The sequence below is a fragment of the Conger conger genome, chromosome 9, assembly GCF_963514075.1.
Source record: "Conger conger chromosome 9, fConCon1.1, whole genome shotgun sequence".
Classification (NCBI taxonomy): Eukaryota; Metazoa; Chordata; class Actinopteri; order Anguilliformes; family Congridae; genus Conger; species Conger conger.
Window position 1 is genome coordinate 25,738,085 of NC_083768.1, and position 60,283 is coordinate 25,798,367.

The window sequence follows — 60,283 nt, forward strand, 5'->3', positions numbered from 1 at the left end:
AATTTAGACTCTCCAATCGGCCTAACCTGCATGTCTTTGGACTGTGGGAGGAAACCGGAGTACCCGGAGGAAACCCACGCAGACACGGGGAGAACATGCAAACTCCGCACAGAGAGGCCCCGGCCGACGGGGATTCGAACCCAGGACCTCCTTGCTGTGAGGCGGCAGTGCTACCCACTGCACCATCCGTGCCGCCACGCCGTGATACATTAAGCGCAAATATTCATCCTCCCTAGACCAGTTCGAGGGGGTAAACCAAGCATTCCCTGTATAAGTGTCAGTAAGGAAAACCAAACAAATCAAGTTTAACAATTTATTTTACCAGGCAGGTTACATACGTAATTACACACTAGTTCCAAATAAAATATAAAAGCATTAGAAAGGAAACCAAATTACGGAGTCTTAAAAGTCATAGCTGGTAATAAAAGCTACATATGGGAGTCTGGCTACAGACACCCTGTACATAGAAATTACATGCATGGAGGCGCAGTAGCGCAACAGGCTAAGACGCAGCAGACTCGCGGTTGCAGTTTGCTGCAGTTGCACACCGGGGACCGGGGTTCGATTCTCGGTCCTGCCACGTGGAGCAGCAATAATTGGCTCGCTGCTCCAGAGGGAGGGACTTGGCAGGGTTAGTAGATCGCCGCACAAAAACAAGCACCTCGAGCACCTCGGAATCACGGTCACGACTTGTGAGACGAGACGGCTTGAAGAAGGCGTGTCGTTCTCCTGTCGGCCGCCGAGGGACGAGGTGTGGGCGGTGTATCTAATACTAGCTCTAACTGAATCAGACGGGGTCCAATTGGCTACCAAATTGGGAGAAAAAAGGGGAAAAAATCAGTTTAAAAAAAAATTACGTGCACGGTGTGCGACGGGAGTCTGATTGCATTCTCCCAGATTGGTTGGTTTGGTCCCCTTAAATCCAAAATCAGGCCTTTGATGTTGACTCTAAAAATGGGTCCGCAATGAACCATCTGGTGTTTTCTAACCATTTGGAATTTGGAGCCAGGCCTCCCCAGGAAACAAGATCTGATCAAGGGGGTTGAGACACATGGCTTTCACTGGGGCAGAGCTCCACACAGTTTCTCCTTGGTTCTTGGTTGGTTATGATGTCCAAGGTTTGCTGTTGCAGAAATGAAACCATTGCACCAGTCGCACTGAAACAATCAGAATAATACCAAACATGTCAAATATTATCTAAACTGAATTTGTCATGAAACATCCAATGCTTTATGCATACTTCCAGGGAAACTGAGGAATGAGGGAGATGTGAGAGGGAGGGAGTAAGGAAGGGGGGTCGAAGAGAATAATGGGCCCAACAGGCCGTGCTTTCTGAAACCTTCCCGCGCCGTAAAGGATGTTGCCCCCTGTCGTAAAACAAGTTTTACAGCTGGAGGCCTGATTATAAAATGAGACAAGAGAGGGGGTAGCTTCTCAAGAAAACAGATGCCCCACAGAGTTTTCCCCCACAGGCTCCTGCCCGTATGGGTGCGGAGACGATGGGGGCTAATGGTGTATGCTCCTGGGGTTAAATTACTTTACAGCCACATATTGCCACAGTACCAGAGGAAGCCAGCAAGCTGACCAGCGCACTGAGTGACAATGCCAGATTTTAATCATTTCCGCCTTACAAAATTATTTTAATTTGTTGGGTCACATTTACATATGGAGAAATTGGCAATAATCAAGAGCTTTGGTTGGGAAGAGGCTTGCCTTAATGGGGCAAAGATGATCATCGACTGTGGGAGGATGGGTATATTGAGTAAAATCTGGAATCTGTAAAACACTTCAGGTACTTTAACTGGCATACAGGCTGAACTGGAAGACGAGCAAACCTCTGACATTGAAAGTATAGATTATGTCTACTTTTCACAGACATAAATGGCAGTACTGTGCTGTAGGGGAAAATTCACAGAACAAAACATCTCCCTGCTAAAAGCATGATAAACAATCACAAGTCAAAATCAGACTCCGCCTTAGTGAGCAGGCTGGTTCCTCCAAAGCGCTCGATGATGTATGCTAAAAGTGTATCAATATATCCGTTTTAAAGTATGATATGTACCCTGTATAGTTTCAAACTGATTAACTGCTAAATTGTGCTAGAATTACACAGCAGCCAGCTGGGGGGGAGGCGTCTCGAACTGTCAAGGACACGGGCAGAGCAAGATATGACTGTACAGCTGATTTCTCCGGGACTCTCGATGTTTTATACCAGAAGTGTATCTATTTGACCTAGAACATTCATTATAGCTGAGCTTATGAAAACGCAAGAAACCACAGTGAAAACTGTTGAAATGAGAGCAAAGAATGCAAAGAATGAAACGTACATTTACTCCCTTAGAAGAGAATAATTAATCAAATGTTTAGTATGTCTGTATATTAGAAAAGTATATTAGAAGTGAATAGTAATGAAATGTTTAGTATGTCTGTATATTTTCAATGATTACTGCTGCTTAGTTCGTCTTATAAAAGCGAAAGATACAGAGTGACGTGTATGGATGACGTGTGTGTTAGAGGGGGGGCATCCAGAACTTTATGAGGTCTGGTAGTTTGCCAAGAGCAGGTGCGGGGTGAAGTGAGGACAGGGGGAGTCCTGGACTTTGTTCGTAGTTGGCAGAACGCCCTGAACTTTGTACAGAGTTGGCAGAGCATAAGGACCGTTGGCAATTTGCCACAATGACGTTGTGGGAGGAGCGTTGGGAGGAGTTACGATAAGAACAGTGTGGGTGATTTGCCAGAATGAGGTTTGAGGAGGAATTGTAGGTGGAGTAACTGTGTATAAAATGGGTGTAAAAATGACAGTCGGGGTTCAGTTCTGGAGAACTGATCCGGCTTTATGCACGTGTGCTAATAAAGTCTGATTTTCCTGCCGTGGTGTCGTCTTTTCCCTCATGAAGATGTTTTTCGACAAATTGAAGATTTGGACTCCGTCGTTTCCTAGACACGACAGTGCAAGAATGGTTAAATGTTCTTCCCAACAAAATGTCTGTTTGCTATAAGGAAACCACCCAGGCCACCGCCTCCGTGTTCTTGTACCTAATGATAATACACTGATTGTTTGAATTGCGATTTATTGCACAGATTAGATCGCATTACAGGTGCAGATTTGTCTGGGTCTTCAGAGTCTGCAGATACAAAGCTTGGCTTGCAGTCTTGCAGCATCTTTGCAGCATATTCAAATATTTTGTCCCTGCCACACCATACAGAATCTCATTTTGTGATGTGGTTAAAGTCAGGTCTGGAAAAATAATATGTAATGGTACTTTTATTTAAAACTGCAAACAAGTGCTGGTCCCATATAGTGAATAAAATAGCTTTTCGTTCCATATCTCAAATGTCGTGGAAACATTACACAGTCAATTCCAAATCAAAGCATTAACAAATTTTATCAAGTCTGCGTTATTCTTTTACAGGAAGCAAAGAAAGGGAGTATTAATCCGTTCAAAAAAAAATGGCAGTGTTCACATTTTTCTCTTCAAACTCAAAACATACTGTATAAACTGAAGGAATATTTCAAGATTTAACTTCACTTTAAATGAGTGAATTAATATTTAGTTGCATAGCCATTGTTTTTGATAACTGCTGCGCATTTGTGTTGCATCGAGTCAACCAACTTCTGGCACCTAGAAACAGGTATTTCAGCCCAGGAGGAACAAGCTACTTTCCACAGTTCCTGTGAATTTTTGGGTTTTGCTTCAGAAACTGCATTTTTAATGTCACCCCACAAGTTTTCAATGGGGTTGAGGTCGGGGGATTGAGTTGACCACTCCATTACCTCAATCCTTTTTGTCTGGAATCAAAATGTTCCTCGTTTACTAGTGTGTTTGGGGTCGTTGTCTTGTTGAAACACCCATTTCAGGGGCCTTTCCTCTTCAGCATACGGCAACATAATCTCTTCAAGTATTTTGATGCATTCAAACTGATCCATGATCCCTGGTATACGAACCCAACACCGTAGTATGAAAAACATCACCATACCATTACGCCACCATGCTTCACTGTCTTCACAGTGTACTGTGGCTTGAATTGAGTACCCGGGGGTCGTCTGACATACTGTCGATGGCCACTAGACCCGAAAAGCACAATTTTACTCTCATCAGTCAACAGAATGTTACACTATTTCTCTTTGGCCAATCGATGTGTTCCTTCGCAAATTTTAATTGATTCTGCACATGCCACTTTTTCAACAATGGTGCTTTACTGGGGGTTCTTGCTGATAGCTTAGCTTCGATCAAACGTCTTCTGATTGTAGCAGCGCTTACAGGTAGATCATCTTTGATCTTTCTCGAGATTATGAATGGCTGAATCTTTGCCATTCTGACTATTCTTCGATCCTTTTTAACAGTAGTTGCTCTTCCGCTTGTTTCAGGTTTTTGTTGCCATTTTAAAGCATTTGAGATCATTTTAGCTGAGCATCCTATAATTTGCTGCACTTTTTTATACGTTTTCCCAAATCCAATCAAGTTTTTAATCAAATGACATTGATCCTCCGGACAACGTTTGGAATGGTCCATTTTACTTAGCAATTCAGAAGGAAATATTTTATAACAATGTGTGAAACATTTGCTTCCTGTCTTCCTTAATAAAGGACAATTAATGACACTTGTTTTTTCACAGAATAATGAATTCTCGAATTAAACTCCACACTTATATGATTTGGAAAATGCCCCTTTCAATGAATGAGTCAGCGTGCATGTCATGACAGTTGGGTCTGTTGTTTTTCTATTACACTACTACATCTACAAGTAAATTATTTGCCCTGCAGAAATATCACTACTACTAATAACAGTGGTTCATCGGGTTACTGATGTTGTACACCCAGTACACCCAGTAAGTACTTTATTAGGTATTTAGAAGACTTATTTTTCAGATATAAGTCTTCTGCTGCTGTAGCCTATCCACTTAAAGGTTTGAAGCACTGTGTGTTCAGATATGCTCTTCTGTATACCACTGTTGTAATGGGTGGTTATTTGTGTCACTGTCACTTTCCCATTAGCTTCGACCAGTCTGGCCCTTCTCCTCTGACCTCTCTCATTAATCATCACTGGATTTTTTTTGTTTCACACCATTCTCTGCAAACTCTGCGTGAATAAATCACATTTCTCCTGACCACGTCTCCATTATTTCATGCATTTAGTTACTGCCACATGATTGGCTGATTTAAATATTTACCTAAAAGTGATCACTGAGTATAAATTCTGCCCTAGCTCGTCCAACCCTGGTAAGCTGCAGATGATCCTGAAACTAGGGGCGGCCTGTAGCGTAGTGGTTACGGTAAATGACTGGAACACGCAAGGTCGGTGGTTCTAATCCTGGTGTAGCCACAATAAGATCCGCACAGCCGTTGGGCCCTTGAGCAAGGCCCTTAACCCTGCATTGTCTCCTGCTTAGTCTAATCAACTGTACGTCGCTCTGGATAAGAGCGTCTGCCAAATGCCAATAATGTAATACAATGCAATTTAATGTGGCCTGGTGACCTGCAGAAAATGACTGGGTGAGTGGTTGCTCTTGTAAGGAAAAAAGGACGTCTCTCGAACTTCATGAAAATCTAGGTTTATTCTGATACCGGCAGTGACAAAACACACGTCACTCCTGTTTCTTCACCATTTGGCCAGCAGACACACTGATAACTTCACGATATGTCTTTCTCTCCATCCTATGATAGGAACCTATCCACAACGCCGCAGGAGACCCTGCCCAGAACTGACGTGCGGGGCCATTTCCACTTGCCACACCGAATGCAACCCAGGTTCAGCAGCAGATTAGAGAGCCGTCACCTCTAGTGTTGTTTTTGGCGGCCTATTTTACTTTTAGTTTTAGTCTAGTCTTTGTGTCAAGCGGTCATTTTAGTTTTTATTCGTTTTAGTCATGTTCATACTCCTTTTAGTCTAGTCAAGTTTTAGTCAACGAAAAGTCTGAGCATTTTAGTCTAGTTTTAGTCAGAATTGTCCCTGACTATTTTAGTCTAGTTTTAGTCGACGAAAACTGATGACATTTTACTCATAGTTTTAGTCAATGAGCGCTTTAAGCGCTCATTTTACCAGCATTCCATCAATGTTAAATGCTGGACCCCGACGGCACCGAAAAACAGGCAGATTTCACTGCCATTCCATTCTTTACGTATATGGAGCTCGAAAATGGTGACACAACAATAGCTTTTGCTGGTTTACTTCACGCGCTCATACATGGCAGTTGGTGGCAGTTCGAACTGTCAAAAGTGTGACTGTAGCCAGGTCAATATTTTTGCTGGGTACTCGGTATGTCCAGCCTTATAAGTCCAAAGTCCCTGGTTACTTTTTCATAGTTTCAATGGATTTTGACAATAGACATGTCAGACTTCAATCATGTTAACGCTCTCGAGCGTGCGTCAAAGTTTAGGTAGCAAATAACAGTGCTGTATCCTTCTGACGTCATTTACATAGCTACAGAACAGTCGGATCACGCCGAATCACTGATAGAAACAAGATGAATTAATGACGATTCAGAAAATGTATAACTTTTAAAGATTTAAATAAATCCTATGGTGGGACTTTTGCCATTTATGGACGGTACGACAGAAAATTCCGGTGCCGTCGAACTTAATCGAATGCTTTTATTTATATCGTTCGAATGACCAAGTGCCGTTAAAAAGCAAATTGTATGGCTTTGTGCTACTCGCGTATGCTAGCTACATCATGCTAACATCGTACAGGGACCAGTAAAGGCTTAGAACACACTAGCACTTAGTTATTGTAAGTTTGATCACCTCTACTGTAAAGTAAAAAAGTGGACAAATTACGTTTTCTGTGAGAAATCTATTGGCGAGCTCACGTGCACACACAGCGGTCTACATTCTAAAGCTCCACTTTGCCCTCCCTACCATTGGTCCCTTTCTCTGTGTCACCTTTATTTAATAAGCTGTGCTTATCAAGTGATAACCCACCGCAGCTGCATCTTCTGAAAGTGCACTTTTTCACTCCATCCTATGATAGGAACCTATCCACAACGCCGCAGGAGACCCTGCCCAGAACTGACGTGCGGGGCCATTTCCACTTGCCACAACGAATGCAACCCAGGTGCAGCAGCAGATTAGAGAGCCGTCACCTCTTCGTATCCTGACAGTTAGAATGCATATACTGTTTGACTACAATGTACCTGTTTTCTGTGGGGAATTAAATTAATACTTTCACATGATTCAAACATTTAAACTGAACAATCCATATGACTGACATTGGTGCCTTTTAGCTTTGAATCTTAGTCAAATCATCCATGACCAGTAAAAACCCAACCATACTACATTACATTACATTAATTACAGACATTACAGATGTTCTTATCCAGAGCGACATCCAACAAAGTGCAAAGTGCATACCCATAACCAGGGATAAGTGCGCTGAAATACCCTAGTGGGAAGTACAATTTCAACTGCTACCTGAACAACACAGATAAGGACTGGAGCCTATTTTATTTCTTTATGGTCATACCGCAACGCGCAAATTTATTCATAAACTGCTTACCTAGCCAAACAAAACTAGCAAAGGTATCATCCTAATACACAAGTAAATAACACAGGTAAAGACAACAGCTAAGGTTTACAGGGAGGTAGGGAGGGACAGGGAGAGGTGCATCTTCAGTCTGCGCTTGAAGATGGCAAGAGATTCTGCCGTTCAGACCTCCACGGGGAGTTTGTTCCACCACCATGGAGCCAGAACAGACAGTAGTCGTCAGCAATTTGTTTTGCCTTTAAACAAATTTTAGCGCTTGCACATGTCGTGGAAATCACACGTTGAATCTATGAAAGAACAGAGATACTACCTTATTTAGTTTGATCAACCAGGTGTCTTAACACTGCATAGAAAGGTCAGAGTAATTCAGAAGAATACAGAAACTCAGTCTGCTTAAATAGCATCAGTCACAAGTTTCAACCATAAACCATAAACATTCTGACAGCAAAGCATCTTGTCACCTGACTGAGGATCATCTTCCAGGCATCGTCTTGCTGGTTGCAGTCTCGCCTATCTTATTGAAATGTTTACAAATGCTCTTATTGTGCTAATGCAAATATTACAACCTTGTTTGCATCCTTGTATGTACACTCAGTAAGGACTTTATTAGGTATTTATTACTTATTTTTTAGACTCAAGTCTTCTGCTGCTGTAGCCTATCCACTTCGAGGTTTGACACATTGTGTGTTCAGAGATGCTCTTCTGCAGACCCTTCTCCTCTGACCTCTCTTATTAACAAGGGGTTTCTGCCCACAGAACTGCTGCTCATTGGATGTTTTTTTTTTCCACACCATTGTCTACAAACTCTAGAGACTGTTGGTTGTACAAATCCCAGGAGATCAGCAGTTTTTGAGATACTCACACCACCCTGTCTGGCCCAAACACTCATTCCACAGTCAAAGTTGCAGATCACATAAATGCAACTGGAAATAACTGGCAATTCAGAAAGAAATATATTTACACCATTTCAGTCAAGTTTATCCATTACCAAATACAGTCCCCCCCCGCCCTGTGTGCACACACACGGGGCAGGGCAGCATGTCACATGATCTGCAGCTTTGATGTCAGCAAATCTCATCTCAGACATGCTAATCTTTTAAGAAGCGCATCCGTTAAGTCAACAAATTCTTTCATAGTTGTAATAATGACATGATACAATGTGAATGAATAATAATAGAGAGATGAATGAATACTTTGCCAAAGCATACTGTAGCTGCAGCATCCTCAGGTCCAAGCTAATTTATTTGAATCATTAACCCTTAAAAATAAAACGGTAAAATGGTTCATTAACATCAATACCTGGACATAATTCTGATGTGTGAGATAAAATTGAAAATATCAAAAGACATGCATTATAAATTACTTGTAACACAAATAAAAGGTGTCTATGTCAGGAGTCTGGATTAGGAACACCTACTTATTCAAAGTAGGTTATCTAATCAGCTAATCGTGTGGCAGCAGTACAATGCATACAGGTCAGCCGCTTCAATGAATGTTCACATCAACCAGCAGAACGGGGAAGAAATATGAGCTAAGTGACTTTGACCATGGAATGATTGTTAGGGTCAATCATTCATTATTTTCAATCTTAAATAGAAAATAAAACTGACTTCATAAGTCTATTTTCAGTGTCATGAAGAGTATTTTATGACCCTTTGAAGTAGGAAACACCACAGTGGTTTAACTGTGTTGGGTACACAGTGCTGCTATACTGGATTGACTTATACTGGCTAACACATACTGTTGTGATCAATCTTTGATCAAACAGCTGGATGTGCGACCACTGTGTGCTAGCACCAGGCCACCCCCTCAAGTTCAGGATTTTAGTACAGCAATATGGCAGAGAAAAATGTGAAACATTAGCCAGCATTGTAGTGTAGGTCAACAGCTGTACCAATGATGCTCTAGCAGGCTTTTCTCATAAGTCAAGTTGATCTCTCCTGCCCAAAGGAAAAGTGTTGGAGCTAACTAGTCAACATTTTAATAAAATCTAAGCATATCTTTACAATTAAAAATAGTAATTACCTACTGTTTATATTAATTTATTTGTGCATTTTTGTTCGAAAAGCTTGCAACAAACCGACCCACAAAATTAAGTTTTGCTCATTAGCCCACAGATGGCATTGTTTTTTTCAACATTGACGTGTCTTGTACTGCTTTTTGGCAAGTGTCCATAGTTTGGGACTAGTTCTTCCAAAGACAATCAATGTATTGAGAAATGTCTTGCGTATTCCACATCATTGTGGAGGGCAGACATTGCAGGGATTGTGCAAAAAGCTGGCCCTTTTCAGATAGAATTGCATCAAGCACTGCCTCAATGCCTCAGAAAACAGGTGTAAACTGTGCACAAAATAATAGTTTGCTGGAATTGTACCTCAACAAGCGTACGGTGTTTAAAAAAAGAAATTAAATACTTAATACTTAATGTTGTGTTCAACATTTCTTTTTGATGTAAATGTAATACAGTGGGGTTTTTTGGAATCATTCTGAGAAATAATCCTTGAAGGAAAAAAAACTCTCTCTAAAACGTGATGATATTCCACAAACCTTTTGTGTTACTTTCAACACATTTTATGTCAAAGTTACTGCTTCTGTGTTACAAATATACAATTTATATGTTATAAAGGGGGGAGATTTTTAACACTGACTGTTGAAGTAATACAAAATATGTTGTCCTTAACTAGACATGGAGGTGTTAAAAATGATGTACCAAATGGGGTGTTAATAGAAGGACAATCTGTAAAAATTCTGCTTTTGAATTGGGGCAATAGCTTTGTAAGAGTGGGTTATCCATGGACTAAAGGAAATTCGGCAACAAAACCACTGTACTTAAGCATGTGGCATGGGCAAGTTGGAACGGGTTAAAGTTTTTTGAAGCTTAGGCAGATTATCCTTCCATCACCCATTTCTTGCAGCTAAAAAGGGAACATGCCTAGACTTGAAAGAGCTGAGGCAGTACACTTCATTGCTTGGGGGCGGGGGGAGACAGGATTGGTTTCACTTTTGAGTTCAGTTTTGTGGTTTGTTATGTAGGCTTATTGTAATAATTGAGAATTGAGGATTCAATGTTGTAGAATCCACAGGTTCTCAGATTTTATTTTTTCATTCTTTGTACTGTTGTTCAGGAGATCATAGATAAGAGAAAATAATTATTTCTCCAACTACAAGGCTAATTGCACCTGCATAGAGAATCTGCACCACAACAGCAAATTATAACCATTAGGTTCCTGTCATATCACTCCAATCGATGACCTTTCTCGGACTCACTGCCCTCATACACCAATAGTCCGAGAGACAGATATGCTGGTGCTCAATTGGCTTCATGAGTGGCAGATTTGCAAGCAGCTGGTTTTTTAGGGAAATCACAAGCCATGATCACATGCTTTCACGTGGCTGAACCCGCAATGCAATGCTGCACTTAACAGATAGGGAAGAGGGCTTTACTTCTTAACCAATGCTGGACTAGACAAAAAACTACTCCATCCACTCCATTTAGTTGGGATTGTGAATCTAAATTCAGATTATAATGCAAAGAGGCCAATGACAATGCCCTACAGGTTTTGTACATGTGGATATATCTGCAGTAATATTTACATAATAACGTGAAAGACTGGTTACAGTGTGCCCGTCCAGGATGTTGTGAGAATAAACATGCTGATACATGCTGGTGTATTTCAGGTTGCAGGTGATCTTGTACTGAAGGGTTTGCTCTGATCCTGACTCTCAATGCGTGGCCATCAATAGGGTTAACACTTCAACCATTTATTTATACACACGTAATGTGAGATTAGGACATACATAATCTTTACAGGTACAGCTTTCATAATAAAAACAAGTTTGAAATAAATGCAGCAATGATGGAATAGTTTTAACATTTACTATAATGATACAGTTAAACACAACTTTAAAACAATGTTTGGGGTGAACTATGCCTTTGAAGTAGCCCGAGATAAGAATGCCTACATTTACCATGAAGCTTCATTTGATCAGCTCAGTGTAAATGGATTAGTGTGACCTACAACTGTTGATGAACACAGCTCTGATGCTACTTCCGCACCTTGCAGGCCAATGTAGAATTAAGTTAATACATTGAAATCCCACTTTGATAATGATTAAACCTTAGTCTATACAATAACATTTTGGAAAAGAAGCGTAGCCCAGTAATGGAAGCATACTGCTCCGTCACCTGACACATTGTACCAGGTTGATTGCTTTGGAATAGCTGGGGGTGGACTATGGCATAGTCTTCATGTTTTAGTTGGTCACAGTTATTTGTGTGCCCCACTTAGGAAGATTGCTCACAGTAGGATAATAATCTATTTTCTTAATAAGTAGATAAAACAGAGACATACAAAATCATTGGGTGGCGCAACCAAGTTGTTCTTTCCTGTTCTTGGGCATAAAATATTCCCTATTGTGGCAATTCAGAAGAGACAGATGATAGTTGACCATCATAAGAAATGGTTACGTGAAAACAACATCCATGTTCTGCAATGGCCATCTCAGTCTCCAGACTTCAATCCCATCAAAAACCTGTGCTCTGAACTGAAGAGGGGGGTCCGTAAACTAAGCATAATTAATCAATGATTCTGAAAAGTGCTGCATGGAGGAATGGTCAAAAATCTCTTCTAATCTTATCACAAATTATTGGAAAATACTGATGGCTGTCATCTTTGACACAAGTGTTTGCACACAGGATGAAACCAGGAGTGCCAATCATTGTATTGCAAATGTATTGAAATAAAAGTAGTATTTATATTGAAGCGAGCAATTCACTTATGTGTACTTTTATAAGCATATAATCATATCATAAGAGTGAGTTATGAGTGGTTATGAAGCAGCCTGTAGCGTAGTGGTTAAGGTAAAGGACTGGGACACGCAAGGTCAGTGGTTCTAATCCTTGTGTAGCCACAATAAGATCCGCACAGCCGTTGGGCCCTTGAGCAAGGCCCTTAGCCCTACATTGCTCCAGGGGAGGATTGTCTCCTGCTTAGTCTAATCAGCTGTACGTCGCTCTGGATAAGAGCGTCTGCCAAGTGCCATTAATGTAAATGTAATGTTATAGACAGGTTTTACAGGTGCCATTCTGCACAGTACACAGCTGCTAATACACAATGGGCTTGGTTTTTGTACTTGGTAAATGCAGTCCATCAAAATCTTCTTGATGAATAATTCCCTGAGCTTAACATGCTAGCCAATATAAGCATATGTGCATTGGCTATTTTTATATGGTTTTTAAATCCTTGTTAACTGGGCCCATGAAAAGCAAGGCTGAACACATTTCTGAACACAAGGCTAAAATCATATTTGCACTAGGCTTTTAGGAAGTGAACTTGGACTAACACCTTGTTGCAGGGCTGTCAATTACAAGCGATGTCTTTTGGGGGAAGAAAAAATACAAAATACATTCAGAAGTTGAAATGACAAAGCATCCGGCAGTGATCTAAGTTAAATATTTAAGGCCAAACATGGTGAAAATTCAAGTAGGGTAATGCTACTTACAAATTATGTTCTTATTATATTTTACAAAGGCGTTCAGTCGCAAATTCTTCAGCCAATTTAGACAATGTAAGACATTCCACTGGGCCTGCTGACTAGTCACTTTTTTGCTGCAAGTGTATCTTTTGTGGTTCTTACACTAATGTTTTGTGTACAAAAAATCCAAGGAGCACAGCTAAGAGGAAGGAAAAGGAAAGAAATTCAGTTACTTATTATGCCATTACCACAGGATATTTGATCACAAGTTGGTATTGAATATAGTGTGAAAGACAACAGTTAGTTCTGGGCGAGTAATTTGATTGGACTAGAGGCATTCCATGATTTCCGATATGCAATACAACATGACTCCAACCTCAGCATTATCCGGCATCAATCTGCATTGTTTACCGAATTCTATTAGCTATTGTAACGGTTTCGCATTGCTAGGCAACTCTATAAACAACTGCAAAGACTGACTAGCTAGCTAGAAGAAGATAACAAAAGTGTAATCGGTTAAATATACTCATTCCGGTATTAAATGATTTCCATTTTAATTACTAATTAATGTATGGTCTTACCTGTTAATGTGCATTTTACCATGTTACCAGTGCCTGAAGAAAGGAGAAATGGTTTAAGTATAGTAAAAACATACAAAGGTGCGACAAAAACATTTAGTGCTTAGAAAACAAGAAACCAAATCTCAGCTTTCATGGATATACTGTTGGCCCCAAAATGAAATAACATAACATAATGATGAGAACAGGCCATTCAGGCCAGCAACGCTCACCTTTTCCTAAAACTTACCAACAAGTGTTTAGTTTGCCTAAAAGCTAAATAGAATCTAGCATCGTATCAAGCCTGCTCAGCGTTCCCTTCTTTGAACCCTTTCCAGTGCCTCTTGTAATAGAAATACTACTATACTAATCAGTTTCATTTAATCAGTATGTATTAATCAGTTAATCACTATATATTAATCAGTTACTCACATATTTATATTCATTTGCTTGTGTGTATCAATATATTTCATATACATGCTGAAAAGTTGTGTACTTGCAGAAGATTTATCCAAAAGCTTGAAGCAAGGACAAGTTGTGCCAGTGTCAAATGGTCATGATGAAATTTTTAGCTATGTCTGAGCATATTTGCACAAATACCTGCAGGCTGACTCATTAGAACACCTAAGAACCAAAACGCCAAAGAACTTCACTTATCAGTCTCAAGGGTGTCTAGCATTCCAATTGATATGAGACCACCTTGTGCATCTTCACTTAGCAAAAAAACATCCCTCACACCTGTTTGGCTCTAGGATGGGGAATTTCCAGAAAGTCATATTGAGCTATAAGAAAGCTGCTTTCTGAACCGGACCGACACTCTATACTAAAACACTGTAGAGCTGAAAAGCTCATTGGTTGAAAATTGCTTCTAATTGGCGTTTCAACGTCACAGAGAAGGGAGAGGGATAAACATTGTTATGGTTTGAGGGTGACTGTTGCCACAATTCCTCTCTTGAGGAATTGAGTCCGAAATTATCTATTGTACCTTACTCTTGTCTGTTTAGGAGAGAATTTTTAATGAAGAAAGAAGGTCTGAGTCCCGAAACAGTGGGGCCTAACATTTTGTAATGCTTTTTCTCCGTGATAGATTAGGTGTCGAAATTGGATTTATGATTGCTCGCCCATTCATGGCTATTCGATGAAAATGACTGACGGACTGAAATGGACTCCTGACATGACTGATGCCTTTCAGAAATTAGTAGCGGCTAACTATGACTAGCCCATGCTTGGGCATCCCTGACTACCATAAAGGGTTTTTAGTTGTTTGTTGATGAACATGAAACCATGAAAAATATATTTTGAATCCAGACTTCAAAGTTATGTAGTTTACTTATATTTACCTTTCGCTGCTCTATTTAATAGGGACACTATACCGGAAGTATCATTCCCGATACATCCGCTTTACCTCTCTATACGCTTGGCTATGCATCCAAGCATCCTGATGGCCTTTTGTATTGCTACATCACATTGACAAGAACCTGAAATATTTGATCAACCATTACTCCCAAGTCTTTTACAACTTCAGCACATTTCAATTCTGTACCACCCATAGTAGTAATCCTGCCTTATGTTTGTATTTGCCACATGTAGTACTTTACATTTACTTATACTGAATTTCATTAGGTTGGCAACACACTATGTTAAGATGCTCTTCATATTCCCCAATGATCTTAATCCAAATATCCTCACTAGGTACGATTTCGTCAATTTCTGAAATTCCTAGCACATTAAGATTTTCTTTTACATATAGCCATACCCCCACCTCTTTCTATCCTTCCTAATTGTAAATAGTAAAATGGACAAAAATAGGTTCATACCCCTCTATATAATATTCATCCCCATAAGTATTCCCAAGCCATGTATCTGCAATCCCTGTAATTGACCTCCCTCTTATGTAAATGTATGAACATATAAATGAACATGTATATCCTTCTCAATACTTGTGATTCCACACTTGTACAATTAAATGACCCGCATTACACCAAGCATAAAGTCGACCTTACCTTTTACCTCCAGTGAGATGTGAATGGTTTCATAATTTTTTCGTTCCGTCTTCACAAAAGCAATGCATGTATACTTCCCAGCATCGCCTTGAAGTACTTCCTTAATAATGAGATAAGAAATTCCCTCTCTTTTGTCTAATTCATATTTTGGTTCGATTCTAGATTCACGCTTGCTCCAATAGGCAATCTGGTTCTCATCCTTCTTCCAGGTGATGATATCCGCATTCTTCAACCCATGTTTGCACTCGAGTTGTGCTCTGCTTTTGACTTTGGCTGTAAATGGCTCATCTGTGTAACAGAAGGCATGAACATTCATTACAACTGTTGGCCAGCATAGCCATTTATATACAGCTCTGTGGACCAAGTACATTTTTCATAATCTGGAGCCATATTCTGATAAATCTTCCTAAGTACAATTTGAAGACAAAAAAAAATTGTAATGCACAAAGTTGCATAGAAGAACATGCGATAAAGAAATCTGCTTCATACTCCATTTCATTTTGCTGGTAGAGCCATTTAAATTTTGCCAGGTGTCACGATAAGAGCGTCTGCCGAATTTCATTAATGTAATGTAATATAATGCTGTGGTGCAACCTCCTGAAGTTGGCATGGAGTGGCACTACACGCTTATACACAACATCAAAAGTGGTTTGACACAGTACTCATCTTTGTCCACACTTGGTAGTGGCAATACACACCAGTGTCACTGGGTGACGCCTGTCATCATGAGGTATCTTAAATTCATAGTCAGTTAAGAGTACCTTTAACCTTTAAAGTTAAAGAATATTAATATATAGGCTGTACTCTTTCTTCTAGGAGTGGGAGTACATTTCCACCATTATTAGCATTTCTACATTTTAAGAGTGAATTCTATGTCATTTTATAAAAGTCTGTCATGTTATAAAAGCAATTTCTGTTAAAATGTTAAAATTGCTCATTTACCTGCTGTAGTCACTATGCATAATTGGTGCCAGAGTGTGATGAACAGTAGCACAGTCTTCATCCTTAGTGAGCTGCAAAACATGGGATAAAAATACCAGGAAATAAAAGCTGAAATTCTGTCATCTGAAGAACTGTCATCTACATGTTTTGACATCAAACAGGTATTCATCTTCCTGTTCCAATATTCTTTGGCAAACGCTGTGGCTGATTGTTGAGCTACCTGGTTTACCTGGTTTGTATTAAGCAAATGAAACTGTGTTTGCACGAGGCCAACTGGTATAAGGAGAATTTGTTAGCTCTGGATTTGAAGGAATATATATATATTGGTACCATATGAATATTCTAAGAATGCCATCATAGCCTGACTGATATGATACTATCAGACATACTATCAGCCAGGAATCCATGTGTTCGGTAAGAGAGTGAAACTCAAGAGAAAGAGACGCATCTTTCACTGTGTACTTTGCGGAGCATTAATACAGCTTGTGTTAAAACTTCTAAGCCCTACAGCACAACTGAACCAAAAGCTCAGTAAAATATTCAAATTCAAACATTCAAAATGTGTGGGTCCAAGTTACAATGACTTCACCATTTGAATCATAATCACGTAATTTAAAAGCTTCACCTTTGTTTGCCACGTAGCATGTTTTTGGACATAAAAATCCATTATTTACTTTATTAAAGTGGTAGGCTCCATTGTATGACAGATTGTCCTCCAAGTAAAAAAAATTGAATCACATTCAATATCAGACTTTAGTCAGAAATATATTTTTACTCAAGATGGTATACAGTTGGGTATTTTGTCAACAAAACCCGATGAAGGTAAAAACTGGAAACAATGCATGTCTGTGTACCAGTAAGTACACACTAAAGCAAACATCCTACGTTGCAAAACAATAATACAAAATTGTACTGGTGCACAGTAAAATGTTTAGTGTTAAGTAGCCTAGACACTGAGTTGATTTAACACTGAACATTATTGAACATTATTGAAATACACTATTTTATATATATCAACATATATGAATATTCTTTATTTCGCATTTATGTACATTTAGGGTACACTAGGGTAGGAAAATTATGTTTTGAGATCTAACTCAGTTATATATTTATACGTTTCCTGCAAGTAGCATATTTGTCCTCTTCGATGATAAAGCAACGTTAGCCTAGACGAAGTATCTCCTGGATGAGAGTTCAGTTTATTCTCTCTAATAACCTAAGCAGATTCAAAATTGCTCAATTCCTTAGCTAGATTCTTCAAAAACAACAAGTTAACGTAACATTACGTTTAATGTTCAACAGAAATTCAGTAGCAAGCAAGCAGCCGGCCCCACCCGTTCACATCGACAACAAAGGAACTGCGTCCATCGGTTTAAATATCAATCTAAATGTTTTACAAACGTTAGATACCATTTAAATAACACGACACTCAATAAAAAGTAGTACCTGATCTTTCTCATCTGTAGTACGTTAACTTACCTCCTGATAAGAAATGATGCTTGTGTAAACATGAGGCTGTTTGCCGCGCATGCACCACAGTTCACAAAATGGTGTACTTATGACAGCTACTTCATGATACTAGCCTCATTGCCTCAGACTGCAATCATTCTGCGTATAGGAAGTCTGCGTAAATGGCCATTCATTTAAAAACATTATCATCGAATACGCGAAAGAACACTAATGAGTAATGTCGCAACATACAGTTATCGCAAATCATTGACTGGTCGAGTAAATAATCGTATCGGAATCCAATTGAATATGCATCTTGCATGCTGAAGAGAATATTGAAACGTTTCCAGAGAACAGGCAGGAACTGAAAATGGCCTGGCAGAGCATGACCAGGGAAGATAATCGAAAATTAAACCAAAGACATTTGCTGAATTTATGGGTGGACATATGTAACGGAGTAAAATCTACTTAATTAAATTATAGCTAAAACGGATGCAACTACGCCCTCTATCGGTAGTTTGGTATGGTGCGCTATAGTGGGATTCGCGTGCATTTGCCAAAACATTACATTACATTACATTATTGGCATTAGGCAGACGCTCTTATCCAGAGCGACGTACAACAAAGTGCATACCCATAACCAGGGATAAGTGCGCTGAAAGACCCTAGAGGGAAGTACAATTTCAACTGCTACCTGTACAACAAAGATAAGGACCAGGGCCTATTTGAAAAAAAATGTTTTTCTTTTTTTTAAACGAACAAATAAACAAACAACCAAGCAAAAGTGACCAAATTTAACTATCCAAACACTGCTTACCTAGCCAACTAAAAATACAGATACACACAGTAAATCACAAAAAGACAACAATTAAGGTTCACAGGGAGGTAGGGAGGGACAGGGAGAGGTGCTGCTTGAAGAGGTGCGTCTTCAGTTTGCACTTGAAGGTGGGGAGAGAGTCTACAGTTCTGACCTCAACGGGGTCAGACTGATTCTGAATGCTGAATGGCGCATGTTATGTCCAGAGACCCAGCATGCTGTAACCCCACTCTGATCCAATGTACCATATTTATGTCCCAGCAATTTAAGACCTGTGATACATCTGGCAGTCCAAGTGTCTGAGATGATGTGTGGAAGCAGTAGAGTGGAGCTCTAGTAATGACCCGTCACACAAGCCAGCTCACAAAGGAGTGAAATCAGGATTACAAATGAAGGACATTAATAATTATAACGTTACACACAAGTAGTAGTAGTAGTAGTAGTAGTAGTAGTAGTAGTGGTGGTGTAGCTATTTTCATTTTGTCTCTATATTATCCCAGATAGCAAGAGGGTGGCGGTCCACTGTCTGAAATTGGTTGGTATCCTGCTGATTAAGTTATATGCCACTGTTGGTCGAATCTCAGGTCCCCGGTTTCCGGGGACAGTCCCTGGATTTGGTGTCTCGTCCCGATCTGCGGTGGATTCTGCGGGAATTCTTCACACCATGGACGCCAAGCTGCAAGCCAGGCATGATGAGGACTTCATCCCTGTCCTAACGAGGGGGCTGCTGAGAGAGATGGAGGAGACAGGGACAATGATGCATGCCGCATTTTTGGACACCTCCCTGGCATTTTTCAGCACTGCTCTACATTACATTCAAGCATGGGGGAGACATATGGATGACTTGAGGGATCTCCAGTGTATTCTCTTGAAGAATAACCCCACACGGCTGGAAATGGTGAAGGCAGTGGAGACAGTACAAGCCAAATGCCCTGTGGTGACCATCAACGAGGATGCACTTTTTGCAGAGGTGACATACATTACATTAATGGCATTTGGCAGACGCTCTTATCCAGAGTGACGTACAACAAAGTGCATACCCATAACCAGGATAAGTGCGCTGAAAGACCCGAGAGGGAAGTACAATTTCAACTGCTACCTGTACAACAACGATAAGGACCAGGGCCTATTGCAATTTTGTTTTAACCTGAACACCTACAGTGGTGTGAAATTGTTTGCCCCCTTCCTGATTTCTTATTTTTTTGCATGTTTGTCACACTTAAATGTTTCAGATCAAACAAATTTAAATATTAGTCAAAGACAACACAAGAAAACCTTCATTTAAAAACTGCATTTTGTGTTTTTATTATTAAGGGAGAAAAAAATCCAAACCTACATGGCCCTGTGTGAAAAAGTGATTGCCCCCTAAACCTAATAACTGGTTGGGCCACCCTTTGCGAAGCGTTTGCGATAACTTGCACTGAGTCTCTTACAGTGCTGTGGAGGAATTTTGGCCCACTCATCTTTGCAGAATTGTTGCAATTCAGCCACATTGGAGGGTTTTCGAGCATGAACCACCTTTTTAAGGTCATGCCACAGCGTCTCAATAGGATTCAGGTCAGGACTTTGACTAGGCCACTCCAAAGTCTTCATTTTGTTTTTCTTCAGCCATTCAGAGGTGGACTTGCTGGTGTGTTTTGGATCATTGTCCTGCTGCAGAACCCAAGTTCGTTTCAGCTTGAGGTCACGAACAGATGGCCGGACATTCTCCTTCAGGATTTTTTGGTAGACAGCAGAATTCATGGTTCCATTTATCACAGCAAGTCTTCCAGGTCCTGAAGCAGCAAAACAGCCCCAGACCATCACACTACCACCACCATATTTTACTGTTGGTATGATGTTCTTTTCCTGAAATGCGGTGTTACTTTTACGCCAGATGTAATGGGACACACACCTTCCAAAAAGTTCAACTTTTGTCTCGTCAGACCACAGAGTATTTTCCCAAAAGTCTTGGGGAACATCAAGATGTTTTCTGGCAAAATTGAGACGAGCCTTAATGTTCTTTTTGCTCAGCAGTGGTTTTCGTCTTGGAACTCTGCCATGCAGGCCATTTTTGCCCAGTCTATTTCTTATGGTGGAGTCATGAACACTGACCTTAACTGAGGCAAGTGAGGCCTGCAGTTCTTTGGATGTTGTTGTGGGGTCTTTTGTGACGTCTTGGATGAGTCGTCACTGCGCTCTTGGGGTAATTTTGGTCGGCCGGCCACTCCTGGGAAGGTTCACCACTGTTCCATGTTTTCGCAATTTGTGGATAATGGCTCTCACTGTGGTTCGCTGGAGTCCCAAAGCTTTAGAAATGGCTTCATATCCTTTTCCAGACTGATAGATCTCAATTACTTTTTCTCATTTGTTCCTGAATTTCTTTAGCTCTCGGCATGATGTCTAGCTTTTGAGGATCATTTGGTCTACTTCACTTTGTCAGGCAGGTCCTATTTAAGTGATTTCTTGATTGAGAACAGGTGTGGCAGGCCTGGGTGTGGCTAGAGAAATTGAACTCAGGTTTGATAAACCACAGTTAAGTTATGTTTTAACAGGGGGGGCAATCACTTTTTCACACAGGGCCATGTAGGTAATAAAAACCTTCATTTAAAAACTGCATTTTGTGTTTACTTGTGTTGTCTTTGACTAATATTTAAATTTGTTTGATGATCTGAAATATTTAAGTGTGACAAACATGCAAAAAAATAAGAAATCAGGAAGGGGGCGAACACTTTTTCACACCACTGTATCTGAAGGGGGGAGTGCTGGCTGAGTGGAGTGCAGCTGCAGCAACTGCGGCCAACCGATTGAGTGCAGTGTTCACTCACTTCACAGAGAACGGGGTGCCACACTGCAACTTGGCTAAATTAGCCTATTTGATCCTCTGCTTACCCGGAAGCAATGCTCCAGTGGAAAGGGTATTCTCTTTAATTAATGACATCTGGACACCAGAGAAGAACAGATTCATTCTTCCTGGCTTAAGACAAACTTCAAGGAAATTTGTGCTGAATTCATTGAGAAGATCAGGAAAAAATAGACAATTCTGAGAAAGATCCACTTGGTGAAATACACACGTTGAGTTGGTAAGTTAAATTCCTATATATTAATTTATTAAAATATTAATAATAAATCTAATTGAATAAAACGTGTAAATAAAATACAGCCTTATTCTGTTGGCCGTGTAGCCTTAGGCCCCATATGTGTCTCGTAATTATAGTTTTCATTTTTTAAATATAAAATATAATATTTTTGTAATAATGATTATTAAGACATGGCTTGTGAAATGTGTCAAAATTCCACTAATAATGCATTTTATTTGTAAATAAATAAAATAGCACTTTTCTAAAGACACTTTACATAAAAAAGCGATACAACATATTACTATAAAAAGAAGGAAGGAAAACAAATAAATAATCAAAAATTAAATTAATGAATTAACATTAAAAGCAATTGCCCCTTCCATCTCCCTCTCTCCTCTATTTCCTCTCTTCCCAGTTGGATCTCACCCATGCCATGGCCTTCACCCATCTGAAGAATTTATCCACACATTCCTTGTCTTGTCTTTCTATGTAATCAATGTACTAGGCAGTGTTTAAGTTAGAACTGTCCTAGTTGTCTTGTCTTTGTTAACTGTTTATATAATTTTTTATTGTTTTATAGTCAGTCATTTTTATGGCCAGTTGTCTGGTCATTGTATTTTCGTTTATGCAAAAGACTGTTTAATTGTTGAAAGCACTTTTAAAAATGTATATTTATTGTTACTGTGTTCCATGGCCCAGTTGTCCGGTCATTATATTTTGTTTGTTGAAAGCACTTTTGAAAAATTATTATTATTTGCTACCTAGCCTATATTTCATGCAGCTGATATTTGCTGCTAATTCACAAATCCACTTTCACAAGTGTTATTAAATGATCAAATAAATTATTATTATTATTATTATTATTAGTATTATTATTATTATTATAAATTATAAATTATTTATGATTATATGCACTTATGGTGATTTTTTTTCTTCTTAATATACATGCTCAGCTGTCGCAAAGTTACACCGAATGAAAATGGTCCCCGGATTTGCTCCAAGAAATCCGGTCACCTTACTCTCAGGCCACCGTTGAGCTGCTTGTTATTTGACCCATGTGAGTTTTTAAAATTTAGGCAATATGTTTGACAGTAGACTTTCAATAAAGTAGGCCGACAGCGTTTAACCTATAAGTATAATGTTGCTAATAAGGACAATGCAATTAGCTAGGCATATAGTTCTCACTAGATAGATAATTTAGCAATCCCCCAAGTACGTTTTCGATTGGCCCAGACAGACCGTTGTTGTGTGCGCTGAAGGGGAACGGGAGATTTAGCCACAGAACTATTAACTTTCTGTGGATTTATCCTACATCCGTCGTAACAATCGCTGGTTTGGGTGCAGGGGCGTCGGTGGCTGTTAACGAAGTTTGCGCTAATTAAACAAAAGCACAGAAATAAGCCTTACTTTCGTCTCTCCCAGTCGTTCTCTAGCACGTGCACTCTTGTGAAACTGCCTAAACGGTAGCTACCTACATTTCCACATAGCCAATGCTGAGTAAGTTAACGCAACTAGTTGGCTAGCTAGCTCACCAGAAAAAGATAGTCAACCAAACAAACGGAATTCTCCTGTAAATTTTAGTTGTTGTAAAAACACAGTCTACTTTTCCGTGCAGTTTCAGGATATAGACACACTTGGTATCTTTGATTAAAAAAGGAATGATCGTCGCCTCTGGTAAGTCAAAATGAGATGACTAACGTTACAGCTAATTCGCCGAAAGTTACCGTAAATAGCCATTCAACTAGCCTAATGCTATCGTCCCTGATTGCTGCTAGTGAACTTGGTTGGCGCTAGAGATGTGATGTTGCTATTTTGTACGTACTTATCTTTCTAGTAATGAGTTTCCAGCACAAGTTTGCCACTATAGACTATAGATAAATCTAACCTTAGCTAATTTCCCTGAGTTAGGTTGACGCTAGGTCTAGTTAGCGCCCTGGAACGGCCTCCAAGGGGAAAGGGTCTCCATCTAATTTCAACCATAACGTTAGGCGTTGTATGGGTTCATGTTTACAATCCCCCCATACTTCCTTCTGGCAGTCTTTGTGTATTACCATATCAAAACTACACTTTTCAGCCACAACATTAAAACCACCTGCTTAAACCAGTTTTTTCATGGTAAAAAATGCTTTAAATTGTATAAACTTGTTTATAAACACTTTTTATTTCATTATATGATATGCGTACTCACTTAAGCAGATAATCATAAATGAATTTAATTCAAAAGTTTAATTTTTAAATGAAAATTGAAATTTTGTATGCTCATTGGGAGGGGGATCTCATCTATCTTAACAGATGCTCCTGGACCTGTAGAATTGTTCATATAAAAAAAATAAAAATGACCACCCGCCATTTTTCAAAGTGCATGGGATCTATGGGAACTAGTGTCATTTATTGATATATCCTGAATTAAACTGTATATTATAGAATGTAGAGTGTGTACTGCTCTGATCTCATTCATATGGCCTACTATACACTCACTGAGCACTTTATTACACCTGCTTCATGCGATTATGTAATCAGCCAATTGTGTGGCAGCAGTGCAATGCATACAGTCACATAGATACAGGTCAGGAGCTTCAGTTATTGTGACAGGGTGGTTTGAGTATCTAAGAAACTGCTGAGCAGCAGTTCTGCAGACAGAAACGCATTGTTAATAAGCGACGTCAGAGGAGGATGGCCAGACTGGTAGGTGACAGTAACGCAAATAACCACGCACTAGTGGTATGCAGAAGAGCATCTCTGAACACACAACGCATCATAACTGTAAGTGGATAGGCTACAGCAGTAGAAGTCTACAAAATTAGTCTAATAAATACCCAATAAAGTATTCACTGAGTGTATGTCATTCTGGATAAACGTAGCAGATTTATGGGCAATTCCACTGTAATGTCAACCTGAGTATGGAACATAAACTTACCTACATCCCAATCTATATCCCAAAGAGTTGATTGTGACCATTTTGAAATCTGATAAAATGTAGACAAACAACAGGAAAATGCTTAAAAAAAAATGTATTAGTCCCATTACCATTGAAATCAATGCTATTTTGTGACCATCTTGAAGACCAAATCTATAAGCCTTATAAGCATTACATGGATATCAAACGTTCTGCATTAGACACAGTGTTACTAGAAAGTGTATAGTCTCCCCAAAATACCTGTCTTTTTGTGTCAAAAAGGTATTTGTCACACTTTCTCCGACAACAATTTTTTCTGACCCTCTGACTAACTACTGTGTGTGTATTCACCGTCACTCAATAATAGCATCACCCACAAATCACTTTAATTCTCAATGTGGGGAATATGCATGGATGGTGCAGTGGGTAGCACAGCAAGGAGGTCCTGGGTTTGAATCCTGGTCAGCCGGGGCCTCTCTGTGTGGAGTTTGCATGTTCTCCCCGTGTTCACGTGGGTTTCCTCCGGTTTCCTCCCACAGTCCAAAGACATGCAGGTTAGGCTGATTGGAGAGTGTAAATTGCCCGTAGGTATGAGTGTGTGAGTGAATGGTGTGTGTGCCCTACGATGGACTGGTGACCTGTCCAGGGTGTATTCCTGCCTTTAACCCAATGTATGCTGGGATAGGCTCCAGCCACCCTGCGACCCTGTTCAGCATAAGTGGGTTAAGAGAATGGATGGCTGGATGAATGGATGTTTGCAATAGGCTATATTGATTTTCTGGAGGCTATTTTTTTTTAGTTGGCAAACCTTTTAACCATAAAGCTGAAAGGTTTGTTGGTATGTAATGGCCTACAGACCATTTTCCAATTGAGGCTCGATTACATTTATATTTTCTTGCGCCATTTTCTGGAAGTAGAAAGTGACTACATCCCCCAATCCCCCTAGATCCAGCCCTGGCAGGCAGCCAGGTATGATACTTCAATGGTGGTTGGCAGATCTCTTTTCTACTGACGCACTAATGTGGGAAAAATCTAGGGTGTCGAAGACTGCACAGCACTGTATTTAGGAACGCATTTCTCAGCTTTATTTTACATTATTGGCATTTGGCAGTAATGTAAAATAAAGCTGAGAAATGCAAATATATATGTTAGGCTGAAAAGGTACAAGATGAATTAGAGTCATGGAGATCACGCAAGTTACAAACAAAATAGTTTATTCGCAGACAGGTAGGTTATTAGCTTTAGGATATCACAATCAATTACAAAATACACAAATTAAGAATAGAGATAGAGTAAATAATCATACCTAGCCTGCTTGGACTACACACAAACACAGAGTATAGAATATGCCGTGTGGAAAGTCGAATACGATCTTCCGCTGCTACACATACACAAGACATGTTGTGTGGGAAGTCGAATACGATCTTCCTGATACTTACATACACGTACAATATGCTGTGTGGGAAGTCGAATACGATCTTCCCAGATTGGTCTGTCTCCCTTGCTTTTATGCCAAATCATACGTTTGAAACCAGGCGGCAGTGCCAAAAATCAACCTGGAGGGGTGGTCAAATCTGGAATTTATACCCCCATCCTTGGGGGTTGTTGAGTAGGGAGAATGAGATGATTACTTTACATTTTAGTCATTTGGCAGACGCTTTTAATCCAAAGCGACTTACAAGTGCATAGGTTCTACCATAAGTCAAAGCATCACATCCACAACTAGCAAAATACACATGAAATGCTGTTCTAAACATAGTTGTCATCATAAGTGCATAAGTTTTTTTTTTGGGGGGGGGGTTAGACAAGGATAGGGATATCAGAAAGGAGGGGCAGGGGAAATCAGGAGGGAGGACTAAGGTAGAGTTTGAAAAGGTGGGTTTTCAGTCTGCGTCGAAATAGGGGGAGGGATTCTGCTGTTCTGACAGTGGTAGGCAAGTCATTCCACCACTGAGGAACCAGAACGGAAAACAGGCGTGAACGTGCAGCTCGACCGCCAGGTGCACGTAGAGAGGGGACCATAAGGCGACCAGAGCTGGCAGACCGGAGTGATCTAGCTGGGGAGTAGGGAGTGATCAGGGATTGTATGTAAGGTGGGGCAGTCCCCTTAGCAGCCTGAAATGCCAACACTAGGGCCTTGAAACGGATGTGTGCGGCAATAGGAAGCCAGTGGAGGCCAATGATTACCAGGAGAGGATGTGTAGGTTTTCCCTTGAGTTACTGAAACTATGGTTTATTAAACTCCATTTGGTATGAAATGTATCTCATCCGATTCCTTGATTTTACGAGATCACATCCATACCAAACAGATTACCCTTATGTTTTATTATGTTGCAGCTATCATGAAACTTCCCTCCTGATTATCCATTTAACATGCAATTCCTGTTACCACTACATAAGACTTAATGCAATAATACAAGGATCACATGGGCAGTGTTTTCAAGGTGTTACCGGGTCTATTTACTATCTTAATAGCAGTTTTGAATATTTAATCTAGGAGAACAGTCACCGGTGTAATGGCAGCAGTGCCCAAATGAGGGCACTGTGGCATTGTCCAGAGTCTTCCCCCTTGGAAGTGACCAGGTATGGGGTCACAGGGAGGTCACCATTGTCCTGGAGGATTCTTTTCCCATTAGTTTTAATGGCCTAATTGACCTGGAACCACTCATACATCTTTCCCTTCAAAAGGTAGTCTAAACAACATTGATCAGAAACCCCAGCTCTCAGGCCCCTCAGAAATGGCAGCCCTTCCTGACCTTAACCACTACACTACAGGCCGCCCCATCATATCTACGAATGCTGTAGTTGGGAGTTTTCATGATAACTGAATTATGCTGTAAATATGTATTTGTGCCTCTCATGGTAATATACCTTTTGGATAAACCTGATTTGGGTGAATGAAAGGAAAGGAGACACAACCCCAGATTGCTTGGTTTCTTCTCCTTATCTCCGAAATCCAGGCCTTAGTTCTTGACCCTAAAAGTCACCCATCTGTAATTTACAGCCAAACTCCCAAACTGGTCAGGGAGCTAAAACAAATGGCTTCTACAGAGACAGATTTTGCCCAGTTTCCCCTTGGCTCCTGAATGGTTATGATATCAAAGGTAGACTTACAAAAACTAGACCATTACACCAGTTGCACTGAACCAATCAGAATAACACCAAACATTACTATATTCTGACCTGGGATTATCACAAAACATCTTTATGCCATCTCCAATATTCCTGTGCTCTAACCTGTAAGGAATGTGAGAAAAGGGGGGCCCCCAGGGCCCAAGAAGGCGCCTCTAAGAATCCTTCTCTAGCTCTCCCCCACAGGCATGTGTGCCAACGGTGGGGGCTAACAATGTATGCTCCAGGAGGGGGAAGTCAGCAAGCTGACCAGCGCATGAGACCAAATGTTACTTATGACTGGCTTACACTACCACTGTCAGGACAGCAGAATCCCTCCCCCTATTTCGACACAGACTAAAAACACACCTTTTCAAACTGTACCTTAGTCCTCCCTCCTGATTTCCCCTGCCCCCCTTTCTGATATCCCTATCGCTCTTGTCTAACCCCCCCCAAAAAAAGATATGATGACTATATGTTTAGAACAATACTTCATGTGTATTTTACTAGCTATGGATGTGATGCTTTAACTTGTGGAAGAACCTATGCGCTTGTAAATTGCTTTGGATTAAAAGCATCTGCCAAATGACAAAAATGTAAAAATGTAAATATATTTCTGAACAGGGCTCCAGACTGTGACTAAATGGTTGCATTGTGTGACCATTTTTCCTGGCAGTCGAAGTGATTTTGCTACAGGTCGCACCTGAGCGACTACAAAATGAATGACCCATTGAAATTATTTGCTTTCATCTTTTGTTGCACAGTGTAAGCAGTTCTGACCTGTGTGTGCAGTTCCCATGAAATAAATAGGTCATTGAAACTACAATAAAAGTTGCATTCTGCCTATCATCACTCAAGTTTCATATTAGCCTGCCTGCCTTCTACAACTGTTTCAATAAGCTGTTTAAATGTACTTTTTTAAAGCACATAACAGCTTTGAAATTTACAGTTGAGATATTAATAAAGAATATAATATAGAATAAAACGCACAATTTTCAAGCTCATGTTTGTAACCACAGACCATATTTTTTGCTGAAAAATTCTTGCGAGGGAACTCATAGCGGAAGAAACTTCCCTGTTGGCCTACAAAAGGACATCATCACTGTAAAATTCAGAATCAACACCAACTGACCCTTCAGGAATTTCATGCAAGGGAGCATGTTCAGTGTTGGTTTAACCAATTTCTTTAAAGCGAAAACTTTTGGGGAAATATTGTTTGCACTTTGATTTGTTATGCACTTAATGTTTGTTTAAAAGAAAATGTATATTGAGAAACATTATTTCTGCCGCATTTTAATGTAGTCCATAATGACATTACATTAGATTTTATTTAGCAGACACAAAGAAGTGCATATCAAGGTTGCAATTCACAAAAATGTTGTACAGCCATGGACATAGTTTCCAGTACACGTGACAAATAGACTAATTACAGTACCAAGAAATACAAATATAAATACAACTGCAAATAGATTAGACTACAACAAGGGGCTAACAATTCGGACAGGTGAACAAACAAATGGCAATGGATCGGGGTCCTCCCCCAGAGGAGTCAAGTTACAGTGTGAACAGATGAGTCTTCACAGGGTCCTCCCACAGAAGAGTCGAGGTACAGTGTGAAGAGATGAGTCTTAATGTGGAAATGTTGTGTTGGGCTTGGTTAAAATGTAGTGCTACTGGATAGTGTATGTCATGTGTTTGTATGTTGCTTCTGTGCTCTGCCATCCATGTTTTGAATGCTCTTCTTGAAAGTGGTTAATGGTCTCTTACCAAGGTACAGTGTGAAGAGATGAGTCTTCAGACTGTGGTGGAAAGTATTTTAGTTGGAGGAATGCATTTTAATTTGGATGAATGTGAAGAAAAATGTATGCTTAACTTTGTTGCATTACTTTAAAGTTGTGTAAAATTAAAATGGTGTTTTTTTAGAATTGGAAGATTTTACATAGTTGACCAGAAGTGGAACCACATATATTTATACCTATACTGATTTAAAACAGGGTAGTGATTTCCAACAGTGTGGGTTTATTTTGTTGTTGTTGTTGAACCAGAACAAGTGGCCAAAGACGATATTACATTCAGGTAGACATTTTAGACTCATCTTTATAGCATGAGGGAGTTATGCAAGGGTGACATCCATTTGCACAAAGCTGCATACATATCTCTGAAATGATCAAAAAATAAGGCTGAGGAAAATATGTGTACATGTGATTTCCTTCTCCAGTATACATTTATAACCATTATTTTCCATATGTGACCTGTTTTTAAGGTATGAAATACTTATTTGTGTTTCCCTTGTAATCTTATAAAAAGAATGAAATTAGTATCCCTGTTTTTCCTGGAGATATGGACATCTGAAAATGATGCTTCTGTAAAAGGCAGCCATTTTGGATGATTAATCATTTATTTTTTTAATTTTACAGATAGGTAAGGAATATGTTTATTATTCCCATGGAATGACTCTTACCGATTCTGGATTTAAATGATAAAATTTCCAAGATCAAGAGTGTGACGCACAGCATCATTTAATTATAGCTGGATTAAATATCTGCTCAGCATCCAGTTTATTCTTTCTTCACTGTATTATGTTGATTCATTCTCTACTCTTTTGATACAGGATTATTTTAAGGTGTATGCCTTGTGATAACTAAGAATATCATCAGTATGCATGTCTTTTCTCAGGAGGAAATTCAGAGCTAGAAATGGAGGACTTGCTGGAAAAGATAAAAGAAATGCAGCAAGGTACTAATTCCCAGAATAGACTTAGGCCTATTAGATGTCTGTCAGTGTAAAAATGATTAATTTAAGAGCTGATTGATTTGAAGTCTACAAAGCCACGAATAAATGAAGCCTACCCTTTTTTCAATGTAAGGAAAACAAGTTCTGGAAGAAGATTTGAAGCAGGCTCAGTTGCTCAGAAAAAATCTTCAAAAGGAACTTGATACTTGTAAGTGAACCATGCACATGAATTAAAATGTAATGTTTGATTTAATCTTGTAGTGGCTGAATTGAATAACTCTTCCTTTTGGACAGTGCATGCCAAGCAGTACCAAATGGAGGCGATTGAAAAGGAAAAAGAAGGTATAGTATGAATTTGAAATTCACAGCCAAGAACACAGAGGTGTAAAATACATTAGCAGGGGACAAGTATGTGTGGAACATCCTTGGTTATTGATGTGGCATACGTAAACATTGGACATGTTTTTATATAGAGTCTTACAAGGTCCTGCAGTTCAAGTGTGATGAGCTGGAATGTGAAGCAAAGAGGTCAGTACTGTATGATACTCCGGCTCATCCAGTTTCCTGCTTAATATTAGTTTTCCTGTATTATTTCATGTTAAATATTATCTCATCCTGATCACAAGTTAGCATGGTTTGTTTCTTCTGTAAACCGAAAATACTTTCTCCATTTTTAACAGGAACACCCCTTTCAACATGACAGGGTTCTTCCCAGAATTGTGCAGGGGGGCAATGGAGCTTTTGCACATTGAGAGTCATTTTCTGTATTCTGGGTTCATTAAAACCATCCACAAAAAGCCTTTAGACAATAAGGGTTAAGGACCAAAAATCAATTAGGCCACCGATCAAAGTAATCTCATATTTTTCATTTTAATAAAAGGGACTGCAAAAAAGAAATACAGCATATTTATGAAAAATTCACTCTCCCAAGAATGGGAGAGTGAATGTGAATGATTAATCAGTCACTTTAAGGTTCATGACTTAAATAAACGGGGAAAAAAAATCTTACTTGAAGAAATATGAAATATGTAGAAAGTCCTGACTAGACTTCATGGGTAGGAGTCTAACTACACAAAAATCTTGGTTGGGTGCGGAGGCTATATCCATTTTGACTTCATGGTTCAGTACATTGAAACCATAATTAATTGGTTTGCATCGTGCTAATCTGAAAGTTGTGAAGGAAAGAGGATTATTTTCCCCAGCCTTTCAAAATGAAATGGTGATATTTTTCTGATTAGATATGCGTTGCTGCTTTCAGTTTCACAAGAGCTGCATCTCCCCTGATTGCTTGAGACGTCAATACCATTGGTTTTGTTATAGACAGAAGTGGTTGCAAAAGACAAACTATTGAAATACTTTGATCAAGTCTCTTTTTGACCCATCATTATATTAAACAAGTTAGTTACGCACAAAATGCTCCAGAAGTTGTTGGGTGTCATCATCCTCGCAGAAAAGAAATATACTGAAAATATATGTTTCATTGTATTTTAAAAACATAACAATATGTACTGTATCATGCAGTATATAATATTTTTGCAAGAGTGGAAGCAAATAACTTTTTGCTGGAGATGACAAATTGCTGGCAAATCCATGTACTAGCAATGACAGTGCTGCTAATAGATGTGCAAATAGTAGTGACGCATATAGCGATTGCAAATAGTAGAGAAAAGGAAATGTTTAACAATGAGAGGCATTTTGGTAAAATGTACGTTTGGCCCCCTTGTATTCAGACTGCTTCAGCTGAACAGCAAGAGTGAGGCGCTCATAGAGCAGTACACCTTTCAAATCCAGGAGGCCAGATTAAAACACAGAAAACAACGGTATTCAGTTCATACTTTACGTTCAGTCCATCTTAATATATTCTGTATTCTGTTTCTGGTTTTATTTTTGTCTTTTAATTCTGTAACTACACCCTGGTGAAAATGGACAAGATGGACTGTAACATAAGTGCACAATTACATATGTCTGTCTTCCCTGTATATGTAAAGTATGCCTAAGGAAATGCTTTTTAAATTTGCTATTCCCCTTACTGGGTTGGTATAAATACAGGTCTTGTTTTAAAAAGCTGCATTTAAAGAGTCCATCTTTACTCTTGGTCACATAACCCCACTGTTAAGACATACACTCAGTGAGCATTTTATTAGGTATTTAGTAGACAGAAGACTCGAATAAAGTCTTCTGTCACCAGTCTTCTGCTGGTATAGCCTATCCACTTAGAGGGTTGACGCGACGTGTCCAGAGATTCTCTTCTGCATACAACTGTTGTAATGTGTGGTTATTTGCATTACTGTCACCTTTCTGCCAGCTTTGACCAGTCTGGCCCTTCTCCTCTGAACTCTCATTAATGACACATTTTTGTCCACGGAACTGCTGCTCACTGCACCATTCTCTGCAAACACTTGTGACTGTTGTGCGTAAAAATCCCAGGAGATCAGCAGTTTCTGAGATACTCAAACCACCCTGTCTGGCACCAATAATTATTCCTTGGTCAAAGTCACTTAGATCAAATTTTTTCTCCATCCTGATGGTTGATGTGAACATTAACTAAAGCTCCATATCTGCATGATTTTATGCATTGCACTGCTGCCACGCAATTGGCTGATTAGATAATCGCATAATAGGTACCTAATAAAGTGCTCAGTGAGTGTACATTTCTGGAAAAGAGCAACTACTATATTAATTTTAGTTAATTTATTCATTTTAACTATGATTATTACTATTGCTACAACTACTATTAATACTAATACTATGACTACTACTACTAATAATTATAGTAATAATACAAAAGGCCTGTACAGCATTTAAGTGCATTGAATGAAAATTATACATTCTAAAAATCAGTATATGCGATACCAGTTTTATTGACTGAGGTTCTTCTGTTTTCACAGGATGAAATTTGAGAATCAGCTTCAACAACTGATTGAGCAGCATAAAAATCTGTATTCAGTTTATGTGAGCAGAAATTCATGTCAAGCTCTTCCATATACAGTGGCTTCAGAAAGTATTGAGACCCCTTCACCTTTTGTACAATTTGTGTTGTAGATTAATTTTAAATGGATAAAATTGCCATTTTTGCCCATCAATTTACACTCAGTAGCAACATTTTTGCAAATTCATAAATATATTAAGAACTGAAATCTCTCATATCAGCATTCAGATCCTGGCAGCAATTACAGCTTCTGTAACTTCTTGGAGAAGTCTACAAGCTTTGCACACTTAGACTTGGGCAATTTATCCAATTTTTCCTGGCTGATCCGCTCAAGCTTTGATTGGATGTGTCTGTGCCATCAAATCTGGGCTTTGGCTGGTCCACTCAAGGACAGTCAGTGACTTGTCCTGGCTGTATGCTTTTCGTCATTGTTATGCCGAAAGGTGAACCATCATCCCAGTCTGAGTTTGCATGCACTCTGGAGCAGGTTTTCTTCAGGGAACTGCATTTTGCTTCATTCATCCTTCCCTAAATTCTGACCAGTCTCACGGTCCCTGCCACTGAAAAGTACCGCCATACCATGATAGGGAAGGGAAAATTCCCCCCATAGGTTCTCCCATCTTTGCAGAGGACTTCCAAAGACTGTTGGATTCTTAGTCACCTCCCCGACCAAGGGAGTTGCCTGGTTACTCAGTTTGGCCAGACGGCCAACTCTATGAAGAGTCTTGGAGGTTACAAACTTCTTCCATTTCACAATTATTGAGGCCACTGTGCTCCTGGGTACACTTAAGGCTTTAGAAATGTTTTTATACCCTTGCCCTGACCTATGCCTCACCACAATTTTATCGCAGAGGTCTACAGAGAGTTCCTTGGACTTTGTCCAATCAATTTGCCACAAGTGGACACAAGTGATGCATCCTGTTTGCCACAAGCAAACAGGATTAACCTGACCACAATTTGGAGCGCCACAGCAAAGGGTGTGAATACTTATGTAAATGAGAGATTTCATTTTTTGATTTTTAATAAATTAGCACAAATTTCCAAAAACATGTTTTCATTTTGTCATTATGAGTGTAGATTGATGTGCAAATTTTATCCATTTAAATTAAATCAACAACACAATAAAGTGTGCAAAGAGTGAAGGGGTCTGAACATTTTATGAAGCCACTGTATTTTGCTGTAAGGTACATTGGCCTGCTTCATATTACATTCATATACCACAGTATACCTTTGTCTGTTTTCTTTTACAGTCCCCTGACAGACTACCTTCAGAAATTGAGAATCTTGAAAATGTCAGACTACAACTTTTGAAAGCAGGTTTGTTCTGCTCAACCTAGCACATACAGTATTTTGCATATATTTATTGTGCAGGTCTGTGTTCAATACCTTAGAGTTGGTGAAAAAACATTCAGAACAAAAACTTGTTCAGAAATTGCAGTTTTCAATGAATGAGAAGTATATATTTCAGAAATGATGAGGTCTTTTCCCTTTTTGTGGATTTAGAACAGGTGAAGCTGGGACAGCTGAATTGCGTTGCTGAGGAGATTAAGCAGGCACTATCAGACACCAAAGCCTGAATTCCTAAAAAAGATGGCTGCATATGCTGCAAGCGTGTATTCTAGTTTGTTTTCCTGTTAATATTCAGATTGTTGCTGAATATTATTAAATTAAGCTGTATAGTTGCAGAAATACAGTCAAATTAAATTGTATTTAATTGACCCTTTTAGCACTGTCCGTTCCCAATTGCTTCCTTTCTGTTTTTCTCTGTTCTTGAAATTCTGGTGTATTATTGGATGCCACCTTTCAATTTCTAGCTCTCTGAGCATGATATTTTGTCAACTGAGGTTCTTGGTAAAATAAAATGCTTGCATTTGAGTTGTGAATGACTGAAACCCTTATGTTCCATATGGAGAAAACAACTGTAGCAATGTAAACCAGTGATGTACCAAAATTGCTCCTGAAATAATTAATAAGGTACGCTTTGCTCTTGCAAAAACAATTTATTACACATGTTGAGACATAAGTTGTTCTTTGTGGCCACACTGATCATGCTCTGACAAGTGGCTTCAGTGGCGACTGATCTTAGATTTGACACTTTTAATATAGTTCATAATTTGGCGATTTGTGAACTAATGTTATCATTTTTCATATCCGCATCAACCACAGAGCCACCCGCAGATAATGAATTGGCCAAACAGATTGTTGTTTCTTCCTCACCGTCTATAGAATCGGTGGAATGTGTCAAAGGAACTAATGTTTCCCTTTTCCAGGCAGTGTTGTATGCTAATGGAGAACCTAAATGAAGTGATTACAAAACAGACATGGATTAATTTATTGGAGATGATCTCTGATTGATCATTGTGTCATACAAAAGAGTACTATTTTGCAACATATATATTGCAGTAATTACAGTTCGGAAATTTTGGCAGACAACCTAAGCCAGGTTTACTTGCAGAACATTATAAACCAACAACTTAAGTCTTGTTTTGATGTTTTAATTGGGGGCCTTTGGTCGGGGGGGCATGTATGGCAAGGGTACAGTACGTGTGTAGTTTTGAGGTGCCATATGCGCACATACCATGGAAAAGGACACTAGTGTGACTGCCTCAGACTAGACTGATGTCACATCTGAAATGCAGTCAGTTTGAACAGAAACATTCTCGCTGCTATAAATTTCTTCTTCCATTGTTAAAAACAATGAATAGCCAATTTACTGTGAACATGCATTTAAATCACTGAATGGTTTCTTAATGGTCATGTGCCAATAGCTGCGGTGCTGTCTGAGGCACAGGATGAGTTAACATAAAAAAAAGAAATACAGTACAGTAAAAATATAATAAACCCTCAAAAAACCTGTGAAAGAAAGAAGGCCCTTCCCAAAGAGCAGAATTCCCATAATCCAGTTATTTCCACGAGTATGCACACAAAATATAACACATATTAAAGGCACTTTGTTATAGAAGCTATTATAGTCTTTGTGACTCCCTGCCAATGTACTAAAAGCTGATATTTAAATCCTCACACATTTCTTACTCATCACAAGTCCAGTTTCTGGGATGAGTTGCCTTACAAATGTTAATTTGTGTGTAGACATGGACATTTTGTTTTTATTTTCACTTTTTAAGCATACTTAAAAAGAGAATGATCAGCAGTTCAAATGTAAATGTAAATAATTACTGTTGCATGCCATTTAGCAAAAAACAGGTTCAAAGATTGTGTGGCAGCATTCTTGCTCATGTTCCCTGAGTCATTTCAAATCAAGTATGTACTTCTCATCACATACTGTACGTGCGTTAACCATTTCAGCCTAAGCTTGTGTTTTCAGTTTAACCAAGCCTAATGAAGACCTTTCAAACAGTGCTCAGCTTAATGCAATAAAGTTCTGTTTGCCATTCACTTTCATGTCCTTTCTTAGTATTATTACCTTTTGCCTCCTTTTTCTCATTCGTTTTCTCATTCGTTTTCTCAATCTGCTTTGTCTCTCGTCCATTATTTCTCGATTTTATTATCCAGTCTTCATCTTTTTATTTGCCTCCATAAATCTTCTCTCAAACTCTCTCTGTACCTCCCAAGATCACTTCAGTTTAACTCCATAGGGGAAACAGGCAGGGGTGTCACAGTTGGGGGAATAGTCAAAGAGACTACCCAGGACCCCAAGGCTGGGGGATGGGAAATGTTTGCTTTGGTCTACAATTTAAGGGGGGCACAAAGACTGCATATGTACAGGGCCCAGAGTTTTGTGCTACACCCCTGCTGGCTAGCTCTTGGTGGGAATATTTGTCCTTGGGTTCATGCTGATGGGCTGCAGCAGCCCAGTGGCACTATTTTAGAATGCGAAGGTGTGCGAATGCCCATGTCTTTCCATTAAGCAGGCCTGTCTGCTGGTTGGCGCTTGTTCAGTTGATTTTGGTAAGTGTAGCTCAATAATAGGCCATGATGTCTGTCAGTGTCATTCATCTGTTGTGCACGCACGCACACCCTCACATTTCATGGTTCATTGCATCGTTGGTTTCTCTGCTGATATTAACAACAGACCTGCGATAGAGGCACTAGGTGTGCTGGCCTGTTGAAAATGAACTGTGGTAGAGAGATGGTTAAATTGTAATCCATAAAATGCAAAAAAAAATTAAAAAACATGAAAGCTTCTTGGAAGGAAAAATTCCTCCTATGCAGCAGCTTTCAAATGTATACAGTATATGTCATACTGCGGGGATGAGGCCTTGTTCATATTCCTTTCACCAAACAGCATTTCTGAACACCACAAGAGGTGTGTGGAACAGATCCACATTGGCAGTCCTCACACAAATGCATAAATTCTAGCTTCCTGGTGAGGTGATTAAGAGCGCTGACTATTTTGAAAGATGAAAGTGACAGATATTCTTGCTATTAACACATCAGTGCAGGTGGAGCCATAAAAAGATTTCCTTTTCAGAAGCGTGGAGAGCCTTCCGCACTCTTCATTATCCAAGGCTATTCCCCATCTGTTAACACAACAGAGCAACAGGCAAAGGATCAAGCAGGTCTACACTTTGGAGATCATGCAGATTACAATTCTTTACTTCACATTAAGGTGGTAATACAATGTTTAAGCAAGGAACTGTTGAATCAAGTTATCCATAAGTATATGATTGATTTCCATGTATAATTAGATGGATTTTGACATGCTACAACACATGCATATGATTATAAGCCCATATATGTATTTATTACCCAGTATGTAACACATTGTACCATCATTTTAACCAATTTCAAAACATTTTGCAAAGTAGGGACTAAAACCTTAAATGCAGCAAAATAACTATTTCCTCTAGATACAATTTAACATTTACATGCATGCATTAAATCCTGTCTTAATCAAGTTTCTTTCTTAATTTTATATACTTCAGCCAACTATCTATCACTCTATCTTCTGATTTTGAAGAGGCCTAGTTTAGGGCTTGGTTTCCTCTCTGTAACTTCCTCCCCAATGTCTGAACTTTTGGAATTGTCCTCCTTTCCCCTGTCGAATACCTCAAAGCGGCTGTAGACTTTCTTTTCCTTGCGCAAACTTTCAATCCTTTTCAGCAAGCTGTCCCGCTCCTGTGGGTTGCTACTGGGAGCACGCTGGAACCAGTTCCGGCTGTGGTACGTAATGGACGGCTCTGTCTCCTTGCTTGTCACCTTCTTGTCTGTGTCACTCCCCTGTTTAGACTCCTCTGCCTGCTTGGCCATTTCTAGTCTGTTTTTCTGGCTATTTGCAGATATCTGTTCCAGAATGACCTTAGTGTCATCCCGGAGGTTGCTGCTGTAAATCACATTAGAGGTGGATGATTGATAGCGAGTAGAGCTTTGGGGTCCCCCTTGAGCCTTAGGGGCAGGCTCCTCTGACACCTCTGGGACCGTCCTCATTGTCTTCTCATCAGTCGCTGCTGCCCCTGCTGCTTTCTTATCTCCCTTTGTTCCAAGGAGTCCCTTGAGTCCCTTGAGTCTTTGAGTTTGCTTTTTAAGAAACTCCAAAGCCTTGCCTTCCCCACTGCCATCCACTAAGTTCAGAGAGGTACTGGAACCATGTTTCTTAAGCGGCTTTTCCCCAGTCTCAAGGCGGGCCATGCCAGATGAGCTGTGACTGCGAGACTTCTTCAGCTCACTCTTCTCAGCATCTGTGGCATCTGTGAGAACCTCTTCTCCGCAGGAGACATGACGGGAATGAGTGCCCTTGAAAGGTTTCAACATTTCCTTTTTGAATAACTTTGGCGAGGGAAACGGCTTTAGTGACTTTGGCTGTGTTACCTCTTTTTTCGCTACATCAGCAACAGGTTTGGTGTCATTTTCTGCTGGAATCTTTTCTATGGGTTCTGGTTCACATGGTTTTACTGTGATTAATGGTGTTCTGGCCACCGGCACAGCAGGTGGTACCTCTGGCTCTTTCTGGCTACGTTCTGCTGGTGTGATGGAAATAGTTGGTTTTTCAAGGGTTTTATCAGGTTGAGTGTCTGAAAGGTCAGGCTTTTTAGTCGTAGGCTCTTGAATTCTCAATGAAGACTCAGCTGCCATTCGCGAAGCCTTCTGTTTTGCCATCTGTTCATTAAAATGTGAGAGCCTGCTTTCTGGGTCACTCATCTTCTTAGAGGTGGTTGTAGTGCTTGTTGCAGGTTTGGGAGGGTCCACTGGTTCTGTAAGTTTGGGTTTTCCCTCTAGTGCATGTTCATCTGGTTTCACTTCACTACTTTCTGTAACTTTATCGGGTTCCTCTGATTCAGGCACCTCGGCATGGGAATTGTCTTTTGTATCCAACCTTTTTTGCTTGCGCCAATCATATGGCTCTCTTGACAAGGATCTCCTCTTCTCCAAAATCTGGGCAACGATGGAGGATGATTTTGTGCGATCATTGTCTTCTTCATCATTGAGACCAGACCCTGATTTCATTAGTACAGAGCTGTGCTCCTCTAGCTTGGAAGAACTGAAGATCAAGGAGGACCTCAGCCTTGAGCTTCTTAGCAACATGGGATTCACCCTGCTGCGGAAAGACTCATGTTTGCTGAGGGTGATTTCTCTGGGATCGCTGATCTCTGCATCCTCAACTTTTTCTCCTTCTGTTGCAGATGATGACCCAGAAGGGCCTAGATCCCGAGATGGTTCTTTTGGTGCTCTGGGTAGGATGGGCTTGCCAAAGCGTGGAAGTAGCTCTGGCTTGGTTGGAACCTTTGGATGATCTCTGGTGCTGAACCTAGGCACTGAGGCTTCTGGACCATATAACTTCCCTTCTGGGGGCTGTGGGGGCTCATCAAAAGCATCAGGCCCCAATGGCTGTAATAAGCCCTCCTCTCCTGAATCCTCAATGTTACTTAGGAAAGAGTTGATCCTCCAGCTTCGCAGACCCTCCTTAACACTGGGGTCCTGCTGCTGCCGTTCTGAGTCATCTGTACCACAAAGCCGTTTGTTTTCTGGGGGATGCAGTTGTGTGGGGGAACTCTGGCAGGCGTACGGCTGGCCAGCACTTGGTCGTTTTGAATTTGTCTGACTATACCGGCCTGTTTCTCCTGGGGTGTGTCCAGTCCCAGACTGTGTGATCTCTTTGGAGGAACCTGAAGATAAATAATCCACTGCATGTTTGTACATGCCTGGTGGGTCCCCCCCTGAGTCAGAGTACTCATCTGTTTGGTGGTGACCGTGACTCTTGTAGAGACCATGCCCTGACCCTCCTCCCTGGTAGAGCTGTTGCTCCTTCTGGAGATAGCTGTTGTGACTGTCCATCTCATCCAAGTTGTTCATGACACGGTGCTTCATGTACTGTCGTGCAGAGGAGTAGCTCTCGAGTGTCCCCTCTGCATAGCTATGTCTTTTGTATGCATTGTCCTGAATCTGCCTGGAAGCCATCATGGACCTAGACTGGTCAATGTAAGGTCTCTCCGTTCTAAATTGCTGGGATAAGAATTTGTTGTTATTGGCAGACTGCATATGGCTGGGCTCTAAGTTATGGCGGAAGGAGTCATCTCTTCTGAATGAGTGCATGTTTCGATCTGTGTCTATCCAATCTCCAAAGGAGTATCCTGACAAATCGCGAAGGGACCCATGATTGTGCCTGAAGGACTGGCTCCTCTTCATGCCAAATTGGCCACTGTTGAAGTTATTATCCCTGGAGCCCAGCTGAACCAAGGCATTCTCCATAACCAGTGGTTCAGATTGGGCAAACAGGATTCGGAATTCCTCATCAAATGTGGTGACTAGCTCCCCAAGGAACAAGTGTGCGATACAGCGGTGGATCTTCTCAAAAGACCACATAAAACTGCAGGCAAAGAGATATGTATAAATTTACAGAAATAGAAAAAACTGAAGTACATACAGAATAGAGAGAGAGAACTGAAATTAGACTATAATAATAGGTCAGAATTTCCCTGTGTTCAGAGCACTGCATAATAAAATGAACACAACAGAACACAACATAAATAGCATAATAAAATAACAAGAGCAATATAATAAATACAATTCTGTACAATTTTGTACATGGAACCAGGGGTCCATTCCAGAAACCGTAATTAGCAAGATACCAACATACCTTGCTGTGTTTTGTGAGATTAATTAGGCAGACACATCAGGTGAACTTTCTCATATTATGCAATGTAAAAGTATATTCCATAAGAAAGCAAAGAGTCGCAATGTTGCCAGTGAAAAACTATACTGCCAGTGGAACAACTGTAGGCTATAAAATCCTGTTATGTTTTCAGATGGCTGTTAAATAATAAATTTGGCTGTTGCTGTAATTCTACATGACTTTGGCAGTGTTTTGAAGAAGAGAAAAACAAGACCAGACAAGCCTGGTTTGGCTGGACCCTAAGTATGGCAGAAACTATATGGGTTGACCCTTTCCTGTCAACTGGACCCACACTCACCTTTAAAAATTAATAGTAAAAATACATAACAGGTACTCAAACCACCCTATCTGGCACAAACAATCATTCCATGGTCAAAGTCACTTAGATCACATTTGTTCCCAATTCTAAGATTTGTAATAAGCAACAGCTGAACCTCTTGCATTACCAACTTGGTGTACATGTCTACCTAATAAAATATATAGTATATGTAGGTATTATTGTAGTCTCTTGTTCAATGGGCATGTGATTGAAAATGCATGGTTGGGCTTTAACCTATCCAAGTTGGATCAAACTTTATCACCTTATTTGGAATCCACTGTTGTGGAACCGAGAAATCCAGACATGCCGCATCTAGCATAAGCGAGACAAACTTGAAATTTTTTTAGGATTTATTGAGCCTGCTTTCTGGAATGGACCCCAGGAGAGAGAAGCATAACTGCTACACTACAGAAGGGCATACTTTATATGCCAATCCGTGTTCTAGGCTTTCCTAAACTGCGAATGGATGGAGACCTAATGCAAGCACCTTCTTGGAGAAAAAGATTGATTGAGACAATTTTCTCAGATTTTTGTAAAGTTAGCAGCATTATAGTAATTTACAAACAGTGAGAAACACTGAGTATGTTAAAAAAAAAAAAGCGTGAAAAATATGAATGATGTTACAAGCATAAAGAATTTAAAGACATAAGTAATTACAAAATTCTGTCAGTTGGAAGAAAATTTAAAATGACTGGTTTCAATACATTCAATACATTCTCCCCTAATCAATTTCTGTTTTAGCTATTTTTTTGCAAAAGGTAAAGTCTGGGAAAATGAAGTCATGAAGAAAACACCTGATTGGTCACTTGATCAATCTAGTGCAAAATGTAATAAAATTTGATTCTGTCATCAAAATGTAAGGTGCTAAATAGCTCCATGACAAGGTATTAACAGAGTATGCCATTTTTGAGACACACTTCATTTGTGGAAAAAGATCTATGTATTTCTTGTCTAGTGATTTTTTTACAGATTGTGTAAAGATGGACAAAATATTCCATTTAGATTTTTAGGTGAGGTTGTCCTTAATGATGATGATGGACAGTATACTGGTGCAGTACCCTCACGGGGAAGCCACTCACCTGTAGTTCCCACTGAGCACAGCTCTGCAGTCTGTCAACAGGAAGCGGTCCATCACTTGACCCTTGAACGACTTCCCCGTGCGGCAAAAATAGGTGGTGCCTGCGACAGTCCGGACACGCATTAACTGCGATCACAAAACATACATGATTAGATTAGATTACACCCATCAGATTTCTCTAAAATCAAATACCCATCCCGCAGTTCTACTAGATGAATTATCTATGATCAAATATGTATTGAGAACTAACTGTTGAATAACCAGTCATTTAAATGCTGCAAGTACGTCCTATGTTGTTCAGTCATATATTCAGTTATCTTCTCACGAGAGTGCAGACAAGCATGTCCGTGCATCAAAGCATGCGGTATCAGTCACTGGTTCTTATTACAGTGCAGTTCACAAGTTGAGCTTGCACACACGAGAAGACACACAATGTGCTGCTCAACAGACACAACGACTCTCCAGCAGGGGTCGCTGGTGCACAATGAGATGCTGCAAACTGAAACCCGAACATAATCGCATACCTAGGCGACGCCAGAGCCAATAGATCGGCCATAGATCTGGATTCTGGACCAGACTAGACTATGGGGCCAATACATGCACTAGATCAGTGCCATAACCCCTCAAAACGCACCGGCCTGTATTCGGGCCTGAGGGGGTTTATTTATGTTATGTTTTTATTTTTTATTTTTATTTATTTAGGAGTGCTACGATCTACGGTTCTTATGGGCTCTCTGGCACAAGCCTGCAATGCTGACCACCTACAATGTTCTCTCACCAGTACTGTGGAAGCAGTCCCTCTGTATAGGCAATGCTATGCACTGTGTGCAAACAACTACAGTAACACTTCTGCTCAGCATGCGGCTGGTCAGTAACATGCTATTATAGTGATAATTAAGGATCATTTTAGCAAATTAAATTACATTTCTAAGGGTGTATAGTATGTTCGGCTTTATGCCTAAACATTGATGCCTAAAACTGTATTTTGCAATGCCTAAGTCTAAACAGACGACTCAGCATTTAGAGGCCTTGGAAGAAATCACTCATCTGAGGGAATATTTCTACAGTGAGGACAATGAAAACAACTTTGACTAAACAGTAGATGGCATGTTCAGTGACTTGATCCAATTTCATATTGGTTAGCATCTAAATAATTTCCCCAAATATTTGTATTATTATTCAATATGCTTATAAATAAAGAGTAGGCCTGATTTTGATTAAAACTCAAATCAACTCAACCAATAGATTAGTAAACTAGATGTAATTATTGTAGTTATGTCGTTATTTTTTACAATCTTCCAGACCTACTGCTGCTAGATGCAAGGGGAGAGCAGGGAGAGGGAGGGAGTGAGGGTGACAGCCAGGGGCAAAGCCAGCACACTTTTTTTCATGTGCATTTCAGCATTCTTCTTCCAGGTGCATTTCGTATACAATGTATAACATTTTAAATCTCAACAGACTCATGATATTATTTGGTTACTACATGTCCTTTTGGAGTTTCAAAATGGCCTTTTTGGAAGCAACCTACAGTAGACATAGCTTAGATAAAACAATACAGAATGCTCATTTTTGGTGGTGTTGTCATCAAATTTGAAACCGGATTTGTCCAGTTTTATATCTCCATTGTCTTTCTAACCCCACCAGGTGCAGCCACAAGCATCTGTACCCAAAAAATATTTTAGCTGAGAAATATTTCCAATTCCACTATAATTGAGCTCCTGTTACATTGTTTCAGTAATATTTAGAGTAATTCTGACTCTTGGAAAATAAATCCCCAAGGGTTACCTGTCAGAAGAGACCAAGTCAGAAGATATATGCATGCAGTGAAAAGGGTTCAAGAAAAGCAACCATTTTATTTTGGGTATGTCCTTTTCAGGGTTGTGTTAAAGAAAATGTGATACAGAAGGGGCTAACAGGATGCACTCATTGCTCCAATTTTAGGAACATTTGCTCCTGAAAATTGATGTGCGGTAACTGAAAAAAAGTTATAATCTATTAATTGGGATGCATTAGTATGTGCTCTTTGAAATAAATGCAAATACAGTGCCCTCCATAATGTTTGGGTCAAATTATGTCTTGATTTGTCTCTGGAATCACATAAAGTGCACATTCTCAGATTTTATTAAAATGTATTTTTTATACATTTTGCTTCCACCATGTAGAAATGACAGCGGTGTTTCTACATAGCCCTCCGCCCCATTTCACCATAGGCTTACCAAAATCAATGTTTGAAACATAATTAGAAAGAAAGAAAGTACTGGTGAGTTTACCAAATGCAAAGGGATTATTCATATGCTGAAGAGAAAACTTAAGGGGACTAGCCCCCGAAACAAGCATGAGCTAAAGATGGCTGCAATACAGGCCTGGCAGAGCATCACCATAGAAGACACCCAGCAACTGGTGATTTCCATGAATCGCAGACTTCAAGCAGTCATTGCATACATGACTATGTATAAACGCTACTTTCTACATGGTGAAACCAAAATATATACCCTATATAAATATGTAATACCCTTCATTAAAATCTGTGCACTTTAACCACATGTGATTACAAATTATTACAAATCTATAAATAAATTATGGGTCTTCGTCCCAGACATTATGGAGGGCACTATAAATGTCTCTGAAAATGTATTTTATTCAGATGTATTTAATAGTCTAACTTGAGCCTCAATTCATTTTGTGTCATTCCTCTTTCCCTCTGGTGAGAGACTTTTTGGAGAAGTGCACAAACTTACATTGACCATATCAAGGTTCACTTTGCAGTTAGTGACCATGGTAACAAAATGGTGGGCATTATGTTCGTCCAGCAGGATGTAGACAGGAACATGCCGTGCAGTTGCATTCAGGAGGTCTGAGAAGATGTCAACGTCTGTGAACATGTCCATCACCAAGGCAATGACCTGTAACACAAATTCAGCCAGTCAGGTGTAGAACAAATATATTAGCAACCGTCTGATATTTAGTAAGATTTTGTAGTTGAGTGAATTAGTTAGCTCATAAGATTATTTTAAAGAGTGACATGCAAAAGATTAAGGTGACAAGCAGGCTATTCCTCTTTTTACAATTTTCAAAAATGTGACTCAGGTGATGGTCACTTTTTCAAAATAATCATTTAGTCCAAAATTCTATTAAATATAACAAACGGACACAAATTTCAGTCTCAAAAAGGAATTCATATTGAACATAAACCAGTACTGTAATTTGATAATGTATGGCATTCAGATTCAATGTTAATCACATATTGTTTACATTTCATAAAGAACCATTACCATAACATCACTGTAGCCATGAATATAGCAATAACATTGCTAGGTTTAAGAGAATAGTATTGTGACAGATAGATGACCATCTCTCATTTGGCAAAATTAGCTTAAGTACTTTCAAAGTGAAGGGGTTGTTCAATGAGACCAATTCTCAACCACAGGGATGAAACGGCAAATTGCTTCTATTTCAAAAACACCCTGAAGTCCTACGAGAGGAGAATTCAGTGTGTAGACTGGACAGTCATTCCTTACATGCTGAGCGTTCTTGATGAGCCGACGGGCATGCTCCTTGATGCTTGGCGTTTCTGGATCTGAGGGGTTAACCAGTGTCGTGACCTCAGTGGGGCCAATGAAGCTGTGAGGGAGGCTAGGCCAACCAAGGTCCAGGCCTGGTGCTGAGTGGTCAGAGTGGAGAGGCCAATATGTGTCAGATGACCCATCGGCATCTGTCTCCTGGTAGGGTAGCTCTGGCTGAGAGCTGCAGTTTGGAGTATGCACGGTAGATTTGATATGTTCAATCTCTGGTTGGGACAGGAATTCAACCACGCCCACTTTCTGAAGAAGCCCAGAATAACTGTCCATGCCATCTTCCACTAGTGCATCGATGGCCATTCGGTATTCCTCTCGATAGTGCGGGGGCAAATAGTTGGGGTCCAGGGGGTTATCCCCAAACGAGGAGCTTTGAGAACGGTGGGCCATTGCTGGATCAAGCTGGAGGGGAGGAAGGGAGATTGGAGAAGGGGGAGGGGGGTGGACTTGACCTGGAAAACAGAAAAAGAACAATAAGCTACAAAAGGGCAGGGAAATCTCTGCTATAGCTAAAAAGTTAGTGGTGGCTTATTATAACCTGCAGACCCCTGGGTGTCCACTGTTGAGGGTCTCTGGACAGATATGCAATGACTATACATAAATCTGGGGGGAAAATATACTGTTTGGCCCTTGATAAATATGCACAAAAATACTATCAACTAAAAAATGATACTGTTATTCACAAACTTTATTTTCCAACGTGCTTTATTCATGATTCAGTGGAATCATTCAAAGTCTAACATTTTTTAAATAAAACATGTATTAAAAAAAAAAAACAGGTTTCACAATCATTGGAACCCCTGGTTTCATACTTTGTGCAACCGCCCCTTGCAAAGATGACAGCCACAAGTCTTTTCCTATAATATTTAATAAGGTTAGAGATTTAGAGGGATATTTTACCTCCATGGAAATCCAGTTCAGACCACAGGTACATTTATGGGATTTAAATCTGGAGACAAATGAGCATTGCTGAAAATTTGTTTTCATTTAATCATTTATGTGTGGATTTTGATGTATGCGGAGTCATTGTCTTACTGAAAAATCCACCTACAACCAAGTCTAAGCTTCCTAGCAGTTCCCAGGTATTTATTATGCTATTGATCTGAAATAATGCCCCTGGACCACTGATAGCAAATTTGTCTACCATTTGTCTCTTTTTTGGGGTTTTCCCATGCTGATGGATGACAAAGGGATTTTGCATGCTTGTTACCAAATTTTTATACTCTAGTGAAACAGGAAGTCATGGCATGGACACTTTCGTTCCTTTAGACTGTGATTAACTAACTCAAGTACCATTTTATTGCCAATCGAACTTTCTTTACAGTACAATAATTGTTAAGGATGGCAATAATTTTGACACCTATGTTTTCAGAAAATAATTTGATTACTTAATCAAAAACATTGAAACATGAGAGCATACTGTATGTATTGTATTGAAACAAAAGTACTGTATATTGTTTTGTCATATGTTTGAACATAACCTAGATTATTATCTGTGTTGTTTTTTCTTCATCCTGGGACTGTATACAGATACACACACACCGTATATAACCCTTTGCCTTTGAGTCTGGATTGGGTCCCTGGATCAGAAAATGTTGAAAAAACCTTGTTTTATGACGCTGTTTTCAAGTCAATGCCAAAAGTGTGTGTTGGGGGAAGAGGGGGTGTGCTCTAAATTGACTCCACATGGAAAAAATCTGTACAGCACTCTATATTTGGACATTTCCCATCAACTCGCATTTGTGTTCTCAATGGAGATGAGCTCCTTATCATTCAGTAATCTAACTTGTTAAAAAAATGTTACAGTTGACATGACAGGGCAATAGTACTGTGCAGTGGTTGAAGGAAATCTACTTGTACTCAAAGCAACTCCACCTCCCATGTGAGGGCACTTCTGTTGAATGCTCAAACAAGAAGCATGTTAGTTTATGCATAATGACATGTTATTTAACCTACAGAGCAAGAATTATGTGGTTCCATATTCTACTGGTAATCATATAAATAGCTAATTTAGCACGATATTAGTCACAAATGAGTGATTGAGCTAGCACAGACATTTACATGCTAAATGTATTATTAGCAAAATAAAAAAACCAACACTGCATGCTTTTTCCATGACACTGCGCATAATTGCCAGTTTCAAAAATGGAACGGAGGACAACTGAACCACTGAAAGCATTTATTTTCCAGTGTGACACAATTCCTTAAAACTCTTTCCAGTCTGTCTTTCTTAAAGGGATAGTTCATTTTTCTGCTGTTTCTGACCATGTGCTGGCATTACCACGGCTGGTAACGAGGCATTAGAGAATCCATGGTCTAAAGCAAGAAAACACTTAAAGTAACACCAAAGCAGCTTGTACAACAATATTATCTTACCAGAGGATGTACGTACATATGAACACATTATTGTATTATGCTTTATACAAAGGGCATTGTCACATACAGCTTCACAGAGATCCAGGCCTGACCTCCACAAGAACACACAGTGACAAGGAAACACCTGGTTAGTAATAGCCAGTGGGTAGGTTTTGTATGTTTGTGTGTAGGGGGGAAAGGGGGGGTCCCCGGGTTAAATTACAATTATATAGCATTTATTCACAATTAATACATTTCATCTGAGGTCGAATGTACCAAAGGAAATGGATCTAACTGAAAACAAAATCTCAATAATGATCAGATTATGCACATACATCGGCATTACATTACTGCTGTAGGGTTATTTATTAGTGTATTTTGTTGTTTCAAACAATGAAGCCTCTAATGCCCCTATAGCAGTCATTAAGGTCGGCAAGTTATCAGAAGTTGTGTTACCAAAAATATCCTTAATCACATGCAAAAACGACCTGGGCCAATAAAAAGTACACACTAAAAATGTCTGGAAATGCCAGAAAATCCTTTTAAGGCTGCCACATTCCTCACCCAACTCCTTTAAATGGAACTACATCTACTGCCACTTAGTTCTTTTTGCTACATTTGGCACCTGTGGCTTTTGATTGTGGGTGTATATATGTGATTGATGTGAAACATAAGTTCCGATTGTGACCATAGTTAATCAGTGGAAAAGCAAAGCTAGTCCGACTGGTCTCTATCAGTCTACTGACTGACCCACTCTCCAACCTGGAATCACTGTGGATCAACCTGTCTTTATCTGAGGTTGTGCTATCAGTGATCTCTCTCTCTCTCTCTCTCTCTCTCTCTCTCTCTCTCTCTCTCTCTCACACACACACACACACACACACACAGTACAGCATTACTGAGAGATTTGCCTGGATAATTGAGCTGGATTTCAACTGAAGTCACACGCACGCACAGACTTGTCACATTTGCGGGCAGAGATGGGACTTGGCCCTGGAAGCTTCAACACCCCAGGGCCATCCATGATATTTCCCTCACACCTGTCGCACAGCGCAGGCACAATCTGCTGCACCTCTCTCTCTCACATGATCCACCTCTAATCTTTCCTTCTGGAAGCCACATTATGCCCAAGAGTTCTGACGCTGACATGACCCGTAAACGAGACTCAGGACAATCAGGGACAAGTAAGCTTATATGGAGATTCATTTTCCAGAAAATGTCCAAACTCTTCCCAAATTTAATTGGATCAGTCCAGTTGTTGACCTGATTTAGAGAAAGACCTGGAAGCCCTGGCGTACATCTTGGTCACTAGCAGCAGAATAGTGCACACCCCTGTATCTCCCATCCATGGAAATAGATATGCAGTATTGGTATTGAAAAAATGTAGACATGGTTTTGTCTATGTTGACTCGCTTCTAGGTATTATGTAATTACTTTGTGTACCACAATATTTAAACTTTTAAAGAGAGAAACAGGTGAGGACAAAAGCTCTACAAAGTTATATCTGGTAATGGTATAGCACTTTAATGAAGTCTCTGTTATGGCTTCTGACATGGGTGTGCCAGCATAAAGACACCTGAGCAACATGCAATCATGCAAAATAAAAAGAAGGTATTTGAAGAAGTCAGCCACCTGTACACTGGAACTTAAATTCCTAAATTCCAGACAGACTGCAGATTCACAACAAGAGTAACTGCCTAAAACAAATGCAATACACAATACAATGAATGGGTATTATACTTTGTTTCATAAAGCATTATAAATGAACTAGGACATTTATAATGCTTTGTTGATCAATCACTAATCTTCTTTCCTCTTTCCAGGAACATGATAACAATGATTAGACAACCCCATATCACAGGGTCTAGAATACATAATAATATTGCATTGTCTAATACCGAGTGATAATTGTTCCATTGCGTTTACTCTCATTGCATACTCTCAGTGAGTATGCAGGGGGCATACTCACTCCCCAATGCGGTCTGACACTACTTCCATCACAGCTTCTTTACCCCACAGGGCTTCACATGTGAGCAGGAAACCAGTCACCCAGGGTTCAAAACCCCAATGCGGACATGGTCATTTTACCTTGGTGTACCCTTAATGGCTCCGGTTGAGGATTTGCTAACCATATCAATGATGCAATGAGATACTAAAAGTGTCTTTCACAGTTGTTGCTCTGTGACTGACAATCTGGAATACCCTTGTATGACTTCAGGCTGTGTCTGTTGGTGTATACTGCAGTGGCACCAGTCTGAGGGAGGGAGCACACGTTCCACATTGTTGCAACATGCTGCCTTTTGTTTCTGCACAGGATGTGAAGACCTCATTTGTTTGGCTTGGTGACATAGAGGCAACGGTAGCCAGGGTGTACGGGCTTTGTGAATCATGGCGCTTCCGCATCTGAAATGCCTTACCTCACTATCACGAGCCCTATCGTGACTTCAGAAACCTAAATTGGGCCTTTGCCCAGTTGTCATTTCCACCGTAATGACACAGTGCAAGCGGCACAGGCAACAAACAAAAAAGCTCTTGATTTCAGTGAAGGAGAGGCTAAGAATCTTGCATGAAAGAATTAATGGTTCATTCAATTGTACAGATGATCATTTTTAAAAATTCACTTCTGTCAAACGCAGATTTAGATTTTATCTTAACATATGAATGTCACATCTATTAGCCTGCATATCCCTAACAGAAACTGAAACACATTTAGACAGGGACATTTACTGACTAGATACATGTGATGGCTGACTTAACATTTCAACAGCAAATTCCAATAGTGTGACTAGTGAGCTGGGGGGGAGGCAGTCCACAAATGGCTTTGCCTACTCTCATGAACTTTTCAATCTGCAAGAATTTCCACATTATGTTAAAATATATATTTGTCTGGTACATACCTAAGGGCACAGTTTACATATAAGTAATTTCCACGGCTGGATACTTCAATTCCGGTACTCTGCTCAAGGGTACAACAGTAGCACCCCACCCTACATTCAAACCTCCAAGCTTAAACTAACAGGTCAAGGTCCTTTCCCACTGTGGAACACTGTTCTAGTTCTACCCTGCTCTTCTGCCTGAGCAACACTGACTTTAGTTTTATAAGGTTCGGGACATTGGAAAAAAATCACAGAGACAGCATCTACTTTAAAGCAGGGGCGTGTCTACGGGTGGGCTGGGGGAATCATCTGCCCATCCAATGAAAACTCTGAAAAAGTCACTGTTATAACTATTTTGAACTATTTTCAGTTTTCTGTAATTGTATCATTGGTCCTTAAAAAATGCACTGCTTTCCTATTGGCCATTTTAGGAGGTGTGGGTGTGCTAAGTCAGTGCTTCTCCTTTATATTATCGCCAAACCACGAAACTCCTTCCTGAAGAGCCGACCATATTAGCCGGCTCTGAATACTGCACTGGTAAAGGCCAGCTACTTTTGTGGGATGAAAATGTGCTGTAACTAGATGCCCAATATAATATAATGTGATGTTGATTTTTTTAATCGTATCGCCCACCCATTTTAGTTCCAAACCTGTTAGTCGAATATTTTTACTCCAGCCCTTTCGGTCAGTTAAAACGAGTACGAACTGCAACACGCTCAAAATGTTGGGTGCGTTCAATTATGAGCTGTCTCGTCCGGGTGCTCTGAATTTCCCGTCGACAAGAGAGCACTCGTATTAAGTGGCTAAGACTACTGAGGCTACTTTTTTCTTGCGTCTGCTTTGGGAGGCAGGTTAAACACCCATTTTCTTTCTACGGTTTGCACTAGTAACCTACCTTTTCTCTGCTAAATAGTTTCGCTTGTTTTTTGTTAACTCGCCGTTGTCTGAACCACAATCAACTGAAGTCGTCTAAAGCCTACTTTACGCATAAGCGACCATTCCCCTCTGTACCTCAAATTTGCTGCTGATGTTTGCGAAATCCTTCTCAAAATGTGATTAATTAGAGAAACGTCTAAACCTTTCTCTGTTCTGGCTCGGTGCAGTATATAAAAAAAATTATGCAGCATATAAAACAAATGGCGCTAGGCGCTGACAGCGAAAAGCCTAATGGTAGTGCGTACTTTCCCATTATCTCTGTTCTAGTGCAACCTTCACTTTGCCTTTTTACAACTTCATCATGGCCAAAGACAAAAGAAGCCCGAGCAAGTGCTGGGCAGCAGACAATCACTGCCTTTGTTAAAAAATAGCAACGTGTAGGTTTACTGCTGAAATTTGTGTTGTTCAGTCTCAGTGAACATCTCTTTGGCAGCTTTATTATAGGCCTATAGCGTATTAAGCTTTGCTCTCTCCAATTTAGTAGTTCTTATTGGAAGGGAGAGGAAAGAAAATGTTTAAACTGATTGTACACTTCATTGAACAGTTATGTGAATAAATTATGAAATTGTCAGGTCAGTCAGTCTCAGATGTGCAGCAACATCCCCTCCACCCCAATTCTATGAGTTCTTTGACACAAAAAAATCATATATAACAAAAATGAAAATATGTTTTTTTTTTTATTGCATCTGCTAATCATATTGGGCCTATTGGGCCCAGACATCGTCCTAGTTCATCATACAGGCACTGCCTCCTGACCCTGTGCATTCTATTCAACAAAAATTACAAAAACCCCCTTACAAAAATTGGATGCTGTAATTGTATTCCTTTTGTCCCCGCCCTCATTCTCAAAAATAACTACGCCCTTGTTTACTTTACATACTCTATTTAGGGAAAGCAACATGTTTGATGTTGCCCACCCAAATAATCCGAATGCCCACCCAAATATGACACCCAAGTAACACCTCTGCTTTAAAGTAACAATTGCCTTTAACTGAAAGAAAAATGTCCCAACCACCTTTTTTATTGTGCAAAAATGATCACCAACATCCTGTTTAAGGAGAGTTGTGGGGGAAGCAAATACACTTATTTCATGCTCCTCCTTGCGTGCCAGTGACGAATTCCACACCAGGGACGGCCACACAGCACAACAGGAGTGGTGGCGTATCTCTTCTGACCACTTCGTACAGGTGCCTGGTGTGTTGTTTAGAAGAACTATGGCAATGTCCAGTGGGTTCATTCAAATTGCTCATTTTATCCGTCCTCATCTCCTCAGTCCCAGAAATCAATTGAGGTCTGTCACTTTAAAGGACATTCCAATTCATTAAATGCTCCTTGGATGAGGATGCTTCTGGGAGAATGCAGAGTGAGAGTGCAGCCTTTGCAGAAGACTTTTTAGAACGTGTGACATATAAATTATTCAAGTGTAGATCCACCTCTCCACATCTGTAATTGACATCTCTTCAATCTGACACTTGACAGAATAAGGCTGTTCCATTTGCCTCAATTCCTCTGGCCTTGTATTGTGACGATAGGATGCGAAGAAGAGACGCAAGGAGTGAAAATAAGTGATTGGAATTGAGCATGCTAGTTGAATACCATTGGATGAGAAAGTAGGTGAAATTTTCTCTAAATCTAGTTTACTTCAAATCCCATGATGTACGTATTTCCAGGTTTTCGCTTCCAGTACAATCAGGATCATACATTTCAGGAAGTAACCAAACCAAACCAAACACTGCTTCACTGACGTTTATGTAAACAAATATTTTTTCCATAATTCATGGCTATGTTCAAAACAGGCTGCTAACTTCTGTGTCGTCAAAATATGTACTGCCAACTAAATATACTATACTGCCTACTTATATTAGTAGTATGTGATGTGCTCCCGAATGCAGACCATGAGTACAGTAGATGAGAAAGTTATCAAGTAGGCTAAATTTTCTATCAATCTAGTGTACTTTAACATACATCGTATTTCTGGGGTTTCACTGAGTGTATTTGCAAGTGTATTCCTTGAGAAAAACCCAGAACCCTTCCAAACCTGGAACATGGACTGAGGTAAAAACAGCTGTTCTGGGTTTTACTCAGTGAAATTATCCAGCTCGCTCATGATATATGCCCTAGGTGCCAATGTATGAGCCTTATTTAAATCTACTGTCCATACTGCATGGCAATCCGTTTCAGGATAATTATTAAATAAAGTTTTCTCCATTGGCAAAAGCTGCAAACTGGATAGGGTCATTATAGAAAAATGAGTAGGTTGCTGTGACAACCACTGTTTGTTTTTAAAACATGACTGTATTATGATAAGGAGCAAAGGTTGTCAGCATTGTCTTCTACAGGAAACCATAGCACAGGGATAGTATAAAGAAGTCAAAAAGATCCCATATACAGTGCATTAGGCCTACTATATCCTGTAGCACATACCCGTCAGATATTATGCAGTCATACCCTGCCTTTCCTCATTTGTTTTTCTAATTCTGGTGTGGAAATTAGACCATGGGTATTCTGATCCTGTGATAGATGTGCAGTGCTCTCGTTTTCATTCTGCAAAACACCGCTCTGCCTTCAGTTGTCTCTGTCACCACCTGGGGCCTGAACAGGTCTGACAGAACAATGCTGTTGGCATTTGAAAGTACAGAAGTATACTGCTGTCTCCAGTCATATTCAAAGTGCTCCTGAACTGGTTTGCAAACCATGGCAACCGGGCAGGTTTAGTTTTCAAATCTGGCTTGGCTCGAACTAAATTATGAGATTCTGCAGTTTGGAACTTGCTAGCTTCATCCCTTCCCCCATTGCTAACAATCATTACAAACTCACAAGTAGAAAAATGAATATTTTTGCGTGTAAGCCTGCTTTAAATGACATGCAATTGTTTTTACTGAAACATTAAACATGTGACCAAGGAAATTAGATATTTTTTCTTTCATAGTTTTGTTTTATATACATTTTTTAACTGATACTGCTGCTCATATTTTGCTTCAGAAATTTCCATTGCAAACATGCCAGGGTAGGTTGGTGTGTGAACCCCCTGTGTGAACCCCCTTCAAATAAGAATGAATCCTTCCCCTGTTTATACTTTCATTATCCAAGACAACAATCAGAATTTTTATATTTTATATTTTTACAATCTGAATATATGTATTGGAGCTGCTCCTCTTTTTTGGCAGACACATGACACCAGCCTTAATGATCTTTCACCCAAACCCTGATGCATGCCACCTCATTTTTAAATACTGTTCATCTGGTCTCAGATAATTAGATCTGATAATTGTAGCAATGTTTCTCCTAGGGTTATCCTCTGACAAACTATATTCTCTGTAGTATTTATGTGCTAATGTGAATATACAACGTGATCTTATTTTCAATCTGCCACACACATCAAATAGGAGCTCAGTAGTATTTTAGTATGTAAATACACAGCATAAACACATGAATATTACTGGACGTAAACCAAAACCCAGACAAGGCATTACAAGAATGTATAAAATGTGTCGCAGTCCATTCAAAGTCCTCTTTAAATTGAGAGAGAGAGAGATACAAACACACAATCCAAAGCTGTCTCTCTCGTACAGGCCTCGGCCTTGCCTTGCCTATGCAGTGTGGCATGCAGAGAGACCAAGCCTACACTCACTGCAAGTCTCAACATTCAAATATACAAAAGCTTGGATACAAAAACTCTAAACATAGACTACAGTGTTCCTTCACATTTTCCATAACCATTGTCACCATGAGGAAAGGCTTCAGAAAATACTTTGGAGACTTTTAAACAATACTTTAAAAATCATATACACATCATAAAACTCGTCTCACTTTTAAACCTGAGAGAGGAAAAGCATGTCCCAACATCTTTAAAGGATGACATCAGGAACAAGGTAAAACTCTGGCAATGATGCTTTAGAAAACAAATACTCCTTCTGTGTGAAATGATGAACGGAGCCACAAAGAACAATGGGCCTATTGAATGATTAACAGTAACATCAAACCTGCTTGGTTTAGTCCAGTGTAAAATCATTGATCCGAAGGTGTACCAAAGGAAACAACAGATCTCAGAAAAGTAGGCTATCTGACCATGATCGCTTCAACTGGGGAAAATCGGTGATTATGATCGCAACAACAAATAAACCACGTCAACATAGCAACCATTTTGATGATTGCTTCCACCACACCTGAGCCTAGAATGTTGACAGAGACAACAGCAGCCTACTAGGCTCAGGTCAGTTATATGAGTCTGTAGTTCACATAATGTCAGCAAGTTGGTCACAGGCACGCAGTCACTACAATTATCCACTTATGTTACATTACAGCTAAAGTTTGAAAGAATAAGGATTGGATGTTTATCAATTTATATTCTTTAACTGCAGAGGGATCGTTCGGTAAGTCTAGAACACACTATAACGTGCCAACATCCCTGTGGCCCCTAGAGACCATTCAAACATATATCAACACAGTCCCTGGATATACAGATTCGGATCAAAGAAATAGTGTACCCTGTATAGACATTACAATTCAGTTTGTGTTATTGTAGGCACTATTTATAAGTTTCAGCTTGTTTAAAAAATAAACTCAAAATACAGAAATTGGAAAGAACTTAAAATATGAACCACATTAAGGGCATGTCTTTGACGCTGCGCGTAGGTCGATTGCATATTTTCAGTTGAACGCTCAAATTAATTCCATCATGAAAAAACATGACCGGACAGCCAACAGTAGACTTTTCAAAAAGCCAGCATGACACCGAGACACATAGACTACGTGCTACATCCATGACGTTGAATGACCATGAAAAACACCAGCCTATTTCTTTCTTCTTCTTTTTTCTTTCCTTTTTTGAAAGAAAATTTGTCATGAAAACTGTCACAAAGGTTTATAGGTTCATAGAAACTTATATAACTTACAGAAAGCGGTTATGGAAACGGGTCGTAATAGCCTACTTTAAAATGCAGCCAACGGTCCTTGGTTAAAACAAAAAATACAAAGCATTCCCCTATTTAGGCTAGATTACCAACCGCTAGACAATGACAGGGTAAATTTCCGTATAGACCAAACGTGATTATAGAGATATAAATAGGAATTGCCAATAAATAAGTTAAAAGGTGTGACTCTGATCGCGTATGTATATGCCAACTGTACGTAAAGCTAATGTGCAAAAACGTTTTGGAAAAAATTGATGGGACTTACCGTCAGGTGTGCGCTTTCAGATGGCTTCGACTATTCAGATATTTTAGCAGTCTTTTCGTTCATTTCCCCCCCTTATAATCCCGTCTTTTGCCTGTCGTACCAACTCTGACCGCGGTAAACTACATTCCTGATCCGGAGCAAGACTCCACCCAAGGGTGCAGTTTCAAGTTGAAGATGAACTCCGGCGGAACCTGTTTCTTTTTCTCAAATCTACTCGACTTTGTAAAGATCGAATGGGGTGAGATTCGCTCAAAGCCCTGCCCTCCCCGGGTTCTTTCCTACACATTAGACTCCTCCCAGTTCACCCACACCATCACCGGCCCGGTAGATTCAGTGAGACCAGCTCTGGTGCACAGACAGAACTGCTATATTCGTTCGTTGCTATATTTCTCTCCTGTGTTTGTCTTCAACATGAAATTTCATTTCAATGAAAATGGTTTACAAGTCAAACGTGATCAAATTTCAAACTAAAATACTACGAACAAATATCAGCAAATATTGAAATATGTAATAATACAAAACTCCAGCATTCCATTTTGAAATGTTTGGATGCAGGCCAACGCTCTTCTCAGTTAACATTTAAAAATGTAAAGATAAACATTTACTTGTGGCCACATGCTAGCATGTCTGTCTGTCCATTGTCATTGAAGTAGATTTAGAAGTATGAGATCTAATGAGAATGAGCATCACACGCATTCAGTTCAAAACATATGGGTAGTATGGCGACACTTGTGTGTGTGTGTGTGTGTGTGTGTGTGTGTGTATGTGTGTGTGTGTGTGTGAAGGGGGAGGGGGGCCATACGGGGGGCCATACGGGGTCATATAGGATACCCTATTCCAGACATACAATAGACTAGCCTACCTGTCAGTCAGGAAAAAAAACTGAAGCCTGGGGGAGTTGCAGAGTGGCTTTAACCTGGACAAAATCTAAACCATTAAACCCTTTCTGAAACAAAATAATTAGGGCACGAAGTTGTGAACATCTGTCTTCGTCTTTGGCCCTGTCCTCCCTCCCCTTTGATAATTTGCTCTCTCACTCTCACTGACTTAAACACTGACTTAAATGGGCTCTGCTAGCGTGACTTGCATTAACTAGTGTCACAAAAGCATTTCAGTATGCAATACACAAAGCCAACCCTGCTTACTTTAAAACAAGCAAAAAGAATTGTAACACTTCTATTTCCATCTCTCTCTCTCTCTCTCTCTCTCTCTCTCTCTCTCTCTCTCTCTCTCTCTCTCTCTCTCTCTCTCTCTCTCTCGAATCCCCCTTCTTTTTCTCTCTTTGTGAAACTGGGACAGGCTTTGAGCAGTAGGATGCCTCCTGGCATGCCCCACCCTGTTTGATTGGCGCTGATAACTTGCTGACGTGGGTGATTGCATGGTAGGTTGAACTCTCCCTTCCTAAGGGAGTGTCTGAATACCCTTCTGTTCACTGGCCCCCTTAAGCACTGCACGAACACACTCACACATGCACACATGCACAGACACAGACAACACACAGGAACTGCAGACTAGATCTAACTCCCGACACAGTATTTTCTTGTAAACCAAATTCCAGGAGCTTGGGCATATTCAGGCTTGCAGGGAAGTGAAAAACTTCCAGCAGTTTTATTACTCAATCAATATCCCTGTGCAGACAAACTCTGACTACAAGGTTCATGACAAAACTGTTTACATGAGCCATTAAAAAAAGTATGTAACCCTCCATAAAAAATAAACAGTCAATAATCACACAAACAACATATCAGTAGATAGTTATAGGCAGCCAAAAGTATATACATAATTTTACATACATGCCCATTATTACTTAAGATGTACTAATTTTCTTTTTTTTCCTACATTCTATTGAGTCATTGATCAGTCCTCCGACTACGAGCCAGTAAGTACAACTGCTCAGTGTTCAGTTATGTAACTATCCAGGTGAGTCTAACAGCGTTGTCAGTTGGAGTTTATGTATAGAGGCAGACTTTGTTTCACCTACAGTATATGTCTGTTGTGTGTGTTTATGTGTGTGTGTGTATGTGCATGTGGGGCAGGCAATTGGGGGGGGGGGGGGGGGTTACCATTACTGTCAGACATAGCAACCACTCAGGTGTAGAGAGAGGAAGGGAGGGGCTAGCCCCAGCAGGGCGCGGTAGCCCCAGGAATGTGCCAGTACAGCTTAGGGCTACATTGCTACACTGAACTCCACACCCACCCCCCAACCCCCCCTCTTACCCGCCTCCCCCCGCCCGTGACTCACAGCCCTGTCGGCAGTGCAAACACATTCGAGCCAGGGAAATGAGCACAAGCAAACATGTCCCGACTCAAGAGCAAACTCAAAAACCTGGCATGGAGTACCACACCTGAGAGAGGGAACCAAAAGGATTCAGTGGTAGTAGCAGAGAACAGTTGGCCAACTGACAGTGGACTGGAACTGCTTGGACAGTGGGGCTGGGGG

At 40.0% G+C, this 60,283-nt stretch overlaps 2 protein-coding genes across 5 annotated transcripts; one reads left to right on the forward strand and one right to left on the reverse strand.

The window, feature by feature from the left end:
• Positions 1 to 23,083: 23,083 nt before the first annotated feature.
• si:ch211-199g17.9 (uncharacterized protein LOC108180085 homolog) lies at positions 23,084 to 35,241 on the forward strand. 3 transcript variants are annotated; one of them, XM_061254791.1, is made up of 10 exons: positions 23,084 to 23,283; positions 23,402 to 23,460; positions 30,470 to 30,529; positions 30,660 to 30,734; positions 30,821 to 30,868; positions 31,000 to 31,054; positions 32,257 to 32,346; positions 33,415 to 33,478; positions 34,706 to 34,772; positions 34,959 to 35,241. In XM_061254791.1, the coding sequence occupies exons 2-10, from the start codon at positions 23,445 to 23,447 to the stop codon at positions 35,030 to 35,032; spliced, it is 549 nt and encodes a 182-aa protein (XP_061110775.1). In that variant the 5' UTR covers positions 23,084 to 23,283; positions 23,402 to 23,444; the 3' UTR covers positions 35,033 to 35,241. The 3 variants fall into 3 exon arrangements, with proteins under 3 accessions (XP_061110775.1, XP_061110774.1, XP_061110776.1); XM_061254790.1 differs by having other exon boundaries at positions 23,084 to 23,460; XM_061254792.1 differs by lacking the exon at positions 32,257 to 32,346 and having other exon boundaries at positions 23,084 to 23,460.
• A 194-nt stretch (positions 35,242 to 35,435) lies between these two features.
• On the reverse strand, positions 35,436 to 58,047 carry fam83hb (family with sequence similarity 83 member Hb). 2 transcript variants are annotated; one of them, XM_061254789.1, is made up of 6 exons: positions 57,844 to 58,047; positions 46,442 to 46,950; positions 45,662 to 45,826; positions 42,925 to 43,049; positions 38,466 to 41,220; positions 35,436 to 37,936 (listed from the first exon to the last, which is right to left on the reverse strand). In XM_061254789.1, exons 2-6 carry the CDS (start codon positions 46,886 to 46,888, stop codon positions 37,916 to 37,918), a joined length of 3,513 nt encoding a protein of 1,170 aa, XP_061110773.1. In that variant the 5' UTR covers positions 46,889 to 46,950; positions 57,844 to 58,047; the 3' UTR covers positions 35,436 to 37,915. The 2 variants fall into 2 exon arrangements, with proteins under 2 accessions (XP_061110773.1, XP_061110772.1); XM_061254788.1 differs by having other exon boundaries at positions 35,436 to 41,220.
• Positions 58,048 to 60,283: the final 2,236 nt, after the last annotated feature.

Coding starts and splice junctions, on each gene's coding strand:
- fam83hb (XM_061254788.1), bottom strand. CDS start 46,888: ATGGCCCACCGTTCTCAAAGCTCCTCGTTTGGGGATAACCCCCTGGAC. Junction 43,050..45,661: donor TGAACCTTGATATGGTCAAT/GTAAGTTTGTGC, acceptor TTGTGATCGCAG/TTAATGCGTGTCCGGACTGT. Junction 41,221..42,924: donor GTGCTCAGTGGGAACTACAG/GTGAGTGGCTTC, acceptor CTTTGCCTGCAG/TTTTATGTGGTCTTTTGAGA.
- si:ch211-199g17.9 (XM_061254790.1), top strand. Junction 30,735..30,820: donor TCAAAAGGAACTTGATACTT/GTAAGTGAACCA, acceptor CCTTTTGGACAG/TGCATGCCAAGCAGTACCAA. Junction 31,055..32,256: donor CTGGAATGTGAAGCAAAGAG/GTCAGTACTGTA, acceptor CCTTGTATTCAG/ACTGCTTCAGCTGAACAGCA.